We start from the raw sequence: 72089 nt of genomic DNA, 5'->3' as shown, positions 1-72089 counted from the left end.
TTTGAGGCTCGTTTTGCCCCAAATGTGCAAACTATAACCAAATGCCGCAGAGCGCGCCCTTCCCGCAGGTGCTCACTTCGGCCCTGGGGCTCCTTCACGCTTCATGGCGGAGCAGCTCTGCAGCCGCGAGCGCGGATTTAAAGTAGCCGCCCGCCAACGGCTCGCGGGCCGGAAGCGTCGGGAAGTCCCGCGCGCCCTCATCTCACAGCAGCGGGACGGCGGCGGGGTGCAGGGCACCGCCAGCTCCCCCCGCATCGGGGACACCCCAACCCGCCTCACTGAAAAACGGGGCGCACACGACCTCCCTCGGGGACACCCAAAACGGCCCGCGCCCCCGCCGCCCAAGGAGACGCAGTACCTCCGTGCCGCAGGGCGTCTCCTCCCAACAGTCCACCCAGTCTCCTGTCCGGTACCTGCACCTGCCTGTTTCTGAAATCCTAATCCCGAGCACACTGAGGACCCTTCCAGCTCCTCCACACCACACTGCAGCGTAAATAAAACCCCTGTCTCCCAGTCATCCCAGCTGTCTACCCAGGGTTGCCAGGTGGGAGCCCTCATTGCAAGCACCTGAGGAGCAATTTGTACAGGTGCACTCCAACCTGATTTCTTGAGCAAATCCATTGATCCTTGCATGTATATCATCCTGGAGCTGAAGTCTAAACAAAATATTTTAGATCCTTTGCATGCAAAAGTATTCTCCCTGTACCGTACATGATGAGGAAGTTACTGCTATTTTGCGGTGGTGTCCTTGGTGGCTCTATGAAGAAGTCCCTCTTCTCTACCCTTCCTGTGCAATAGTAGGAGAAAAAATCTGGAAAAAAGACGAGTTATGCTCTCTTTTTTCTGCTCTGCTTCTCACGCCAGTGCCCTTCCTCCCCCTGAAGTCAGATTTGCACCTTTCATTCCCTTGAAATTCATGAGTGGAAAGACCTGCCAGTCTGATTACCACAATATTCTCCTAGAGTGAGAAAGCTGAGCCCTCTGAAGTATACAGAGTCCTGAAATAAAGTTTTAAATCATAAAATCATAATATTTATTTTATGATAAAGTAAATTGCTATTTAAGCTCACCTACTGGCTTGAAAACCTTTTTAACAAGCATGCTTTTCAGCTTTTTGTTGCAAGGACTGTGTCAGTCAAGACAGGTTCTCTGCTATGTAAGCCACTGAGCACGTGTGATGAGCCAGTTGTAACATGACACCTGTCATTTTACTCTTTCCACAGGACAGATTTTATTCACGTTGTGAATCTTTGTCTTGAAGAAACTCGGATTTCAGCCAAAATGAGCATTGGGCAAGATACTCTGTCAGCAATGTTTAGCAGCAGGACCACCAGCTAGGCTAAGGGAAATAGCAGAGAAAACATATTCCTCAAAATACTTGTCACTGGAGTGACATGTGCCACTGTTACCCAGGGGAAACACATCTGGTTTTCTGCAAAAGCATTTGCTTTCTTGCTTAATGTCAGTATTTGCTTTCTTTTGGAAATGCCTGTTTAATGGTAAGTCTGAAGCTTAGCGGAGAGGTGAGGCCTCCAAGACCGGCTCTGTGATCTCAGGCTAAGGGAAGCTGGTTCTGGCACTAATATTTTCTCTGCTTTCACTGGGAAGAGTCTCTCTAGTAGCTGAAGCAGTGAAGGGAATGTGCCTGGACTTTGACATTCCCACACATGCTTCCAGACAGTCACCTGACTTCAGTGGGATGCCAAAGCACCCAGTTCTTAATCCTGTATGTTTTAACTTACTCTCTCATCTGTGATAAATCACTGTCTATGGAACAGGTAGCTGCAGAGGGAGATGCATTTTTTCATAACTTGACAGCCATCAGTTTCCTGAGCATTACCCATTTGTTGGCCAACATCTCCCACTTTGGGAAGAACAAGTTCCTCTCATACAGGAGAGGACAGAAATGACCACACACCAACAGTATCGATATAGTTCTTGCACTTGTCTAAATCTGATTTTTTACAAGTTACATGTTTGGTTGGGGTTTTTTTCTGCATTTTTTTCTATCTTTATATTAATTTGTGGTCACAGGCTCTCCTTTTCTGTTTTCTGCTCCCCTGTGAAACAGATTTTCTGAAGTAAACATAAGTCTTACCTTGTTTTTAAATTCACTCTTGACTCTTTTTAATCAGCTATAAAAAACCTAATTCCATTTTATTCTTAACTTTCAAGATTGTACTGGTTTGGTTTTGTTTTTTGTTTTTTGCTTTTTTTGTTTGTTTGGGGTTTTTTTGTTGCTTTTTTAATAGGAATGGGTTTAATATTGTGTATTCACAGTTTAAATTAGATTTCCCCTGCATATTGTGGTTTCATTCTCACATTTTTGCAGAATTTTCAGTGGCTATATTTGCCTGGGCACCAGTGTCCAAAATGTTTGTATATGACTTCTATCGGTCTCCAAAGAAATGGCCATTCCTTTGTTTTTGCTTTTACTAACAATCTATGGAGCATTTCTCTTGATCCTTTTTTCCCCTTCTTTTCTCTTGTAATACAACAGAATGAGTCACTTTTCCTTTTACTGCTCCAGATTAAGAGGTCTTTCAAAGGAAGTGTATTTTTTTGCAGTTGTTACAATGCTTTCCAAATGTTTGTCCTGCTTGCATTTGTACAACGTTTCAATATATCATGATTTTTTTCTTTGATTTTTTTTGCACTTTCCTTTGCAGAGTATTGTGACTTATTTGTGCCTTTTCTTCTTTTGTGGATCAATATAAACTCAGTAACACAGCATCCAAGCGTTTACTTTCTGACCTGGATGACTTCAGCAGCCTTGTGTAGTCTGGTAGCTTTTCCCAAATCTATACCTTCCAGAATTATTTGTGGATTTGGAACTTTGAGTCAGTAGTAGCATGATCCGTGATCATACATTATTGTTCTGTATTTCATATCTGACTCAATAATTTAAGATCAATCACAGTTTTTTTTCTGGAGTCTTTTCCCAGCATTTGTAGATATATATGAAATCCGCCATCCTTCAGGTGTTTTGCCTTTCTTAGGTATTCCATACTCTGCCAACTTCCTCATGGTGGTTTTGCAGCTTTCCATTTTTACCCAGTTGTAGTTACAAACCATTTAGGACATTTGTAGCTTCAAATCTCACAATACTCAAGAAAATAGTTACTTTTTACAAGTTACTTCCCACTCAGTTGAGTTCTTTCCATATAGGTGTCAAGGTTTTGCTTAGATCTTTTCCATGATCTGTAACGAATCATAGCTTTTTAGGGGCTTTCAGCTGGGTCTGTCTTCTTTATTTACTTGCTGTGGTCTTCCTTCTTGGTCTTCATTTCTTTGAACCCTTATTTTTGTCAGAACAACTCCCAGTACTCTGTAGTTACTAGTTCTTTAAAGAATGTGAACTTCAGCTGGGCTGATGGGAGAAAAGCTTGCAGTTTTGCATGACCCTCACTGTTACCGAGTCCAGTCTGACATCATGAGCAATTTATATAAATTCATCCAATAAATAGTCCACTATAAGCAAAAATATAAATTAAAAAAAGGATAAAGTACTTCTCTGTTTATAGACACATGTATTTTAAAATTAAAGATCATATTCCAAAAATATGGTCTAATCCAATGTAATCATCAAAGTATTGGAATTATGTACATTCTGCCTATATAACCTATGATACACACATGTAAGTGTACCACTTAGATTTAAAGATCCAATATTTTAAAGTAAATCCAGCTTCTTGCAATCAAACTCCAACATCATTCAGGCTACTTCAGACATTAAGAAAATGAAATTGCTAGTAAGCATGCATGTATTAAAAAGATCTACACTGTGCCGTATAAAAGAAAAAACAGAGGTTAGATGTACTTTGTATTTTTATAATGACAGGATTTCAGTTTTCTTAGGCCTTGAGGCAGTTATTACCTATTCCACTGACAAGCCAAATTCTTTTTTTCAGAAGTGTTAGATTCCCTTTTGTAGTCTAGCAAAGCCATAAGATAAATAACGTTTAACATTTGAATTTCCATTAACCCTAAACCAAAGATTTATATAGAAACAAATCAGATTTCTCTTGAACATAAGACAAATTTGTCTTTTGGAGGGAGTGAAATTCTAAACATTCACAGGAGGGATTTTCTAAAATTCATCTCAAGATGATTTTAAAAAAGGGCAGCTATTCTAGTAGCTTTAGATTAGAATGTTCAGGTGAGTCTCAGGCAAAGTGGACTGACAAGGACAAGTGACAGGCAAAACTAAAATACATACTCACTTTGATGTACTTCTTGATGTCCACACTACACAGAGTTAAGTAAGCTAGAACTGAGACATCAGACCAAAGGAAGTTGTGCGAAGGACTTAGGCTGTTCTGAGCACAAGGGAGCAGGTAGGAATAAAATGGTTGTTCTAAGGAATTTTATGATGCTGTCCTTACAGCACAGTTTTAGTAAGCTGGAGTAATAAGGCCTGCAGATATATGCGCAGCAGTGAGGGGAGAAAAAAACAAAAAAAACAAAAAAAAACCAGAAGGTATCATCAATGATACAAGCTAAATAGAGCAAAGGTAACGTGGAAGATAGCATGGGATCATACATACAATTAAATATGTGTGTTGTGGTGTAAGTTCACTTTGAACTTGCTTCATTCTGATTACTTCACTTTGAAACTTTAATTTTCTGTCAAAGAATGACACATAAGGATATGAGCATCTGTAATTAATATTTTATATATATCTGACATCAACTGCCTATGTTTTTTCCAATTGTGTATTCGAAATAGGAAATTTGTTTGGAGCCTGGGTTATATGCTATTATAATGTTCTTTTTTGTTTCTTTTGAAAATCTGGTTTATTTGAAGAATTTATATTTTAAAAAATCAAAAAGGAAAATAATATATTAATATATGTAGCCACCTAATGTTTGGAAATCACAGTCCCATTAACTTCAAGATGGTAAATTAGGCATAATAACATATATTTTTAAGCATTTTCAGGTTGGAGGCTTCTGCATAAAGTAAAGTTGCAATTAATATATAAAACAAGCAGATCAGGCTAAGCTGAAAAAGATTATTTTTTTCTGACTACCTTAAAGCAATTTTGACATTTGTTAGCTCTAAATTTATGAGAAACTCCAGCTCTAGTGAACTATTCAAAACCCTGCAACTACCTAGGCTTGGGAGGTACTTTAGTTTTGGAGGGTAAATGACGCTTTGAAACAGAGCAAAGTAAACATATGTGCTCTTTTGTAACCACTGTGTTATGGGCAGACTCATTTTCCTTTATAAATTTTTTGGCCTTATCTAGTGCAAAAAATTGTGTAGAAGGAAGGGAAGGTGAGTTGGCCAAACTAATAATGAGGTACCAAGAGACAAAAGCAGTTTTACAGTATTTTATTATTTTCAAGTGGTTGAAACATGAAGACTTGCAGGACTGACAGATCTTTATAATGAGGTTATAATCTGTAACAAAACTGGGAAAGCTTGGGAAGAACTGCCTGTAGAGCACATTCTCAATTTATGCATCTTTTTTCCAAGCTAATGGGCTCCTTTAGTGTAAACATACTTTTTCATAATAGTTATGAAACATATTTCATTCGTTAAAAATGTGAAAATGCAAACTGAAATTTGTATGCTTTCTATATTGATACTGTTATGCAATAGTGATTTTCTTACTTGCAGTATCAGTCATAAAAATGAATTCTGATTAGAAGCCTCAGGAGTTTGGGATTTATGTGCTCTTTTACACCTAGAAGGTTGTTGCATTACATAGCCCTGCTATGTACTGATTGATTTCATTGGGAGCAATGCTATTGGTTTGAATAGATTTGAAATCAGAGACTTACTGTTTTCTGTGAGTTCTAACTTTCATCACACAATGCAATTGCTTTCTCATTTGATCAACATATTCTAACATACATTTCCTTTTGCAGTTCTTAGTCTTGTTCCATGGTTTAAGGCTCATTTTGGTGTATTTTTATTTTATACAAATCTGAGAATTTAGTTATTTGTTTTTAAGATACAAAAGCTGAAGCAATTTTCTGTCTTGCTGCATTTTCATGTTATGCATAAAACAAAGCATCTAGTGATGTAAATTCCAAATGAAAATTTTTATATATTCACAGAGTCAAAGAAAAAACAATTCAGAAGAAGGTAGGATCATTATTTTTGGAGTTGCAGAACTTTTAAATTCATAACATTTGTATTAGCTCTTGCATGTATTTTTGCTGCAACCTGAAGATAAACAGTTCGAGTTACTATGTAGAAGTGCTTTACCTTTTTAATGGCTTTAGTGGCTTAGAGTTTCTAAGCTAAATCTGTCTATTTAAGGTTCTTTGTTGAGATAATTGTAATTAAGTGTATATTAACTCTTGATCACATACAGTTTTAAAGATACATCATGATAAGAAAAGCTGAATGCCCAACCTAAAATAGAATTCAAAAAATTATTGATTTTTCAGATGGATTCCTAAGCTTTGATTTACACTTCTGGTATGCCAAGATGAAAAAGTGCTTATGACATTGCAGATTCCTCAATACAGAAAATTTAAAGAATCAGGTTAGATCGTTCAGCTGTGAATTTTATTTAATCAGTTGCCTGCTCTGCTATAGAGAAGTAGAAACTTCTAGCTAGTCCTGGTGTCTGAGGTAAGGAATGTAAATGCATTTCGTAGGTATCTAGTGTTGTGTTTTTTCGGTTGTATTTCTGTGATTGATCTTGACTGTATAGTTCAGTGATGGCTGGTTAATTACATATCATTAGTAAATCAATAAACGACTTCGACTCTCATTTGGTTTAAACATGAACAGAGTAGTGTTTTCCTTGTGGCACCCCAGGATCCACAATTGTTGAATTAGGGTAGCTACCTATTCTGTTTAGTACTTTTTAATGGATTTGTTGTGCATGAATTTGTCTTATATTTTTTAAACCTGATAGTACTATCTGCTTCTACTACTTCCTGTGGCAGCCACTTGCTAATCCAAAGCAATTCACTGCTTTAAGGAAAACTTGCTGTTACCTGTTTTAAAGCAATTGCTTAGTAGTTTTATTGAGGCTTGGTAATATTTCTACACTATCTTTCCATTGCACTCATGATTTTGTCAGCCTCAATCTCCCCTCAGCCTTCTCATTCATAGATTGAAGTCTGAACCTTTTCAGTGTCTCCCCATAAGGTAACTGCTCTGTCCCTTTCATTGTTTTTATTACCCTTCTGTACCTTCTCCAGCTCCACTCACTGTGTTTCATTAAACACTTGCCAATGTACAGGTAACTATAAAATAAAAGTTTCAGTTGAAAGGTACATTTCATGCTGCAATTTATGCAGTGAATCAACAGACATGGAAAATATCTTTAATTTGTCTATGAGAGAAGCAGTCATTTTCCTCTTGCTTGAGTTAATAAATACTGAGTACAGAGGAGAGAATGAGAGGATTCGAGGGGAAGAAAAGGCTGTAACAGCTAGCTGTGAATGGAAACTGAGAGGTATGCAGAATGATAAAAGTGTCTAATTACATTTTTTGAGTTAGCGTCCATAGTTGATTGGATAACTACAGAGGGAGGAAGAAAGAGGTATACATATGTAGTCATTGTGTTAATAAATGTTCTCACCTCAGTCTCTTACAAGTTTCATATTTATTTTGTTTAAGAATATAATATTTTATATTAGAAGTCTATTTTAGAAAATTTGTTTGTATTACGATAACCTAATTTGAATTATATATAACTTAAAGAGAACTAGCTAACAACAGGTCTCTTTGGGGATTCTGATCCTTAAAAATCAGGATTGTAGCATGTGCCCTGGGATCCAACCTATTTTTCTAGCATCTTGAAGGTACAAGTCTGTGTGTCAGTGAACAATCTTATTTAAAAACTTCTATCAAAGAATAGGCATGGAATGCTGAGTAGCAACTAGGAAAGTTCTCTGGTATGAAACAAAGTAGTAAGAAAAATATTTCAGCTTCGAGAATAATCATAGGGTAAAAAAGATCTTTTAAGTAAGACTTCTGGATTGAAAGGAGCATTTTTGCTTAATGCAAAATTTATCCCATCTGAGAAAAATAATCCAAATCACTGGAAGGTGTTTCTTCTCATCGTTGTAGTTTCCTGTAGATAGGGTAGTACTGGATGAGCAACAATATAAAAATCAGTGATGAAAATGGATGCATTTCTCTTATCAGTGACAAACAGAACAAACAAGAAAAATCAGACTTACTTCCATGCTTTGGACTGGAGCCTGACTGAGAGAATTTGAGATGCTTACTGCTAGGAGTTGCTTCTGGATATTGCCTCTACAGTAGACACTGCAATTACATGATTACTGGATGGTAATTCCGAACACAGTTCTCCAGCCAGGACTTATTTTATTTGGGTAGCCTATGGCATGTAACATGAATAACAGTTTTTTTGTTGTAACATGAATAACAGGATTCCTAGGTGTTTTGTGCTCTCTTAATACACAAAGGCAATATTGAAGGTCATAGGCAGTGGCTTGCCTGTAGTTTTGAGTTCCATACTTGTTCATGGTTTGAAAAAGCTGTGTTTTTTTCTTGGCTTTTCCTTAGTTTATTTATTTATTTATTTGTGGAAATGATCAAGGTTATCTCAGCTGCTTAGGAAAACATAAAAATACTAGGGCTATTTCTGCATACTGAATTTGCCATGGCATTGAACTGAGTAGATGAAGGATAATTTCTGTAGCAATTTATTATAAGATCTTGCCATCTCCATTTTGGCAGGTTATCAGGAGTGGTTAGATGACATTACAAGCCCAAACTCAGTTACAGAAGGAAAGATGTAAAAAAGCAATCCTCTTTCCTTGGCCAATGCTGTTGACTTTCAGCCAAACATTCTTCCTTTCACCTTTACCACAGAAGCGTTACAGCCCCTCTCCTGATCATCACGGTGGTGGGCTGACCCTGGATGGATGCCAGGTGCCCACTAAAGCTGCATTATCACTCCTCCTCCTCAGCTGGACAGGGGAGAGAAAATATAATGAAAGGCTTATGGGTTGAGATAAAGACAGGGAGTGATCACTCACCCATTACCATCTTGGGCAAAACAGACTGGACTTGGAGAAATTAATTTAATTTATTACCTAGCAAATCAGAGTAGGATAACGAGAAATAAAACCATATCTTAAAAACACCTTCCCCCCACCCTTCTCTTCTTCCCAGGCTCAACTTTGCTCCAAATTTTCTCTACTTCCTCTGTCTGAACAGCACAGGGGGACAGGGAATGGGGGTTGTGGTCAGTTCATCACACATTGTTTCTGCTGCTCCTTCCTCCTCAGAGGGGAGGACTCCTCACACTCTTCTCCTATTCCAGCATGGGGTACCTCCTGTGAAGACAGTTTTCCATGAACTTCTCCAACATAAGTCCTTTCTACAGGCTGCAGCTCTTCACAAACTGCTCCAGCATGGTTCCCTCCCACAGGGTGCAGTGCTTCAGGAACTGGCTGCTGCCATGTGGGTCCCCCACAGGGTCACAAGTCCTGCCAGCAGACCTGCTCCAGTGTGGGCTCCTCTCTCTTCATGGGTCCACAGGTCCCGCCAGGAGCTGGCTCCAGCACAGGCTTCCCACAGGGTCACAGCCTCCTTTGGGCATCTAAATGCTCTGGTGTGGGCCCCTTCATGGACTGTAGGTGGATATCTGCTCCATTGTTGACTTTCATGACTGCAGGGGCACAGCCTGCCTCACCATGGTCTTCAACACAGCCTAATTAAATCCAGGCTTAATTAAATATTGGTATATATTTTTCTATTTGGGACACATTGCTGGTCTAAATTTTATAAAGAGTTTGAGCTCAATTAAGTATAGAATGCTTGACATCTGATAATGCCCTTAAAATTTCTGAGCTTATTTAGATTTTATTGTTGGCAGCCTGACTTATAATGGCTGCCAAAAGAAAATCTTAAGATCTTCTGAAATTGCGTAGCTGGTTTCAGAAAGTTCAGCCTATTTTATCCTTAGAAAAGCTAACAAGGTTAAAAAGTATTAAAAAGAATAAAATTGAATTATCTGGCCTCCTTTCATTAAACTGACTGATTTTATGCTAATGACTTAAAAGTCATCTTTCCTTACATAATTTTCTCCAATGCAGCTATAGTTTTAATGTCAGCTTTAGTTAATATGATTGCAAAGTATGTGGGTATATTAAAATGGATGTACTGAAAAATACTTCATCAATCCTGTTTCTTTTCTTCTCCCAAAAGAGAAGTGTCATTTTACTAAGGTACATATTCTATCATGTTGATTACTTGTTGATTTTAAAGTTGGCTGGGTATTCTCTGCACAGTGACAGATCGACAGCTTCAAAGATTTCTCTTTGCTAGTACATTTTTGTCACTAAATATTCATATACACTTTCTGATTTATTGAATGTCAGTGGTTAGTATTCATTTCATCAAGCTCACTTTTTATCAAAGTATGTCCTGTGAAAATGTGTGTACTTTAGCTAAAAATACTTTACACCTTTACAATGATTACAGTGATTTCTATTGAAACGACATCAAACCGCATTACAAACATGAATGAAAGTTTACAAAACTTTTGTAGAGCAGCTATGAATTGTTATACATATCTTCTGAGTGAATGCTCTGAAAGACAAAGATTGTAAATGATTTGTGTAAGTTTAAAAAGTGTATCAATACAAATGACAGTCAGATCCTCCCCCTGTCTTAATTAGTAGATCACAGTCCTTGAGTTCTCTTTAACAGTATGAAATACAATTCTGTTCTGAAAAGTGACTCCATAAAAACAAGTGCCATATTTATGAATCATTCCTGCAAAAATTTTGCTGTGTTAAGAATTCATTTGCTGTTATTGCAGATAACTTGTACAAAGCTGCCTCTAAAATGAAGGAAGCAAAATGACCCTTCTTTGAAATTAGTACCATGGTTAGGAATGCTTTCTGTAAAGACGACCATCTAAATGGGACGCCATGTAATTCAGGTCCAGGCACTTACTGCTGGGCAGGGCTTTCAAGCTATTTTGCTAGGTCAACTGAAACACACTAAATCAAATTCAATAGACAGTGCAGTATAATAACCAAAGTTTGTAAAAAAAAAAAATGCATGTCCTTAAAGCCAAAGATTAACTGTATCTGTTATTAAAGCAAATAGCCAATGTGCCCTTCACAGAATCTCATCTGTCAAACTCCTTAAAATCTAATCGTTCCTCTAGTCCTTACAAATTCAATCCATTAGCCAGAGGAAATGTATCTGTGCTCACTGCTGGATCTTTCTGAAGAGATGGGATAGTTTGATCCCTGTGAGGCTTTCAAGGAGGAGACTTCAGAAAGGAAGTTTACCAGCTGCTAACTTTTTATTGCTACAAGAAAGATGGGCATTTTACTGGTAGCCCACCTATTTATTCATACTGTGTTATGTAGATATGCTATGAATAGGACTTGGTTTATGATGTCAGTCTGTCTTCCTTTGCAGCAATACAGAATGCAAGGCCTAAACCTACCCTCTCTTAGGGTAGAGGGATTTACCAAAAGAACATTCTTCCATGAACCTGGAGTCTGGCTAAGTTGTAGGGGAATCTTTGAAATCTTATTTTTTGAAAAATCCTTTTCATTATGAAAAATACATGCACAAAATTACATCTCTCTGAACCCATTAGCACTTACAAATCTTTTTTTTTTTTAATCTCTATTCCAGACAGAATTTTTATCACAAAAGATAATAGTGCTAGAGACCCAATGAAGTGGAGTGCAGTTCCTCTGAATCATTATCAATATTATGTCAGTATGTGAAGCTGTAAGCTCAAATCTGGAAAGGCGTAATTAGTTACTTATTATTATTATATAATTTCTTATCAGTGATTATCCATGCTTCCATTTAACATTTTTTCTTGTTTTGATTGGCAATGGAAATCTGATAGCAGATGAATATTACTTTATTTACATAAATACACTGAATTAATACAGTGCTTGAGTATATTTAGTCATGCTAGGAAATCTCTCAATTTTTCTTACAAAGAATAATGGCTTTTGCTTGTTATTCATATTTTGCATTATTTCCTGGATCACATCTGCCTATGATTAAGCATTGCAAATACAGCAGCATCTCCTGTACTTGGTAAAAGATCAATTAAATCTTTTTTTTACATACTTGTAAGCAGTTTAAAATCAATGTAAATATTGTTCTGAATATATGTGAAAAAACTCTGCAGTAGTGTGGACCAACTCTCAAGAAATTAGAAGACAAACCAAAGTGTAATCCCTCTTCCTTCAAAAAAAAAAAAAAAAAGCAAAAAGCTCTCCTTCCAACCATGTATACCTCTGCAGAGTAATATGCTACCATTGCCCTATGTATGGACACTTCATAGATAAGCTTTTAACAGACGTGGTTAAACAATGCAGTTGAAGGAAGAACATGAGTTGCAACATAGGAAATTCCAGTTAGATATAATGAAAAACTTTTCCACCCTGAAGGTGGTCAAACACTGGAACAGGGACCCAGAGAGTTTGTGGGGTCTCCGTGCTTGAAGTTATTGAGATCTGATTGGACACAGCCCTGAGCAACCTGCTGTAGTTGGCCCAGCTTTGAGTAAGGGCTTGGGCTACAGGATCTCCAGAGGTCCCTTCCAACCTCATAGTCCTGTGATTGTGTGATTCTATTTATGTATATGGGCATACATATTGTTCTGTGTTTAAAGTACCTGTGTCCTTAGGTCACTTTTTATTCTCTGAAAAAAAATGATCAGCCACCTAGGCTGGACAATTCTTATGCTTAATTCTGTGGGACTCTGATCTGAAGATGAAGAAAGCTAATGTTATGGAAAATGTCCAGCTCCTTTTACTGAAAGCCAAAGAAACCTACCCATGACCACTGTCTTGAAAGACACATTGTAATAAAGATGTAGTCATCCACATGCCTTGAATTGTGTGTGTTTTAATAATATAAAAGGAACAGGGAGGGAATTAGAATAAAACATGATAATGAAGTTTTCCTTGTGTTAGCAATAATTAATGTATTTGTTCTTGTTATCAGTATGTACTTGGAAGAAGAGTCTACCCGATAAATAAAACACTGTGGTATGTTTTCAAAAGCTAATTTTCCTGCTGATGAAAATGTAATGTCATCACTAATGGAGGTCTTAACAAAATCCAGATTTTCATATTTAAACTGAAAATATGGGCCCTATATACTGTACATTAGTTGGCTACCTAGAATCTTACAAAATGGGCAAATACAAAATGAAAATAGAGAGAGACAAGAGGGCTGCTTTAGAACTTACTGAGGAGAAGAATTGGAAGAGGAGTAGGTTGGTATTGATCACACCTGAAACATGATTTTCTGAAGTTTAATTAGACTTCTGAGTAATTATATAAAACTTTGGGTCTAGCCTAGTAAACTGTTCTCAGATTATAAACTACTATCATCTTCTGATTTCAATTTGGCATTTTGCTAGGTTATTTGAGCAGACACGAGCTAGAATTCTCTCTGAGAAACATCGTACTGATCTGTTGATAGCTGGAAGGAACAGCTGAGTTCAATAAGGAAAAGTAACTCGAGTAATTTCTAATGATCTTGAGAGGTAAGAAAAGTGATATTACAAATGTCTTCCTTTTGCCTCAGGATAAGAAAATGACAAAGCAACAGTTTGTTCTTCTGGATTTGCAGATGAGATACATGAAATGTTGACAGCAAGATGTACCAACTGTCAAACATCCTCTGTTGTGTTTTTATTTGTTTGTTTTTGCAAGGGGTCCCATACTGATGATACCTAAACAGTATTTCAAAATTTCTGTGCATTTAAAAAGATAATTAGGGGCAGCTGTATATGTATTTGTGTCTTCTTTCCATACCAAGGGTCTTAATTACCTTTTTTGGTCTTATTGTGAGGCTTCTCAGTGACTAGGTTTTAAACCTATATGAAATAGATATGAACAGTAAAAAAACAACTGTATATACAACAAGGACACCACAGAGAACTTCAGCATTAGTTATATGCAAATACTGTAAGCTTAAAATTCCTCTGAGCTTGATTCCCAATAAACACAACATTTTGAAGTGTCATTTTTTGTTAGATTATTAATCATATTTCTTATTATTTTACAGGCAACTCTACATAACTAATTATCTCCCTTCCCTATTGCATTTGCCTACTATCCTTGCATGGCAGAAGAGTCAGAGGATGACAGCCATGTTTCAGAATGCCAATTCCATTTAAGTTCACACTTAAAAAAATGGAAAAAGCTGACTAAATTCAGGCTTGCACTGGGGCATAATTCTTTTGTGAACAGAGCACTTTGCTTTGTAGAAATAACAGTAAAAAATAATTGGATGTTGTACAGCTTAGGGATGTTCATATAAATATATTAAAAGAAATATTTGTCACTTGTGAACTTTTACATCTTCTAAGATAGAAGAGCATGGTATAAGTCATGTTCAATGCATTCAGAAGTATGTCTTTATTCTTTGTCAGAGTGCCATCTCTTGCATTCAACTCATCCTTTTCTCAAAGTCCCAGTACAAAATAGCATGTATCAGATGGCCCTCAGATAAAGATAAGAAACCATCTCACACTGCAGGATACAAAAGAGAATTTTAACTGTTTAATGTGTTACATCTTTTTATTCTTGAACAGAACAAGTCTTTCCATTTTTTACACATTGATTTTATAGACTGTGTATGAATAGCTTCTTTTAATGACATTTCCCACGAGTTGCAGCCTACATTTTCAAAAATGAGAAGTGGTTTGGAGTTGTTCTGTTTCTGGAAGCCTAATTTTGAGGTATCTCTGAAATAACATGATTTTCAAAAAAGAATTTAGCATTTTCCTACTAAAAATCAGAATGTTTTAAAGAGTCTCGAGAAGGATGGAATAGTTCCAGGTCAGTTTTTAAAACTGTGAAGATGAGGCGGTTAGGAACAATCAGCCCTCACTCATGCAGTCAAAGACAAGACAGTTATCTGCCACTATAAACATAAAAATGAGAAAACCTTGCTACACTATAAATAATGCAAAGACCAGTAGGGGAATTGACTGCAGGACAAGAGGGAAAATCCATCTATTAAAACTATCAATTAGTTATTTCTTATTAATTATTATATATTCTATTGTTTTTAACAAGCATGTAAATTAATTCTGCAATGACTTATTTTAGTTCGTCTCGTCAATGGAAAATATTATATATTCATTGGAAAATGTAAAATTTGCATCACACTTATCTTGCCTTTTCCTATTGCTGCCCACCAGAATGATATTTGGATACCTTCATCAAAATAAATACATTTAAAGTCCATTTCTAGATTCCTCTACTCTGGAAACACACTGGGTGCAAATTGTGTAATTTTCTGCCACCTGTTTTGATCATGAGGAAGGGCCATCATAAGAAGCATCATCCTGGTAATGAAGAGTTCAAAGGCAAAGGTCTTGCACGACTTAACTTAGGTTTTTACTTTGCTTAAATGCACAAAGAAATATATATAATTCTGAGTATTTTAATGCAATGCATTTTTTAAAAGCATAAGCAGCACAAGAAAATCCCAAAGAATTGCTTAGCTACATTGTAGTACTCTATGTACAAAAGCGCTTCCACAAAAATGTGGAAAATTTTTTCTTAAAATCATAGAATCATAGAACAGTTTGGATTGGAAGAGACCTTTAAAGGTCACCTAGTCCAATCCCCCCTGCAATGATCAGGGACATGTTTAACTAGATCAGTTTGTTCAGAGCCCTGTCCAACCTGGCCTTGAAAACTTCCAGAGTTGTGGCATCTACCACATCTCTGGGCAAAATGTTTCAGTGTTTCACCACTCTCATCATAAAAAATTTATTCCTTACATCTAGTCTGAATCTCCCCTCTTTTACTTTAAAGCCATTAACCCTTGTCCTATCACTACAGGCCCTACTAAAACATCTGTCTCCATCTTTCTCATAAGCCCCCTTTCAGTACTGGAAGGCCACTATAAGGTCTTCCCAGAGCCTTCTCTTCTCCAGGATGAACAACCCCAACTCTCTCAGCCTGTCCTCATAAGGGAGGTGCTCCATCCCTCTGATTATCTTTGTGGCCTCCTCTGGACCTGCTCAAGCAGGCCCATGTCCTTCTTATGCTTCGAGTCCCAGAGCTGTACGCAGCACTCCAGGTGGGATTCTCACAAGAGTGGAATAGAGAGGGAGAGTCGCCTCCCTCGAACTGCTGGTCACACTTGTCTTGACACAGCCTTTCTGGTTGGCTTTCTGGGCTGAGAGTGCACATTGCTGGCTCATGTCCAGATTTTCATCCACCAGTAACCCCAGGTGCTTCTCTGCAGGTATATTTTAGAAGTGGAGTTTAAAGCAACATTATTTGTCTGGAACACTTGCATCATTAGTGTGAGCAGAACCTGGCCCAAGAAAGGAACTAAGGAAGATATAGGTTTAGCTTCTCAATACTATCTGAACAGGCATGTCAGAATATGACAGTGTCTGCTAGGGATTAATAAGTATAAGTTGCTTATCCAAACAGGGGAAAATATAAGAAAACTTTTAAAGTTTACTATAAATTTTTTTACATTTCAGAGGAAATCAGCTGATGCTGTAACAGTAGAGTATATTAAGGGACCTGAGAAGTAAAATGACAGAAAAAACAAATAATTCGGAACAGTGATAGATATTTGGTCATTCTAATAGTGTTTAATTTCACATTAAATCACCATTAATGTTTGATGAATGCTATATGCCAAGCTGATATGAAATTCAGGAGAGGTGGTGTGGTGGGAAAAACTCAGATGAACTGAAAAATGAGAGAGACTATGTCCTTCTTTGGAACTAGACATATTTAGAGTCAATCATGCTACCAAGATTTACGTCACATGAACATCTGGCCCATCAAGTAAGGTTATTAATTTTCTTCCCTAAAAAGTGAGAAAATATGCACAATGATTCTTCAGGAAAATTCTTTCTTTAATTATAAATGAGCATGCTAAAAGAAAAAAAAATGTTTCCTTTACTCCTGACACAGGATCATCATGACCTTATTTTGATCAAGAGTTGAGTAAATTAACATAATAATATGTGAATGACAGGATAATGAAAACAAAAACTGAGTGCGATGAGCTTTGATACAGATCAAGCAGTGATAGAACAATACCTGAAACTGCTGGAAAGGTATACTGTGATAGTGATTTGATTGTATGTGATCTGGCTATTTAACCCCACTAGTAACAAAGATCAAGGAAAATGCTGTTACGTGGACATCCAATGCCTTCAGGAATTAGAGGGACCAAGATAGAAAAGTTGCATGTTGGTGCTGAGCTGATGCCCTGAACTAGACATTGAGACCACCCTGAGTGAAAGTTGTGCCGCCATGGCTGAACTATGCTGGTCACTGCAATGATAACTGGGGCAGGCTTCAGTCATCTGTGTGTGTCTGCATGAGGGTAAGGGTTTCCTGACACTGCCTCTGTCTTATTTGGTCTGTTCAGTAAGTTGAACTTAGCAGTATCATGGTTTTGGTGTTCCTTTTTCTCCCATGACATCTTATAATAATGGGCACTTAATAGGTGTTGAATAACAGCAGAGAAGAGCTCAGGCTGTGGGGATGGATACTTCCAATATACTTTTTCTTTCTCTTCTTTAATTTCTTATTCCTTGCTGCTGGTCTGCTAGACTATTTGACCCTGATGTTTTTTTTGGCTTTATACAAAGTCAAGCCTTGAAAGTACTATTGTATGGAGTATGGACATAGCACCATATAACCAGTCAGAAAACTGTGTTTGTCATGTTTTCACTCCTGCTGAGTGCTAAGAACATCATAAAAAGTGATAAGCATCCTCAATTTCCAGTGAATTTAGCAAAATCAAGAGCATTCAGTACCTCTGAGGAGGAGCTCCAAGTCTTTAAACAACAGACCTCTCAATAAAATTTTCTGCTTATAAAATCATTGTCTTAGTTTGGGCTGAAATAGAGTTAATATTCCTTTTCAGGGACTAGATGAGTGCTGTGTTTTGGATTTAGCTTTGGGTTTGGTATGGGAAAAATGCTGATAGCACACTGATGTTTTCAGCTGCTACCAAGACTTCAAGGACTCTCCAACTCCCCATGTCCTGCCCGTGTGCAAGGGCACAGGGAGCAGGGAGGGAGCACGGCCACAGCACCTGACCCTAACTGGCCAGTGAAATATTCCATATCATGGAACGCCATGCTCACTATATAGAGGAGGGGTGGTTGGGAAGGGGCTCTCTCGCTTCCGGGATTGCTATTGTGGGATCTTGGTATCTTGGGGTCGCTGGCCAGGAACGGGCTGGGTATTGGTTAGCGGGTAGTGAGCAATTACGCTGTACACTGCCTGTTTATATATTTCTTTTTGTTTTCCCCCCATCATCGTTATTGTTCTCGTTTTATTGCCATTATTAAACTGTTCTTATCTCAGCCTGCAAGTCTCCCTTCACCCCCCTCTAATCCCCTCCCCCATTCCCAGGTGGGGAGGGGGAAGGGAGGGTGATTAGCTGTGGTGGTTGGTTGCCGATCAGGCCCAAACCACAACAGTCATGATTTGTTACTTATTATTTTCATAATGCATCTTTGGCATAACCATATGCATAAATATATGTTAAAAAACAAGTTCAGAATATATTATTATGGTACCAGATATAATGAGTGCAATGGATGCTAAAAGCTGTTTGCAGAAATGTAGAATCTCTGCTTGGGAGATAGTGACATTTAGATTTATTATTGACTTTAATATTATCTACTAAAATTTAGAGAGTAATAAAGGCACACAAGGCACACATCAGTAGCTATGTTTGGTGCAGTAAAGATAGGTTGTCCTTCTGGAGCTGCATATTCCCAAACAGATTCTGGGTTGTCTCATGGATATATCATATGTGGAAGAAGCATATCCATTATGTTGATTCCATCCTGGCTGGTTTTCCCTCTCTTCTTTTAGGACTTTTTTCAGTACCTGAAAACCAAAAACATCTAAAGATTTTATAGCCATTAAACATTACACTACTTAAAAAGGAAAAAGAAAAGGGATTTGGGGATTTGTATTTGTATTTCCCTTAGCTTTCTTGTCCTTTAGGGTATATTTTCAGTGAAATTTTGAAGCTTTTTTCTATGACTGGAAGAATTACAAGCATAATTTTAAATATGCAGGCTGAGATTTTCATGTGGGCTTTGAATTTTTGCCTCAGGATCTTCCAGAAAAATGTCAACTATCATAAGACTTATGTTTAAAATCTTATCAACTGACATACCTAGACTTCTAAGGACATGACCATAGCATACAGTAGAGTAGACAGGATAACTCTGAAGCTGGCAGGAACCATGCTAGTTCTGGAACCACAGATAATATAACTGATGATGTTTTTGTATTTGTCTGACTTCCTGTCAGCACACCTACTGATTCTGATCTGAGGCTAGAAATGGTACTGCACCAAACTGCACCTGCTCAAATCTCTCTGTGTACAGTGACATATGGGTAAACTTAGCCACAAATAAATTATGTACTAAACTATATTACCATAGAATAGATAACTGAGGAAGAAAGTTACTTTCCTCCTAGCTTGAAGGGAGCTATTATTTAAGCTTACATTTCCTAGTTCTGAAAGTATTTTCATCTTGAAGACCTAGAAGATCTTCAAAATAGATTTTTGCCTCTTCTGACAGTTAGGTTTGTTTTGTTTTGTTTTGTTTTGTTTTTTAAAGAAGCCAGATAATTGTCCTTGTGTTGTAGTTAAAATCCTCTCACTTGTTTGTTCCACCAGCTTAATATAATTTATCACAAAATATAAAAAGAATAAAAGTCATAGAAAGGCCTGAGAAGAACAGACTAAAAAGGAGAGGCTTATGGGAAATGAAGCCTGAGGAGGTTTTTATCTCCTTTTGATAGCAGCAATATTATAGAAGAATTTAAGGACCTTACCTAGTGCAAATTTACATGGGAACTTTCCCTTTTGGTCATGAATATTAACTCGTTGTTACTTTCTTCCTGAAGAGTTTAGGTGAGGTGGTTCATTCATGTTTGAAAAACTGTTCATGATGGAGAATTTAGCAAAAGTAAGAATTTCTATAGAGTTTTCAAGTTCCTCTTAAAGGTTAGTTTTTTGTTTTGTTATGTGATAAACAATGACAATAAAAAGGCTGTTTAATTTAGATCTATCTTTGAAATTATGAATTTTATTTTATCCTCGAGTTAACTGTTCTGTACTTTGAGGTGTTTCTTACACAAATGACCCAGACAGTGATATGCTTCCCTGTGCCTTTTAGACATCTGATAAAAACATGCATTAAATTGAATTACCTCATGAATATAAAGTTACAAGAAATGATTCTTCATAAAGGCAGCCAAACGGAACATAGTCATTTTGCCTCATCCAGATCTGATATGGAATACAAGAAAACAAAACTGTCTTGTTTCTGCTTAGCCTTTAAAATGCTGAAACAGAGAAAATGTATTCTCTGCTTCTTGGTTGCACTGTCCTAGTTCTCATAGTGGAGAGATGATACACAGTCTTCTCACATTTCAGATTAAAACAAACACCAAAGGTGTAGGTTTAGAATGTCCATTGTGGATTTACCTAACATACCACAAAAAAAATGTTGGACTTTGCCTGTACCTGAGAAAAATTTAGTTCAAAGATTAAAATCTAGAAGATTTAAGTGACAAAAGAGGACTTACTTCCACTGAATTTGTTTATATTTTCTTATATGTATAAATGGTATCCTTCCAGAATATTAAAATAGGTTTTATGCTTTAGTTTATAGTTATGTTAATTTGGCACCAATACTAATTTAATTGATTTGTTTATGTATTTGAATTTGTTATATTCACTTTTCTCATTTACTTCTTGTTTTCTTACAAGATGGAAATATAGATTCCTGGCCTATAAGAAAAACTGCATAGCTATCTTCAGTGGCCTCTACTAAATATGCATATCATCTTCTAAGTTTTCCCTATGAGTGAAAATACAGGGTTTTTTTCACATTTTATAATCCTTAATTTAGGAAATACATAGGCACACGGTATATTGATACTGACCTGAAGTTAGCTTCATTAACAACACTTTTCAACCTTCCAGTGAGTTGTAAGAGGAAGAAACGTGTATATGTGTAAAACCTTCCTACATTTCACAACCTAGTTCTAATATTTCTGATCCTAGTGTTCACAGTCCAGGAGTATTACAAATGTCTGTGTTCCTTAATGTGTAGTGTTCAAGCTGATCTTGATTTGTATCTATCTTACTTTATTTATTTACCCTATTTTATATGATACAGTATTTTCTTTATCAACATGTAGGCTCTGCAGAGAGAATATTTAAACTCAATAAATTAATAATGGGACAAGGTTTTTTATTTCTTTTTCTCTTGGACTTACATTTAAACAGTTCTGTGAGAAGTGTTGTAGTTAAAATCCTCTCACTGAAGGACTCTGAATAGCCTATGTATTTACCCATTCTTCTGAAGAGGCAAGAGAAGTAGTGAGTCATAATAATGCATGTTACTTGTCTCGGCCAGAGCATACATTTTTGTCTGCTATTGAAATATGTGTTCTATCCATGTTTACTTTGATATTTATTAGTGTGAAAGAACACCTCCTTTGGAACTACATTAAATGATCAGAGAAGTACATCTTTGTTATATTTTTATGTCCCTGATTCCAAGCCAGCATGCCTTCTTTTCTCCCAGGGGGGTAGGACCAACCTAGCCCATGAAGAGACAAGTTCTTACCAATAAATCTTCTGAGGATTAATGAAAAAGGGATAGAGATTGTATTGATTTTTGGGAAGCAAAACTCTGAATCTGGAAAACCAAAATGTGTGACAAAATGTGTCACAAAGACTGAGAATGAGAAACATGGCAGAAGTAGTAGTGATATCTAAGGGCTTTGAGGTGACTGTTGCTTTTAGCGTAGTAGATTCAAAGTTAGAATTAAAGATGAAGGATAGCTACCTTCAATAGAACTGCCATGTGTTGACTTTCATCTCCTTTAAAAATTATCTTTCAGTGATACTATGCATTTTAAATGTATTTTCAGACTTACAGATGAGTGAATTTATTCTCATGGGACTTTTTCAACAGCTATAACTGAATTTTTCATTACAAATTTTCTTCTGATCATAGAATCATAGGATATTTTGGATTGAAAGAGACCATAAAGATCATCTAGTACCAAACTCCATGCCGTGGGCAAGGACACCTTCCACTAGACCAGACTGATCAAAGCCTCATCCAACCTGGCCTTGAACACTTCCAGGGAGAGGGCAGCCACAAATTCTCTGGGCAACCTGCACCAGTGCCTCACCACCTGCACAGTAAATAATTTCTTCCTTATACCTGATCTAAATCTACCCTCTTTCATATTAAAATTGTTACACCTCATTCTATCACTATACTCCCTAAAAAAAGAGTCCCTCCCCATCTTTCTTGTAGGCCCCCTTTAAGTACTGGAAGGCAACTATAAAGGCTGAACAACCCAACTATGTCAGCCTGTCCTCATAAGGAAAGTGCTCCAACTCCCAGTCATCTTTGTGGCCTCCTCTGGACCCACCAGAGTAGGTTCATATCCTTCTTATGTTGGGGGCCCCAGATCTGGACTCAGTACTGCAGGTGGGGTCTCATGAAAGCAGACAGGGAGAATCAGCTCCCTCAACCTGCTGGCCACACTTCTCTTGATGCAGCGAAGGACATGATTGGCTTTCTTGGCTGTGAGCACACATTGCTGGCTCATAGTCAGTTTTCCACCGACTAATACTCCAAAATCCTTCTCCAGAGGGCTGCTCTCAATCCACTCATCGCCCAGCCTGTATCTGTGCATGGGATTGCCTCGATCCATGTGCAGGACCTTGCACTTGGCCTTGTTGAATTTCATGAGGCTTGCACAGGCCCACCTCTCAAGCCTGTCCAGGTCCTTCTGGATGGCATCCCTTCCCTCCAGCGTGTTGGCCGCACCACACGGCTTGGTGTCATTGGCAGACTTGCTGGGGGTGCACTCCATCCCACTGCCTATGTTTCCAACAAAGATGTTAAACAGCACTGGCCCCAACACTGACCCCTGATGTATGCCACCCATCACCACTCTCCACTTGGACATCAAGCCATTGACTGCAACACTTTGAGTATGACCATTCAACCAATTCCTTATCCACTGAGCGGTCCATCCATCAAATCCATGTCTCTCCAACCTAGAGACAAGAATGTTGTGCAGGACAGCGTCAAAAGCTTTGCACGGCTCCGGGTAGATGACATCGGTTGCTCTTCCTTTATCCACCAGCACTGTAATCCCATTGTAGAAGGCCACCAAATTTGTCAGGCATGATTTATTCTTGGTGAATCCACGTTGGCTGTCACCAGTCACCTCCTTATTTTCCACATGCCTTAGCATACTTTCCAGGAGGATCCGCTCCATGATCTTGATGGGCACCGAGGTGAGACTGACTGGCCTGTCGTTCCCTGGTCCTCTTTATTTCCCTTTTTAAAAATGGGGGTTCTGTTTCCCCTTTTTCAGTCAGTGGGAACTTTGCCAGACTGCCACAACTTCTCAAATATGATGGAGAATGGCTTAGCCATTTCATCTGCCAGTTTCCTCAGGATCCACGGATGCATGTCATCAGGTCCCATGGACTTGTGTACCTTCAGGTTCCTTAGATGGTCCTGAATCTGATCTTCTCCTACAGTGGGTGGTTCTTCATTCTCCCAGTCCCCACCTTTGCTTTCTGTGTCTTGGGCAGTGTGGATGGAGCACTTGTCAGTGAAGACTGAGGCAAAAAAGTCGTTGAGTACTTCAGCCTTCTTTGTATCCCAGGTGACCAAGTCTCCCTTTTCCGTCTGGAGAGGACCCACGTTTTCCCTAGTCTTCCTTCCATCACCAATGTGTCTTTAAAAGCTTTTACCGTTGCCCTTGATATCCCTGGTCAGATTTAATTCTATCAGGGCTTTGGCCTCCCTAACCTAATCCCTGGGCACCCAGACAATTTATCTGTATTTCTCCCAGGCTACCTGTCCTTGCTTCCACCCTTGTTATTCTTTGGTATTATTTGACAAATAGTTTATTTACACATTCCACACATTTTTTTTTTTTTGCTAATTGAGTTAGGTTGCATTTTATTTTGATTTAATATGTGCTTTTATATTCTTACTGTCTTATTTTTCCACACCTCAAACCAATTATCACCAAAAGACTTTCCATAGATCTCTTGTTTTTACAGCATTTTCTTTACTACAAAAATTCCTATTAAGTAAAGATCATCTATCTGCTGCTTTCTGCTTCTCCTTTTGCCTCTTGCTCATTATATTTCCCAGTCATGCATTGTTTCTCAAGCAGTAGGATTTCAGCAGGGACAGTGGTGGACTATGTAAACCTGAAATCTGAGTATACCCATCACTGATTGTGCATCCTAATCTCATACTGAAATAAATTGCATTTTGACATATCTTTCCATGCACTTTTCTATGTTTAGGCTTATTTTTTCCTGATGTTGTTCTGTTGGTAACTAGTTAATCAGTTTCCAGAAGATTATTCAATCTCAGTAACAAAGAAAACTAAAATAAAATCTGTTATCCTCCAAGATGAGTTGTGTCTCAGACTGAATGTGGGTGCTAATATCCCTCTCTTGACTCTGAAACTATTGTGACCTTGACCCTTATTTTTCTCACCTGCTGTCAGCTGACTGAGGTCACTTCAGAAATAGTTCTTAGTATTTCTTTTAGAAAGAAGTCAGTGCTGCAATCGTATAGTCTTTCTCCAAGAAGTTGTCAGTGTACTTTTCAATTTGAGCCAAATTTACAGAGTATTAAAGGTCATGAAGATAATTAAAATCCAGCAAGTTTCATGAGATCAGCAATTACCAGTTTTGTGTGGCCAGCTGTTAAGTCTATCAGCACGCGTGCCCTTGCTGGCTTGCAGGAGCACACAGCCTGCACACAGCCACAGCATATGCTGTCATTTGTCCGTCTGGGGCAGCTGTGGAGAAAGCTACTGGAGATGAATGGAAAGATTTACTAGGGTATGAGAGGTAAAGACATAGAAACGTGATTGTAAGGCAGCTAAAAACATGAAGGACATACATTATTACAGAACTACTGCACTGCAGTTCATTGTGCTATGATGTCATTCTATACAAGCATCCTTTATTTGGCAAATACAGATTTTGCTTATGTAAAATTAATATCCTGAGACAGAAAAGTAACTGATTTATTAGGTTAATTATGGCTGTTTTTTTTTTTTTATTATTATTTTATTTTAATTTTATTATTACTTTCTAAGAGTACTAGTAGTCTTAAAGGAAATAGCTGCAGTAGTCTTACGTTACCAGACACCCTCAAAAAATCTCTGAACTATTCACTGACTGTGTCAGTGAAATCTTTACCATGAAAAGACTAGCTTTTTGTCCATCAGATCTTTCTTCATAGCTGAAGTTGGCAAACTGTTTAGCCTTTTTATTCTTGCAAATTATACGTAAGCAGCTTCAGATTGTTATTATTTTGCATTTTTAACTAAAGACTAGATACAAACATATCGTAGGCTAGAGGTCATTTGATGTTTTCACTTTAAAGATGTCTTCAACTATCTGAAGTTCATTATTCACAGGCTGTGACAGACCCCCACAATGTCACATGGTCTCAACTGCTCTCTGATTGAACGACTGCAGCTTTACTAGGAAAGAACATTTGAGGCTTAGATATCATATTGATATTCATATGCAAACTCAGGTATTTCCCTAGGGAGGTGACACATAACAACTCTTGATCTGAAAAAAAAAATCTGTTTTCATTAATGTTCATGGAAAAAACACTTAAGAATTCTGCAGAGAACTTGTACTATTATAGCTGTAATAATAAGTCTAAAGATGTAGTAGTAAAAAAAAATAGTAAAAATATACAATGTCTTTTATTATTAATAAATCACAGTTAATAAAATAAAGGGGAAAAATGACACGGAAGACTCGGACACAACATACACGATAAATGTGATCAAGTTAATGCCACTTTATTATTAAAGGATACACAGCAATATATACACTAGCACAAAGTCCATGCGTTACGTTTTGGTTGCTAATAGGTTAAAGCTGCTTGTTCAGGCACCTTCTGTCTTCTTATGATTGGTCTCAGTGTGGTGTCCACGCGCCTTGCTCTGCTGTACCTACATTCTGTTTCTACATCTTGTTATCTTGTTTTTTACATTCCAGACTCTTTACCTGTTTGCAACATAGGCAGTTTCTCAAAACCCCAACTTCCTTATCTCTTTCGACTTTGCATATGTCCTTCACAACAGCTGCAGTTGTGAGGCCCCTCAGTCTGGATCGCTCATAATATGCCCATTTTCTTCCAGCCACTCCACAGAAAAAGACTAAAGGCCTTAGGTATGATATAATTTTCTGTGTTTTCTCCAATTATATGGGCTGACCTAAAACAGATTATTACCACTCACATCCATATTGTCTTTCAATAATGTTTTATTTTTCCTTACTCTTGGTTTTGCTCCTGCTCTATTTGTTTTGAAGTTCAATCTCTCAAAAAGAAACTGCAAAATTAGACATATAGTTGCTTACAATTTAGTTCTAATTTAGTCTGTTACTGCATCCATGTTATGAGGTTTAATCTCTGTTAAAATTTTTATTATGGATCTCAGTTACATATGTCAGCCTGAAATTTGCATCCCTCCTCCTGTCATCAAACTTAGTTCTTTAACTTAAAAATAAATTTGCTTTCTATAACTTTTTCCTCAAGGATTCTCCCTAGTTCTTGGGGGTTTTTTACTGAAATTTGTAATACCTTCCCAGCTTTACCTTCCCAAAGCATGCCAACCTGTTTTAAACTCGGAGGGTGAGCAGTGTGTAAATCTATGTAAATCACAGCTAAACAAGCAGACCTCAGCCTGGCTCAGTATCATCCCAAACAGAATGAAATCAAAACAGAGGCTGTTTCTCAGCCTTGTTTAAATTACAATTATTTAAACTTTTTGAAAAATTTCATTGACCATTTAATGTTCTTGAAAGCAAGTCAGCTGTGATCAAGGTGGTTTTCATTTATAAGAAGAGAAATATGAGTTTAACCTTTCAAAATACATTTCCTATTACTACTGCTGACAACTGACTTATTGTCATGCATCAAAGTGGATATATGGGGATCTGATTTTGACTTTTCAGCCAATGTGAGCCATATTCTGTTGTCTATAATCTAGGCCACCACAGAGCATGGGCTGAGAACTCCTGGTTTAAACCATATTCAGAAAAACATTTTTTGTGGTGTGATTCTGCTATGTAAATTTGCTCAGTATGACAGATTCTATGTAGCCATCACATTTGTGCTTCAAGGGGCATCAGACAGATTAGGAAACTTCCTAGAAGAGTGTCATGGTTTAAGCCTGGTTGGCAACCTAACAGCACACAGCCGCTCTCTCCCCCTTCTCTTCCAGCAATAAGAAGGGACAGAGAGAGAGGATTGGGGTTTGAGATAGGACTGGGATGGGGAAAAATCACCCTTTACAGTCACAGGCAAAAAGCAGACTTATTGGGGAAGAAAAAAAAGAACATACATTTACTACAGACATTAACAACACTTAACAGAGTAGGACAGTGAGAAACATTGACACATCTGGAGAACACCTTCCTCCCACCCCTCCCTTCTTCCCAGGCTCAGCTCTGCTCCCAATATCTCTGCCTCCTTCCCTCAGCGGTGCAGGGGCAGGGAATGGGGGGTACAGCCAGTGCTGCCACTTTCTCCATCTTCAGTGGGGAGAGCTTCTGGAACTTTTCCTCCTGCTCCATTGTGGTCGCCCTCTCACAGGAGACAGTCCTCCACAAACTTTCTCTAATATGAGTTCCTCCCACGGGCCACAGTGTTCCCCACACTGCTCCATCATGAGTCACCAACTTCCTCTGACTGGATTCTCTCCCACGGCTGCAGCCCTTCCCGATCTGCTCCGGCGTGGGACACCCCCACATGCTGCAGTCCTCTCAGCGCTGAATTACAACAGTGGGGCTACCTTTTCCCACAAGACCCTGGTCTTCTTTGGGCACAGTACCTTGATCATCCAGGTGAAAAACACAGGCCATAAATTAGTGTCTGCTCCACTGTAGATCTTCATGGGTAGCGGGGGGGGGGGGGGTGGGGGGTGGGGGGGTGGGGCACCCTGCCATCTCACCACAAAACACAGAGGGATCTCTGCTCCAACACACCTCCCTCCTTTTTTCCTCCGTTCCTCCACTGACCTTGGTGTTCATGCAGCTGCAGCAACTCCTCCTCTCAAGTCCAACTGCTTGTCACCACATCCCTTCTTAAATACATTATTGCAGATGTGCAGATGATTGTCTCAGTTTTGGTGCAGAGGTGGAGCTGCCTTGTAGCTGGGGGAGCTTCAAGAAGCTTCTCACAGGGGGCCACCCCTGTAGCCCCCTCTGCTGCTACCAAAAACCCCCACCACTCACTCAAACACAGGAAGAGCCATGATATTGTCTGTGTAAAAGGATAGTTTATATTGGTAGCCTTGTTGAATGCAAGTCAAAATGATGCCATCCCTTACAGGAATGTCTGAGACAGGGCGTTTATGGAAGGTTGTGTTTGAGGTCACACGTTGGACTTGGCCAGCTTAGTTCAGTGCAGATACAGATCTTAAGTATCATCTGGCTTTATCCTTTATCCTGACTGTTGAAATGAACTTGTTTCCCCTTTAATCCCATGCATCATTTTAAGCAGTGCAATAGAGACTATGTCACTCACGGTTTAAAATAAGCTTATTTAAAGAAGACAGAAGACAGGCGGCTAAACTGTAATCAGTCTGAAAAGATCTGAGTACAGCTCCTGTGGTCTTATGAGGAAGAATTTAGTTGCATGGAGTTTATGATTTGCAACAAGTTGAAGTGACTAGTTTTCATTCTGTTTCTTTATTTTACAAATGGCTACTAGGTTGGCCAAAAAGCTGTTTTGGCAGCTGAAAGATAGGAAACAAACATATATTTAAAATTTTTGGAAATTCCTTCAATTATTTATCCAGACCAAACATTTTGGTAGCTGACCATTTCTGAAGAAAAGACACGGCATAACAGTGTTCAGTATGCTTGTTTGCAAAGTACACCATTGTAATGGATTGAGAATTTGTGTGCATATACTGAGAAAAAGAATGCTGAACTCTATTTGCTGTAGTAAATATGTTCTATTGGTCTCACACCTAGGGCTGAGGACTTCTAATTTAGAGAAAGAGCAGAAATTTTTGCTTTACGTTGCATCGATTTTTGGACTAAGCCCATTCTCAGTATTCTGTAAAATGCCTATCCTACAAGTAAATAAGGTTTATACAGAATGTCTGTAGATATGAATGCATGCATACTAATGTAATGTGTAAAGAACCTACAGTAGAGTCTGAGTGCAAATGTAAACATTCAATTTGGTTGAAAAAATAAAGCAAGAAAAGTGGATCTTTTATATGAGACAATAATTTCGAGGTACACCCAAAACAAAGACCTGAGTGCAGTTTGTAACGGCCATAATCTTCCTGATATATAATTATGCTAACAGTAACTCTTTTGTTTTGTCATTGCTAATGATCTTTAACTTTGCCTTGGGATATCCAACTCACTTGTTGGTCTTTAATTTCATGCAAAGGTATCAGTGTCTTTGTGAGGCATTGCTTTTGCATTAAAGAAAATATTGTTTTGGTCATATAGGCATATTTTTATAGATTTATGAAGTGTATGGCAAAGGGATGGTGTTTATTATGATCATAGGAAAATACACGAATACCTCAAGTTCAGAGGGTAAAAGGCTTTGTGAGTCTTCCTTAACTATTTCCTACAAAAGTTATGTCTTCAGTGTTTGAGAAGTTTAATACCCTCAATGTTCATGGCTTTTTGTTGTGAAAACAGAAAAGTATTATTAGTGTGCAATGTTCCCTTCTGAAAATTTTTGGTTTACCAAAAAGGCAAATAAATAAAAAATAATAACTGATTGAAATGCATTCAATAAACATACTATGAGTCGATAGTTAGACTGCTTGTTTTTGCTTTAGTTTTGGACTTGACTTTTCAAAGTTTAGCTACATGTAGCAGAATCAACTGAAAAAAAAAAAAAAAAAAAAAAGATTGACTAGAGACTACCAGTTTGCAGAGGTGCAAATGAGTTTCATTATATGTTAATTTATTAAGAGCCAAGGGCACAACTCCAAACTACAAAAACAGATGCTTGACTCTTTTCTCTATATGAGAGAGAAGGAAAGAGAAAGCTAGAAAAGCCATGAACCATGGGAGGATTCTGTGTTTTTATGATATGGAGTTAAAAGCAAACATAAAATATAAGGAACTAGAGTTGGTTACAAATTTATGGAGGCCAGTGTACCTTTTTTTTTTTTTTTTTTAAAAATAAATCCCTGGTTTATCTATACAGTTTATCTACAACAGAGTCTTCTGAACCTTTTCTTATTATTATTTTTGTTTTTCTCCCTATGTGTTACAATTCAGCAAGTGAGATTCCCTCCAGCAAAATTCCTCTCCATTCTCATACCTCCCTTTTTCTTGATCTCTGGTGGCTCTTGAATCTATTATGGCACTCTGTATGAAACAATCTTATGTCAATTCACACTCTTTCATCTTTTTTTAATTAAATTCACTTGTTTTGTTAGTGGCAGCATAAAAATGACTGTCTCAGTTTATTAAAATCTTGCATTATGAATATTTATTTTAGATATAAACTTTCAACATAATTCAACAGATAAACTGCCTCCCACTAAAGTGTGGAAGTGGGAGGGAGAAGGAGAAAAAAAAATAAAAAGGAGAAATACTTCTTTTACAGAAGACATGCAGGCCTTTTGGACCTATAATCTTCTATAAATTTAAAGCATAATACTAAATGTATTGCAGGCTATAACTGGATGTTTTGGAGTGTGGGGGGAAGTTAATTAGTGAACCACTTAAATATAATTCAAACTAGGTTTAAATAAGTGTCCCAGAAGTTATATACTTGCCTTTACTGATATCATTGACTTCTTTTTTTTAACCACACCTTGAATATTTTTTTTTTTTTTTTTTTTTTATGGTGTTCATGACCTCTTCTTTGTTGTTTTGACCTCCACACTATAGCAAAAGTTCAGTTCACCAGTTTTCAAGTATGGCTTTCAAACAATATCAGAAAGATATTTAAATTACTTGAAAATATGTTTTTCTGTTGAAGATCTATCTCCTTTCATCTAGTCAAAGATCTTGGTCTGCTTTTCACAAATAGCTGTGTCCAGTTGTTATTTGAAATTCATTACAGCCAAAATTAATCTTTTGATCTTCTCTTTCAAAACATTTCACTAATTCATTTTCCATCTTAGGCAGCAACATCACTCTTCTCCAAATTACTCCACTGATGTCAAGCTTAAACTCATGCTGTCTCTAGGGGGACACTTTCACTGGGTTTCTCTCAAACCTTGTCAGTCCAGCTGTGCACACAGTTAAAACATTTGTGCAAGCTGTTATTATTCCCTACATTAACTATGACAACATTTGTTCTCTAGCCTTGCTTACAGCAGCCTTGCTCCTCTTGAAGTCATTGCAGGATATTGCTGCTAGGGGCATCCTGAACTCATTTACTGGGCATCTTACTGACCCTACTTATGTTCCTTCAGCATTTTAAATCTTTACTTCTTTCCTGGTTTTCTCCTGTATCTTTCCAATAATTCAGTCCAACAATCATTGTAATATCTAATCAGACATAAATGTGACTTTCTTAATTTCTCCCTTCAAGTCACTTTTGCTAAGGTTATGATTAAATCAAGAAACCATTCAAGTACCCTTTCTGCTGCAGTGAATAGGTATTAACTTATAACTAATTTTTTTCCAACTTTCTTTTTCCTGTTCCCAAAATGACAATGAAAAAATCAAAGTCAATAAAATAGTGCCCCTGGACTACATTGCATTTTTTTTTGTTGTTGTTCTCATTCATGAAAACTTTAGGACTTCTGATAGAGGATCATAAGTGTAGACAGAGATTTAGTTCTTGAGGGAAATGTGGTAAAATTATTGTATGGAGGTATGTTGTGATGGGATCCCAATTCAGTCAAAACTTCGGGTTTACCCAGACCTTTTCTGTGTAGACAGCTCTCCAAAAGCAAGTTTAAAAATATGTAAGTGAAAAACTTTTAAACAAAGCAAGCTGCAAGTGATTGGTCAGATAGAACAGAAATTATAGGAATTAATAAAATATTCTCCCACTGTGGCCTTCCTAATTCCAGGTTTGTTTTTTTATCAGGTCAATGGCTTTGAGTTGGAGCAAACTCTACCAGGTCCCCTTTGGTCTCTGCAGAGTTTCTCTTTCTGTCATCTCTGTGGCCTGTCTCAGAGATTGGAGTCAGTAGAACCACTGATTTACAAGATATGAAGTGACAGGTGCCTTGAGACTGTTTGTTCCATGATGCCTTTCCCAGAGCTACTGATGTGGATGTCTTTGCTGTGACTCATTCTTGGCTGCTCCCAAAGAAGGGACAGTCGCTCCCTTATGCAGGACTGCTCCATCCAGCACAGACATCTCTTCAAAGGAATATGGAGATAATGTACACAAACATCATAATGTACAAACTGAAATTGAGATACCATCCATTGCATATTCAATTAACTGTCTTGGACTCTTTGAAGAAATAAGATTAATTTGGGGACATAAATTAAATCAGTTTACCGATAGCTAGAGTGAGGTTGTATCAAACCCATATTTGGCAGAAAAAGGCAGGTTTGAGACCTTCATTTTTAATTGTCTACAAGATCAGAAACTATCCAGGCAAGTATTATGGCTCTGTCTATAATCAATGAAGCCCAATTCAACCCATCCTGAGGTAGGTAATTCACCACTCTTATTTTAGGCAACATTGTCTTCAGGTGCCTCACTTCCCTGATTACAGAAAGAAGACAGTTTACGCACCTAACTTTTAGAACACAATCCTCATGGCTTAGGGTTGATCATTTTGTTCAGTTTAAACTTCTTCAGAAGATTCTGAGTGTTTTGACCTGGAGTTTTAAAACTGGGGAATTTCAAGACTTCATCTCAAAATCAGTTTAGTTTTATTTTTAAATGATAAAATATGACAAAATAAGGAGACAAACCAGCATGACCTGCCACATTTTAAGATGAAAAAAATATTTCAACTAAAAGAAATGTCTGGTTAAATATGGAAATGTTTTCCATCAGTGGAATTTCCTAGAACACAGAAATCCCTTATTTGCCAAACTTCAATGGCAAAAAATAAATGTTAAGAATTCCCAAAAGCACAGCATCTTCCACCCAGTACCTGCATTCAGCAACAACAGAAAATGGCTTAGCAGAAGAATTCTAATCATGACTGAGAATATCTAGTGTGTTGAAGGGCGACACATCTAGAACTGCATTTGGAATACATATATGGATAGTTATATAGTACAGCGGGAGTGTCTTTTGTATAACATATACAGTGCAATGGGAATGGCTCTTATGTTTTATGTATTTATTCATAAAGTCTTTACATATTGTATCTATTTTATCTGGTCATAATCAGAAAAAGGATGGTTTTAGTACAGGAACTTCCTAGATGAAAGTTCCTTAACAAGGTGATTTGTAGCACCTTTGAACTAGAAAAACTATTCTAATTAGAAGATTGGCCATATAATTGCAATATTACTAAACCAAGTTTTTTTCTTATTTTTTAACCTACTCAAGTTTTAATTTCAAGAAAAATATGATAATTTATTTAGTTCTCATTAATTAATATGGTTGTACATTATCCAAGACCACTGCTATTTTTTTTTTCTAAATAATACTATTCTGTTATCCATTGTCCTCACCTCCTGATGATACATTTTTGAGACACTTTACCATTTTAGAACCCATTCATCAAGAACTTGCCCAGTTTAATCATTCTCCACTATACTTTTTTAAAAAAACCTTGCTTTGATATTTACTTTAAAATATTAAAATATAAACTGTAAAAAATTTCCAAGGATGGATCTTTGCCAAAATTATACCCATTTTCCAAAAGCTTAGCTGCTTTTTTAGTAGAGTGCAGAAATGAGAAGAGAGCAAGACATTTAATGTTACAAAGTTAAGTAAAATTATGAAGAATTAATTAGCTTCACAGGTGATTAGAAAACTGGTCTAGATGGATGTGAGGAACTTAATAAGAAAAAGTAGGCATCATTTGACTTCTGTAGGCTTTACCTTTGGAGGTTCAGATTATACTTACATTCTAAATTTTCTGGACTGACAGACAAATTTTGCTACATCATAAGTCTAAAAAGAGGCATGTTTCAGTAGGCAAAATTGTACGTGATGGAGTGCTGTCAACCAAATCTTGAAATTCTTTTCCCATCACATTTAATTAAAATCATAATAAAAAAAAAGAAAAAAAAATATATGGCTTTGAGAATCAGTAAAGGAATATGAATGTTCAACTTTCTAGGTCAGTAATTCAAATCTGTCAAACTTGATGGAGTTCTATAATTCCATCAAGCTCTTTGCTGTAAGCAAAAATTTGTTTTGGTGACAGTCTGATCCAAGTTAATAGTAAGCAAGAGTCCACATGGCAAGCTTGTTACAGAGCGTTTAAACTACTCAGCACTCATACTGGCAAAGCCTTTATCAGAGTAGACCTAAAGAACGGGTGCAAATGTAAATGTACCACATTTCCTTCTTTTGTTTAGCCTGTCTAGCCTAATACCTAATTCAGTTCAGTGCCCATTTAATAGCATTCTGTATCTTAGTGGGAGACTTCAGTCTCCAGTTCTGTCAAGGGACATATGCAAGCAGTAAATTAACAGATATATTCAGCAAAATTAAGATTTTTTTATGCCTTCAGTCAATTAGTAATCATACACTCCTAGGTAATCCAATGGATTTTAAAGTTACAATAAAGTGGTGTTGCTTCAGTCAACTCAGTGAACTGTCCTTGTCTGTGCTTTCCAGTCAGGCCTGAATTTTTGTCAAAGGTAACAACTGTGTGCACAGTATTACTGGGAGGATCTGTGGAGCTGGTCAGACAGAATATTTTAACAATGTTTTTTTTTCTCTCGGATGATGTCAATTTGCTACAATAAAAATTATTTGCAGGCACGTCACTGTCATTGACCTCATATTTTTGAATTTCTGGTAAAAAAAGTGCGCCATCAGTTGGATAAGCAGGATACTCAGCTGTACTGGTTATCAGGTTAGTCAGAGTAAGAAACTGGCAGGTCTTACTGTGAGAGACTGAACTATGAACTGTTTGTCTCAAAGATTGTGAGAATTTGAACTATGGACTGTTTGCCTTGAGTTGCCTACCTCAAGGACTGCCGGTTTACAAGGATGACTGCAAGGTCACAGAGAAGCCCGCCAAAATGTAACTCTGCAACATCGCATAAAGACCGGGACAAGTCCAGAGTGTGTGCACATGTCTAGGAGTGTGGGGGGTTGCAGGTAAATGCTGTTGTCAAGGAAACCACAGACTTGAACAAGTATGAAAAGGGCCGTCCAGAGAAGCCCGGTTCATGCAGGACCCCGACCGCGACTGCCCACAGCTGAAACCCCAAGAGATTTAGACACACCCTCCGGGATGCTCTGGATCCATGGCAGTGACTATTCTTTCAATTCTATCCTGCTTGCTTCATTGATTTCTGTCTTTCTTCTTCCTCCCTGTCCTATCACTACTAATTTTCACTTTTTGCTAATAAAAAAACATTTTAGGCATACAGTATTTGAACTCATTTGTGTCTTAATATCGTTCTTGGGATCTTATAAAAGCCTCCCCTGACATTGGATCAGGACACTTACCTTACAAGTATGTCCCTTAAGACAGAGCTGGAAAGGCAGTCTCTTTTGAACATTATTCTTCTCCACAACCAGTATGATGGCTAAAACCTTAGTGTTTTTCAATGAGGAACTAATGGTATTCCCTAGGTATGAGGAAATTTAGGTTCATTTTTCTACTTTAGTATAATTCAGAGGCCTGGAAAATACTTTTTCTGACCATGCTTTGATTGTTTTGAGGTAAGACATTACATGCCTATATGTTCCATGTCTTTTTGTTATGATTGAATTTGACTGTTGAGAAACAAAGCTATATGTCAAAACTTTGCAATGCTTTTCAAACTGCATTCCTGGTTCTGGCAAACTTAAATTATTTCTATATTAAATATAAGCAACAGTCTTCTTGCCACAGTGCTAAACTTATCCAAATCTTATTTGCTCCTGCATGTGCAGATGATTAAGCAGGTTATTGAGTTGAAGTGTTGGGAGTGATAATACAAGACAGACTTATTCTAATTTCCATACAGGAGGAAAAACAAGGATACACTTATATGCTCTTTTAATCAGTAGGAAAAGGCCTTTCTTCAGCTCACTGAAATAATGTAGCACAATATTCCAGCTCAGGAATGTAGAAAGAACTCAGCTTCCCATAGATGTGCTGCAGTTAACAGTATGTACTGAAATAGCATCACTTATAAATTTATCATGGGGCAGTGGTGTAATATACTACTGATTATTTCCCCCTCCTGCCTTATTTTGTCACTAATTATAGGATTTCCTATTACAACTCATATCTTCATCCAGTCTGTAGGAAGAGGAAGAAGAAAAAGGGGCATCAGAGAACCTTTTAACATATTTGTTTTATTCATGTAGCCATGGCCACAGCTTTTAGTCATGATTAATGCATGCCACTGATGCATCACTTCTAACATTAGTTTTTATTTAAAGAAACTAAGTTTGAAGTATTAAAAGCCTCTCAATTCAGGTTTTCAGTTAAAGAAAAGAAAGTGAAAGTTAAAAGCAAAATGGTCACTGACGGCATAAAAATTAGGTCAATGTTCTGAAGAATTACAGAAGGGAGATTACAGGCAAGAGATCCAGAGCACAAAGAAAAATACTGCTAAAGTACCTGCATTGTGATTTCTTTGTAAATATTGTTGATTAGATAGAGACAATATTTGTGTTAGTGTTTTCTTCCAGTTTAAAGGAAATTGAGGAAAGCAGTCTTGAATTATCTTAGAGGTGTGTTGTATGAAGGACAGCGTTGGGTTGTTTTTTGTTTTTTGGTTTTTTTTTTTTTTTCAGGGAGGAAATGATGGAAAGAATCAAAATACCACCCACTGAAAAAAGTGACATAGTGATATTCTCTCCTCAGAGGGTAGAAGTGTTAAAATCAAAGCCATAACACTATAGAAAGAAAAACACAATAAACAACTATGAAACTGTGGTCAAAGGAATCAAATGAAAGTGTATGAAAGATACCATTAGATGAGTTTTTGTGCCCCTACCTCTTCCCCCCTGCCAAGTAATGATGTATGATATTTCAAAAGCGTTAAATAGCTAAACTCTTGAAGAAGGCAATGAGATTTTTTTTTTTTTTTTCATAAGTACATGAAGTGCAGAGTTAGGTGCAAGTATACTGATACTTGCAGCACTTAGGAATTTTAAAGTGCTCGCAGAGGCAAAGCAGCAAGAAGGCAGGCTTGCAGATCTTTGTTTATCTGTTGCCTCATGCATGTGGCAGCTGAGTGCAAAATCTTGATTTGGTTGTATTTCACATCCTCTTTGGTATGATATAGTATTTTAAAATGCTGACTGAGAAGAGAGGAGAAAGGATTCTTAGCTATTTTTAGACATTATAGTAACAAAAATCCTAAAGGGAAGAGTTTGTGAGATAAGGTAGAAAAGTATTTCTGCCTGTCTTTCAGAGTCCTGTTGCTGGTCATCACTGAATGTTACTGGGACCCTTGTATTTTCATGTGAGCCTCTTGAAGTGGAGGAGAAGGGTACTTCTGAAAGGAGATGAGAGAACAAAATTGGCTAAAGTAAAGTATTTACCCCATCATCAGTAGTTTCATTTCTAGAGAGGTATATTTTGTAAAGCTAGTTTAATTCATGTGGTGTGAGTCACTTTAGGGAAGTAATGTTTCCTTAAGCAGGGGTAAATGTATACCATTAGAGCATAAATTGATAGAGGCTTCTAAATAGCTCACTGTTTAAAGGTAAAATTACTAGCCTATGATAATTTTAAACCAAAGAATTCCTGATTTTTCTTGCAAAATTAATGTCAAAAAGCTATTAAATATTTTCTGAATATTGCATATGATCTTAAACATTTTGAGATGCTGACATGCAAATTTTAAATGTTGTGTTTCAGCAACTTTTTAGGAAGTCATACAGGACTGGTTAACAGCTAGGCTATTGATAGTCTCCTCCATTATTAGTAAGTTTATTCTGAAATTACAAAAAACACATTTGTGTCCTCTGCCCTAATTGAAATGACTGTCACTTTAAAGACACTGCAAAGAACATGACCAGAAGGGGTTAATAAAAATGAGGAAATATTTTGAAACTCAGTTGGTTATAGTGAAAGCTGCTAAGGATATTTCTGTGAGACCTTCAAGGAATATTTGAAGTGAAAAGTAATGTTTTATGCTTGTGTTAAGACACATATAAACCCACCTGATGGTATGAAAACGAGTAAAAAAAAAATCAAAGCTTCAAGAAAAAAAAACCCAAACATTTGATGTAAAATAAGCCAAAGCCAAAAAAAAGGTGGGGGAAAAAATACAGAGAAAACTAGAAAAGTAGGAGAATTAAATTGCTGGAGAACCCAAGAGGCTACTTAAAATACCAATCAAATTAGCACAAGTGGGGTTCAAGTCAGAGAAGCAAATTAACCGGAATGAGATTCAAAACCTGAAGATCATTCCTGTCACATAAATTCAACATGAAGACGATAGCTTCATGCTGAAAATTAGGGGTACACAATGGTGCTTAAAATAACAACAACATAAAGGATTCAAAGGAAAATTTGTTGCCTTATGAAAAATATATATTCTACAGAGCTATGTGTAAAACTAAGCTCCAGGAACAGCTGTGGGAGAAAGATGATATTTTGCACAGCTTTTCTTTGTGCAGATCTGATGTCATATGAAGATACTGTTTGAGTGGAACATCACAAAGAAAGGAGATCATCAGGTTAATTTCCGATTTTGGAAGTTACAAACCCCTGTATAAAATAACAGATGATTCAGTTCTTTAATATACAAACAACTCCTAGTGATGGAGATTTGATGGGACGGGGAGGAGACTTCTCCTCTTTTGCCTAGCAAAATAATTCTTTCATCAATTAAAAAGAAAGGGGGTTGCATGTTGGCTAACATCATAGGCAAATAGTGATGGCTAAGTCATCCTAACTCCAAATCTAATTCTCAAACAGGGTTTCTATTGTGATATGACTAAATATAGCCCTTTGCTGATGGTGGTGTTTGCTTTTTTCATAAATAAATAAAAGAAAGTTGGAAAACTACTAAATTGGGAAACTGGATGCTTTATTAAGACAGCAGATTGAGGATTTCTGCTAAGAGATCAAACAGAATACCATATCTGAAAGAGGGACAGTAAAGCATTCAGTAATTGTTTCTCTATTACTTTATCCTAGATGGTTTGCCTTTTACTTCCTAAGTGAACAAGTTATTTTCTCTGCTCTTTCTTTCATTTGTTCTTCCCCTACTCCTTGTTTCCCTTCTGCTTTATTTTTATCCCATGTTTTTTTCTTTTTCTGTTTTCCCCTATATTTTTTACAGAAGAATCCATCTCCCTGCATATTGTGCTCCTTTGTGCAATCTCTTCAGCTGTGTCCTCCTTCACTTTCTCCTTCCATGACCTATCTAGCTGCAGGCAACCTGAACTCACAGGATGTAGTACTTTATTATTTAGTTATTTATTTATTACTATGCTCACAAATGGAAGACTGACATATTAATATGGTCCACTGTGCAGAAAGAAAATGTTAATCTTTGTTATACCTCAAATGAAAAGCCTGTACTAAAGCCAAACCATTTCCCCTTGAAGCAGTTATAGAGCGGGATAGCACTGGCTATTCCTAAATCAGTACTAGATCTGAGCCTTTCTTGAGAAAAAATACTTTGATTCTGGGTAACAGTTTTTAAGTCTGAAATCGGTGCAAACCTTCTCTGTAGCAAGAGATAAGGCTGTCTCTACTTTGGTCCATACTATCTCGTGCTGTGAAAACACCTGGATTTTCTGAAGCTGAATGTGAGATAGCCCCTCCTGTAAATTACTCTTTTGGCACAAAGCAGGAGAAACAGAAAATAACATATTCTCTGTGTTAGGTGGTAGAGCTACTTTTGCTACTGATGCTCCATGATTGAAGTAGTATTCCAAATACCTGTAGGGGGGAGAGGGATTTGCAGATTCATGGAGCACTCTCCTTGGCTTTGCCTTAGCCACTGCCATGAACTTCTTGCTCTTTGCAAGCAGATAATCCTTGAAGAGTGAATCTCACCACACTAGAGAATTCATGTCCTTACTGTGTACCCAATAGCTTACCTGCATGCGGACTCTGCTGCCAATGAACTTTATCCTATCACAGAAGTGAGATTTGCCTGTAGCTGTTTCCTACTCCTTTGAGGACAGAAAATGCAGGAGCCTGTGTCCCTGAGCAATGATGATTTTCAAATACTTCTCTTCAGCCCATATACATGAAGTTGAAAATCCTATATAACTACTTGTAAGTACCTGGAGACTTATGGATCTATACCAGTTATTAAAATCAAATGCATAATTGCTATTCTTGTGGGAGAAGATTCACAGAGTAGGAGTCATTTAAAATGGGCACAGAAACCAATTATATATGTTGAGGGGATAAGATCCAGACAAAATTTAACAGGATACAGGCACTCAATGGTGGCCTTTTGATACATAGAATAATTGAGGGTTAAGATAAAAGTTATGGTCTCCCATTATCTATAATTGGTCATTTACAGTTTTTCAAAAAACGAAGGCACTTCTTCAACTGCCACAATGGTGACAAGCATAAAATAACATGTCAATGTCACTTCAATGTCCCTGAAATTAACTCTTCCTTTCACTCTGAATTCCTGCTATTCTGAGTTGTGTGTAAACAGCTCCCTCCGTCATTCCAGTAAGTTTCTCTAAGAATTTGTCATATTGTTTAACCTGTGTGGAGAGAGAACATTAAATATTCACAGTCATATTTCTAACTTAAAAAACCCCATAACCTGGTTACCTTGTACTTTAACTACAACGGACTGTTTGTCTTAGTTCCTGGCTCTGAAAACCCTTGATTTTAAGGTTTGGATAAAGAACATTGAAGATGTCAGAAACATCTTCAACTTGAACTCCTCTCATTTTGGCTGTTGGAAGTGGGATTTCCAAAGTGAAGTTTCAAGGGAAGGTGTTCAGAAAAGGCTTCTCACACATACATTAGAGACAAAGTCTACTGGACCATTCCTTCCTTCCATCTTCCTTACTCCACCAACTCTTTTCCTTAGTTTATTCATTCCTTTCTTTAATAATCTAAAAAAATAAAATACACTACTGAGTAAAATTAGAGCTTGGATGAATGTAGTATATTTGAAGTTTCATTTTGCTTAACTTTATTTGTACACGTGTCCTCATCTGCTTATGGGAGGGACAGGACTTAAACTGTCTTATTTTCTAGTCCAGAGGGGAATTCTTTTTTTTTTTTTTTTTACGACTGGCCTTTAGATTGTTTAAAATTATAGGCTGGAATCAAGACAGAGAAACATTTGTCATGTCTTCCAAAGAACAGGAAAGTAGAAATCTGTTGTCCATGTATGACTTAGATAGAATCATAGAATCATTTAGGTTGGAAAGGACTTTTAAGATCAAGTCCAACTGTAAAACTAATGCTGCCAAGTCCACCACTAAATCATGTCCCTAGGAGCCACATCAACATGTCTTTTAAATAACTCCAGGTATGGTGACTGAATCACTTCCCTGGACAGCCTGTTCCAGTGTTTGACAACCCTTTCAGTGAAGAATTTTTTCCTAATATCCAATCTAAACCTACCTTGGTGCAACTTGAGGCCATTTTCTATTGTCCCACCACTTGTTAGTTGGGAGAAGAAACTGACACCCATGTCTCTACAACCTCTTTTAAGGTAGTTGTAGAGAGCAGTAAGGTCTCCCGTCAGCCTCCTTTTCTCCAGGATAAACAACCCCAATTCCCTCAGCTGCTCCTGATAAGACTTGTGCTCTAGACCCTTCACCAGCTTCATTGCTCTTTGAATATACTTCAGTACCTCAATGTCTTTCTCATAGTGGGGGCCCCAAACTGAACACAGTATTCAAGATGTGGCCTCACCAGTGCTGAGTACAGGGGGATGATCCCTTTCCCAAGTCCTTCTGGCCACACTCTTTTTGATACGAGCCAGCATGCCATTGGCCTTCTTGGCCACCTGGGCACACTGCTGTCTCCCATTCAGCCAGCTGTTGACAAACACCCCCAAGTCATTTTCTACCAGGCAGCTTTCCAGCCACTCTTTCCCAAGCCTGTAGTGTTGCATGGGAATAATACCAGAGATAATATCAGAAGGTTGTCAGTAGGGTACATGTTCACACAGTTAATAGACAGTTCCTTCTCTCTTGAAGCATTTATTAACTGTTACAATTGACTTTACCAGTAAGTATCATAGAAGAAATTATGGCTGTGAAATATTGCAGGACACATATTTTTGTTGAGTCCGCCCAGGTTATATTATTAAAAGTAAGTATGCAAACCAAGGATAGATCTGTCATCTACTGTGGGGAAAATGAGAGAAGGGAAAAAAAGTTCTATACAGAGTTCAGGGGAAGGAATGTTAATAAGGTATTTTGATGTTTTGGAACTACAGACTTTCAACTATAGTCATTCAGTTTCCCTTTCTTCCTTTTCCTGGTGGCTTTCGGCATTGCTCAACATAGGGATACCCATCTGGCTCTGTACTCTTCTCTGTAGTACAATTAATGTTATTTTTGCATGTACACCTTATTTGTCTCAAAATCACTATGGAGAAAGAATTCTAGAGCAATACTTTCTATGTCATTTAATATAATAGTCTTCTTCACGGAATTTATTTGCCAAGCTTCAATGCCCACTTTGCAAAATGTTATGTTGTCTTTAGTTGTAGCAGGCCTGGATTAATGCCAAGAAATATGCTGTTGGAATAGACCCTGATGCAGTGTGAAATAAACAGCAAGATTCACAGACCTCATTTTATATTCCTTTTCTTCTTCTCTGTGTATTTGTGTAAGTGATGTAACAGTTCATCAGGTAGTTGTAGATTTGAACATAGGAGCAGCAAAACAGGCCTCTGAGAACCATGAGCAGAAGCAGTACTGCGATGTAATATTGGGCAGTGGGATGTTTTTGTTCAACCTGCTGCTGGAACACATACATTAAGAATCTGGTTATACATGAAATAGCTGTGATACATAGTCTTTGGGGAGCAGGAGAAATAGTAAACCCCTCCCCTCTCCCTTTTTGATTTCCTTGTTCTATCCCAGTTATGATAAGACCAAGGCTAAGAATCTGAAGTAGAGGGAGTTGCATGGTTTTGTGCTCAGAGGTGCTCTCAGGGGACCTTTCTCCTTTACAAATCTGAGCAGGAAATGGCACTGTGTCCTGGTTCAGTCTGGACTCGAGCTCCTGTTGGTTTGGTATCTGGAGGAGTGCTACAGCACACTGAGACCCCAGGGACTCTTCAGGCCCCAGAGCCCTTACCTGGGGGCGGGGGTGGGGGGAGCATAGCTGGAGTGCTGGGCCTGGATTGGCCGATAGTCCAGGTCATGTGACACTGTGCTTACTATATAAAAGCAGGAGTGAGCCAGGAGGGGCTCTCACTTCTGGGAGTATGGCTATGGTGCCTTTGTGTTTGGGATTGCTAGCTGGGAGCAGGTGGGTGTCGGTTGGTGTGAGGTGAGCAGCTGTGTTGTTCGTTACCCATTGATACTGCTGTCAGTGTGTTATTCTGTTACTGTTCTTAAACTGTTTTTATCTCAACCTGTGAGTGTCCCTTTGCCCCTCCGATTCCCTCCCCATTCCTAATTGGGGGGAGGGTGGGTGAGCGACTGTGGGATGTTTAGCTGCTGAGTAGGCTCAAATGATGACACACTGGCACAGCAGGGCATCATCTGCTAATCCAGTGCACTAGGTGATGCAGATTACCCACTTCTCCAACATAAACTGAAATTCCTGCAGTTCCCTTGTGAGTTTTTGTCCTGGTTTGGGCTGAAATAGAGTTAATATTCCTTTACAAGGACTAGATGAATGCTGTGTTTTGGATTTAGCTTTGGGTTTGGTATGAGAAGAATGCTGATAGCACACTGATGTTTTCAGCTGCTACTGAGACTTCAAGGACTCTCTGACTCCTCATGTTCTGCCTGTGCACAAGGGCACAGGAAGCAGGGAGGGAGCATGGCCAGAGCACCTGACCCTAATTGGCCAATGAAATATTCCATATCATGGAACGTCGTGCTCACTATATAGAGGAGGGGTGGTTGGGAAGGAGCTCTCTCTTGCTTCTGGGATTGCGATTGTGGGATCTTGGTATCTCGGGGTCACTGGCCGGGAATGGGCTGGGTATTGGTTAGGGGGTGGTGAGCAATTACGTTGTGCATTGTCTGTTTATATATTTCTTTTTTTTTTTTTCCCCCCATCATCGTTATTGTTATCGTTTTATTGCCATTATTAAACTGTTCTTATCTCAGCCTGTGAGTGTCCCTTCACCCCTCTAATTCCCTCCCCCATTCCCAGGTGGGGAGGGGGAAGGGAGGGTGACCAGCTGTGGTGGTTGGTTGCTGACCAAGCTCAAACCATGACAGTTTTATGTAGGGTGATGTTACATTTTTCCTTGTGATTTCAAAATCCAGACTCTGCTTCCTATTACCTTGCTGTTTATCAATTAGAAATTTTGTTTTTTTTTTTTTTTTTTTTTTTTACTGTGGGAATATTGAATTGTTATTTTTTTCCTCTACTTGTTTGCACACCTGGTTAATCACCATGGCAACTGATGTATGCCAGGTGTCTGCTCAGAAAGAACTCTATCCTCCCAGTCTCTCCCACTAAATTCATTACATTAATTGCCAAGCAAATATTAAATCAAACCTGGGACTGAATAAAAGATTAAAAAGGTGTACACTTTATTACAAACATTTCAAGTGATTTCTAAATAATATAAAGTAGATATCAAATATATAAATCACTTAAGTGCCTGAGTTGTAAATTACTATGCAAAATAATAAAAGTGCAAAACTTTAGCAGAGAAGACAGACTTGCACTTTGGAAAAAGTCCTTCTAGTCTTATGTGCCTAAGATCTCTTTCTCGCTGCAGAGAAACAACTCTGAACATTTTTATTTTCTTTTTAAGTCTTCTAAAGTAACATTAAGGTTGCACAGTTAAGAATTCAGATATCAGGCAAACAAAGTAACAAGTTTTTAAAACCTAGTTAACTCTGTTTTTTACATGTAAATTACATAATTGTATACGTACTGAACTTTAACCATATAATCATACATTTTTATAATTTTCAGTCCAAACCTACGATATGCACAGCATGAAGTTTTATTTTATATTTTTATGTGCAAAAGAAATCTATGTATTTTATTAAAATTCTGATGAATTTTAATCATACTAGATTTTAGCCAGCACTTTTCATACTTTTATTAAATCTTTGTTTTTCTTGTATTCTTTATCTGTTCTCTATTAGTGTACTAATCATTTTCTTTTCAGCTAACATCAGTTTCCTATAAATCTAATTCAAAGAGTTCAACAATAGCTCATGGTATTTATTTTTTCTTTCTTGCATTTACTGGCCAATATTAAGCCCTTGAGAAAGTTCCTCATGCTAACATGCCATTTTTTTCCCCCTCAAACATGTTATTATGTTTTGGGGGCATTAATCACAATACTTTTATGAAAAGACTAGATTGTGTGATGCAGGTAATATTCCACATAGCAAACTAACATCAGTTGTTTCTGCTTGTCAGTGTATAGTTTTGCATCATTAGCATTGTTTTTTTGTAGCTGTTATTTTTAATAATTTCCTATCATAAATTACAGAAATACTAATTTATAACAAGCTTATGCATTCTGATACTTTAAGATTGCATCTAAATCATGGGACAGGTACATGACAGTGCACTCTGGTCACTGTGGATATGCAGTCATTCAGATCAGGTAGCTGACTGGAACAGGATGTATGCTCACTGACACTCATGCCTGGATGTAATTTCTGAGGTTATAGGAGGATGATATAAAACCGGATGTTTTCTCTGTAGTAACAGGACACAATTTGAGAGTCTCATGAATTTGGGAACTAGGATGCTTTGAAATGATGCATAAGACCATTTGATAAAAAATATTGGCATTGCTAAATAATGAGTAATTAATGAGATGAACAAAAAATGACTCTTCTGCAGGACCCTTGCCTCAGTGAGACTTTTTTTTTTTCAGCAAATGAGTTGATACATACAGTGGATATTGTAGTACCTTTAAAAACTCCAAATTTGGAACATTTAATGTCATGGTTCCAAATGTTAAAAGTGTTCCACTGTGGACCTGAACTTCCTGAATGTATATTCTTGATACCTAAAGAAAAGACATTTATTGTGTAAAATATTTTTTCATTGAAAATTTCAACAAATGAGCATGCTAGGTTCAATATTAAATTTACACTCTTATATCCATAATAAAAAGCTCTGAAAAAGTATTTTATAAAGGAGTGAAATTTTGGTGTGTTTTCTGGAAGCCTTCACCATCAAAAAATTGTCAAGTCATAGATATTTCAATTCAGGTGGACATTGTAGAAGATCTTAAATGTTATAAATTCAGGCTAATAAAGAAAAGCATCATGGTGTGTTAACTACAGCAGATCTCATACAAGATACTATATATAAACAAAGTGTATGTCTAATTCAGGTTCAAGATACAGGAAAATACAAAGACAACAGCAGTGATTACACTGGAAAATGATGCTGATTGATAGTGATTCAGCATTTTCAGTTTAACATAAAAATCACATCTTTGTCCCTTTGTGACAGAGAATATACCTTTTTTTCTTACAATCCAGTATTCAAGAATGTCTCACCTACCATTATTAAAATATTTACTTAACATTTGAAATTATTTCTATGAGAATATACTGCATAAATGTCAAGCATTTTTAGTTTTTTTTTTAAAAGCCATTTTTAAGACGGGTATAATACACTCCCTTAAACATATATGAAGATAATAATAAAGATAATAAGAACTATTAAGCTGTGTGCATCTTTTTAAGTAGATGTTGGTTCGTCTACAAGAGTTTACTCTATACTGATAAAGAAATTCTAGTAATATCTCCTGTGCAATATGATATGAGATTTTGTAGGAAAAAGTAATCATACTTGAGGTCTGAAACTATTAATTATATTTGCTTTTATTAATTTGTTGCTAAGTACTTTTTAATCTGTTTAGTAAATGAAATTCATTCTCTCTTTATCTCTCTTCCCACTTTATGCTTCTATATTTCTTCTTCCTTCTTTCTCTTCCTCTCTTTTTTTTTTTCTCTGTCATATCCCACCAGTGAACTAACTTGCACAATTATACTTTAAGTTCACATATAGAAAGGTGACTTTGCAAAAGAGTAATGCAATTTGATGGAGGATCATAAATGAAATTGAAATGCTTTTTCTGATGATCCCCCACTCCTTAAATAAAAATTAATGTAACATGTTACTGTAGATTTATAAAACTGCAGACAGCAGCATCAAGCTGCTATTACTCTCAGTACATATTCTAGAAAATTAAAATTTTATTTTGAAAGCTATACAATATGCTTCTCATTAGTTTATTTAAAGGTGTTTAGGTTTTTCTTTGCTTTCTAAAAAAGGAATTTCCTTTTTCAAGGGGTCATTTAATTCTGTCATCTGCATCACATAACTTATCCTCTCCTAGCTTCAAAATACTTTGTAGGGACTGAATATTCTCTCTGATCATTTCAACATCTTCATTTGAGATACATTTTTTTCCTAAATACAGCTTTCACAATCTATGAAACTTTCTTGCATATCTTATCTTTGTATAACTAAGAGATTTGTATTACATCAAGAGCACTGATGATGTTTCTCCTACTAAAGTAATCATAGGCCAGGTTTTTTTCAAGACACAGTCAGCAAATTACCTATCATGACATAGATAAACAAAGTTATTTCACAGTAAAATAATTGATCTTAAATTCTTATTTTTTTTTTTACATAATTTACTCATATTTATAGAGGGGAAAAAGGCTACTCTGTATTTCCTGTAACATAAGTGTCCATATGGGTAGATATCACACAGTAGCTGTATTATTCCATCCTAATTTCCATCCTTATTTTCATTTCCATACAGACGTATCTTTAGAAACTCTGATATTATAATTATTAATGTATTTTCCCATAATACTTCTATGGGTTAAGGATACTCTTACAAGAGTGCCATGGTTTGAACCCAGAGGGCAACTGAGCACCACACAGCTGCTCACTCCTTCCTTCCCCCCAAAGCTGAGAAGGAGACAATGAAGCAAACGGCTCAGGGATCGAGATAAGGACAGGGAGGGGTGACTCACTCATTGCAGTCATGGCCAAAAGACAGACTCATTAGAGGAAGAAAAAAACCCACAAATTTAATACCAACACTTTGCTCCCAATATATCTACCTCCTCCCTGCCAGTGGCGCGGGGGTACAGTCAGTGCTGACACTTCTTTCCCCTTGGGGAATGTGTATGGGAATTCTGGCATTTTCCCCCTGCTCCAACATGGTCCCCCTCTCACAGGAGATAGTCTTCCCCAAATCTTCAAAATGACTTCCTTCCATGGGTTGCAGTATTCCTCTAGCTGCTCCATCATGGGTCACCCCTGCATGTTGCAATCCTCCCAGCATCAACTAAAACAGTGGGGGCTGCTTCTTCCTTTAGAGTCCTGGACTCCTGCAGGTGGAGTCTCCTGCTCTTGCATGGGGTCCTCCACAAACTTCAGGTTTGCATCTGCTCTACCATGGACCTCCATGGGTGGCAAGGGGGCTGGCCCTGCCATCTCACCAAAGGCTGTGTGTGGATTCTGCACTGGTGCACCTACCCCCCCTCTTCTCATTTCTTCCACTGACTTTGGTATTCACACAGATGTTCTCCTTGCTACTCCACCTCACAAGTCCTCCTCCCAGGTTCCCCTTCTTAAATACATTATCACAGAAGCACACCTGATTGTCTCAACCTAGGTGCAGAGGTGGGTCTGACTTGGACCCTGGGGATCTTTGAGAAGTTCTCCCAGGGTGCCAACTGATGTAGCTTCCTCCCCTGCTACCGAAACCCCTACCACTCACACAAATCTGCCACAAAGAGAAAACATAAAGCACACAGGACTGTGATCTAAGATCAACCACGTAATTCTTGATGTTGCAAACTGAAAACAAGCAAATTTTTTGTACTGTTATTTCTCTTTCACTTGATTTCTGAGAGTACTTCAGGATCTTTGAAGTCAACAAATCATCTGTCTTTAAAAACTGGAGTCTTGTACCTGCCTGTATTTTTAACCTTTTTAAAATTAGCATATCAAAATTTGCTTTAATTTAGTCTAATGGTACAACGGCAGGCTTTGGAAAATTATTTTTAGTACTCAAAAGGCTTAAGATTTGTTGCACTCCATTGCCTCCTACCAACACCAGGGAATGTGTTTTATCTCTTTGCACTTCAGTGCAGTAAGGACTTGGTCCAACATTAGTTTAAATTAAGGGTCATGCCTGATCATAGTCCTTGGTTTGGGCAGGATTACTTAGGACAGGGAAGTAACCAGTCTGAGTTTGAAGATCCATTGTCCATGACCACTGAGTAGCCACAAGTTCCATTTTAAAATAAAATTTGTAATTGATTTAATCATCTGAAAGAGAATGATGGAAGGAAGATAGGTTGGGAATGGGTACAGATATTACTATCCATAAGTTCATTGACAAACTAACTGCTAAGGGTGAAAACATGCTGTATTTAGCACAAACATTTTGTCAGATATGGTTCCAAAAAACAGCAATTTCATGAATTTGTGGGTTTGGTCCAGAAATTCAAGAACTCCCATAATAATCAAAGCCCTAAATCCATGTCATCACCACACAGTGGAAGCTAGAAAGCAAATAATGACACACAGGTGCCCCTATTTGTATGTACATTGCTGTTCAAGGTTAGCTCTCTGCCTAGGGAGGAAAGGGATTTGGTGAAAGGGGATGAATTAATCATTAGACTGTGAATTTGGGTTCCTTGCAGAGAGACAATCTGCTGATCTAAAGCATTCTCTACAATTCAGCTTTGGCAAGTCCCATTTGTTCTTCTTTTGTTGCCCTTACTGGTGTTTGCCATACAGCTTCAAAATAGTTAACATAAAACAGAGCGAAAGAATTAAAATTTTAATAATAGAACTTTCCCAGAATGCAGATTCTCAAGCATAGAGGTAGCTCAGATGTGCCTACATTTGTAATGTTGCCACTTTTGACTGCAGTGTCAACAGAGCTTTCACTTGGCCTTTGCTCAGGATGTGTAATGAAGAAAGACCGTTTCCCTTCTATATTAACACTAAAAATGGACAGTATTGCCCCTTATGCACAATGTAGGCCATGCATAAAATAACCTAATGCACTATAAATTTCTCAGATGTAATTTAAAGTGTAAGGAAGTGTTCAATAAAATTTTAATGAAATTCTGAACATTAAGCAGGCTCAGAATAGACCTCATCATTCAAACTAGCTGTTTTCTTCTAGTGCAGCAGTGGGAAGAAATTCTTTACTTTTTAGATTTCATTCTTTATCTCCTTGCATAAATGAGTGACTCCTGTACAGGACCTGTTATGAGACTGCAAAACTAATTATTACCTTTCTGAAGCAAAATATGAATATCCCCAGAAGCTGCTATTGTGTAAAACGTATCATGTAGAGTCTAACAAATAGCCTTGAGGGCCTTCATAATTACTGACAGAGATATTAGAACTGACAGTTTCAGGTGTATGCTACAGAATAAAAAGGAAATATTGTAGACTTGGTTAACAATTTCTCATTTATATTTACACATTTGACAAATCCGACAACTATTATGTTACAAGAAAGATCTGTTTTTGTTACCTTTCAAATGAAGATGGATGGTTCAAACTAGTCTATTTTCTTTACTAACACAAGAGTACCTGACATCCTGCAGAGAGAGAATTGTAAGTCTTTAAGCAGCATAAAGCTATTCCTTAATAGACTTCCAATGCATTTATTGAGATAGATTTCTAACTAATAGTTGCAATAATGTTAAGGTGAAATGACCTAGCATTCTAGGAATTATTTTTACGGCACTGAGTGTAAACCAGTTATTCTATCCCACATAATTTTCTGGGATTTTACTGGAAGAAAATAACTATAAATACAAAACACACCAGGTAGAGTTATTTAATTTCTTATGCAGCTGTTACAGTATCTACTGCTTATTTTAAAAAATATATATACTGTATTTTATCTTCAGTATTTCTTTTTTCATTGTTGCCAGATTAGTTTGCTAGATAATCCTTAAGTCAATCAGGTCTGGTGCAGGTATGTCCCACGGCAGAGAGGAGGGGTCATGGAGAGCAAGAGGAGGTTTCCTGAGCCTGGGGAACCCCCAGGGAAGCATGGAGACCTGCCAGGAGCCAGCAGCTCTCACAAGAACGAATGGCTGATGAGGCACGGGTGGGGCCAGGAGTAATGGCAGGACTCCCCACACCCAAAATAGGTAGCTCAGGGGAGCCCTGGGCACAAGGAACACTGTGAAGAGGGTGGGAAAACAGGCCATGGCGCCTGAGCCAGGGCATGGCATGGCAGTCTGTGCCTCAGGTGGCATAGGAGGACCCACAGGCAGGGCACCTCTTCAAAGGAGGGACATTCCACTGACTGACACTTGAATTTTGCATAACTCAGCAATGGGGCACCATTCTGTGACCACCTGCACAGGCCAAGGGCACCCATCTTACCTGACCCTCAGGGCAGGATGGCAGGAACTCCTCTGAGAGCAAAGGCTGCAGCTCTGGATGGGAGGTTTGCACCATCTACCCCAGTGGTGGCTGATGCTTCCACCCAGACGGAGCTGCTGAAGGCAGAGACTGCAGTGCAGGGCTCAGGCTGCAGGGAGTGCCCAGACCTTTCTCCTGGGGCAGGGATGGGTAGCAGAGCTGCCTGAAAAGGTGTGCACAGGGGGAGGCCTTCCTGCAGCAGTGCTGGGCTGTGGGAGGTTGTGGGAAGGCTGAGTAGCATCAGGGAGGCTGAGGAGGAGTTACAGAGCTGGTTCCAAGCACATTCTTCAGTGGAACCACAGCTCATGGCCAAACAGCCAAAACTTCCCCCAGTGGCACACATGGAAGAGAGCGGGGGCAATAATGCAGAAGAATGGAAGCTGGCAATGGCAAGGACCTGCAGGAGGAAGAGACTTCCCCTGAAGTCTGAAGTGCCCTTGCAGAACAGCTTCACCGCTCTGCAGACTGAAGAGGAACGACCTGTCACATCAGGAGAGATGCTGGAGCTGAGTAAGGCAGCCCAGTCTGCTCCCCATGTAACAACCAGAGCAACTAAGAAATTACGATGGGTGACAGTGGTAGGTGACTCTCTTCTACAAGGTGAAAAGGCACTATCTGCCAACCTGAGGCACTCTCTGGAGAGCTGTGCTGCTTACCGGGGGCTCGAATCAGGAATGTCACTGAGAGACTTCTGAGCCTCATACAGTCCACTAACGGTTATCTGCTGCTGTTTTTTCACATGGGCAGCAGTGATACAGCCAGTCTGAGGAGTACCAAGAAGGACTACAGAGCCCTGGGAATGGAGGTAAAGGACTCAAAAGCACAGGTAGTTTTTTCATCAATCCTTCTGGTCAAAGGGAAGGGGTTTGAAAGGGCTAGTCAAATCTGGTAAATCAACAATATGTTATGGGACTGGTACCACAGCCAGGGGTTTGGCCACTTAGACCATGGGACTCATCTTGAGGAACCTGGTCTACTGGGGAATTATGAGGTCCATCTGTCAGAGAAGGGGAAGAGCATCTTTGGTCATAGGCTTGCCAAACTCTTCAAGAGAACTTTAAACTAAAGTTGCCAGGGGAGTGGAACCTCAAACCATCCCACTCTTACCAGCTAGATGCCAATGTCATCAATAGATGACCAGATCCTGGAGAGGGGTCACACATCAGCAGGAGAGCAGCTGAACAGCAGCACAGAGGAATTCCAGCCAGAGAGTCAGCTTCACTGGGGGCCCATCTTAAATGCCTCTAGGCAAATACATGTAACGGGGAATAAACAAGAGGAGCTAGAGATGTGTGCACGGTTGCAGGCATCACAGAGACATGGTGGGATGGCTCCTATGACTGGAATGTTGGAATGGAAGGATACAGGCTCTTTAGGAAGAACAGACAGGGGAGAAGAGTAGTGGGAGTCGCCCTCTATGTCAATGACCAGCTGGAGTGCATGGACCTCTGCCTGGGGATAGATGAGGAGTTGACCAAGAGTTTATGGGTCAGGATTAAAGGGAAGGTAGGTAGAGGAGACATTATAGTGGGGGTCTGCTACAGGTCACCCAACCAGGAAGCCCAAATAGAGAAGGCCCTCTGTAGACAGATAGGAACAGCCTTACATTCATAAGCCCTGGCCCTCATATGGGACTTCAACCACACTGATATCTGTTGGAGGAACAACACTGCAGCACATAAACAGTCCAGGAGGTTCCTAGAATGCATTGATGATAACTTCCTTCTACAGGTGATAGAGGAGCCAACAAGAAGAGATGCTGTGCTGGACCTTGTTCTCACCATCAAGGAGGAGCTGGTGGGGAGTGTGAAGCTCAAGGGCAGCCTTGGATGAAGTAACCATGAAATGGTGGAGTTCAGGATGCTTAGGACAGTGAGGAGAGCACACAACAAACATGCTATCCGAAACTTCAGGAGAGCAGACTTTGGCCTCCTCAGGGATTTGCTTGGCAGGTAACATGGCATAAAACCCTAGAGGGAAGAGGGGTCCAAGAAAACTGGGTCAAGGATCGCGTCCTCCAAGCTCAGGAGCAACACATCCCAACAAAGGAAGTCAGGTAAGAACACCAGGAGGCCTGCATGTATGAACAAGGAGCTCCTGAACAACCTCAGTCATAAAAAGGAAGCCTACAGAGGGTGGAAGCAAGGACAGGTAGCCTGGGAGAAATACAGATAAATTGTCTGGGTGCCCAGGGATTAGGTTAGGGAGGCCAAAGCCCTGATAGAATTAAATCTGACCAGGGATATCAAGGGCAACGGTAAAAGCTTTTAAAGACACATTGGTGATGGAAGGAAGACTAGGGAAAACGTGGGTCCTCTCCAGACGGAAAAGGGAGACTTGGTCACCTGGGATACAAAGAAGGCTGAAGTACTCAACGACTTTTTTGCCTCAGTCTTCACTGACAAGTGCTCCATCCACACTGCCCAAGACACAGAAAGCAAAGGTGGGGACTGGGAGAATGAAGAACCACCCACTGTAGGAGAAGATCAGATTCAGGACCATCTAAGGAACCTGAAGGTACACAAGTCCATGGGACCTGATGACATGCATCCGTGGATCCTGAGGAAACTGGCAGATGAAATGGCTAAGCCATTCTCCGTCATATTTGAGAAGTTGTGGCAGTCTGGCAAAGTTCCCACTGACTGAAAAAGGGGAAACAGAACCCCCATTTTTAAAAAGGGAAATAAAGAGGACCAGGGAACGACAGGCCAGTCGGTCTCACCTCGGTGCCCATCAAGATCATGGAGCGGATCCTCCTGGAAAGTATGCTAAGGCATGTGGAAAATAAGGAGGTGACTGGTGACAGCCAACGTGGATTCACCAAGAATAAATCATGCCTGACAAATTTGGTGGCCTTCTACAATGGGATTACAGTGCTGGTGGATAAAGGAAGAGCAACCGATGTCATCTACCCGGAGCCGTGCAAAGCTTTTGACGCTGTCCTGCACAACATTCTTGTCTCTAGGTTGGAGAGACATGGATTTGATGGATGGACCGCTCAGTGGATAAGGAATTGGTTGAATGGTCATACTCAAAGTGTTGCAGTCAATGGCTTGATGTCCAAGTGGAGAGTGGTGATGGGTGGCATACATCAGGGGTCAGTGTTGGGGCCAGTGCTGTTTAACATCTTTGTTGGAAACATAGGCAGTGGGATGGAGTGCACCCCCAGCAAGTCTGCCAATGACACCAAGCCGTGTGGTGCGGCCAACACGCTGGAGGGAAGGGATGCCATCCAGAAGGACCTGGACAGGCTTGAGAGGTGGGCCTGTGCAAGCCTCATGAAATTCAACAAGGCCAAGTGCAAGGTCCTGCACATGGATCGAGGCAATCCCATGCACAGATACAGGCTGGGCGATGAGTGGATTGAGAGCAGCCCTCTGGAGAAGGATTTTGGAGTATTAGTCGGTGGAAAACTGACTATGAGCCAGCAATGTGTGCTCACAGCCAAGAAAGCCAATCATGTCCTTCGCTGCATCAAGAGAAGTGTGGCCAGCAGGTTGAGGGAGCTGATTCTCCCTGTCTGCTTTCATGAGACCCCACCTGCAGTACTGAGTCCAGATCTGGGGCCCCCAACATAAGAAGGATATGAACCTACTCTGGTGGGTCCAGAGGAGGCCACAAAGATGACTGGGAGTTGGAGCACTTTCCTTATGAGGACAGGCTGACATAGTTGGGTTGTTCAGCCTTTATAGTTGCCTTCCAGTACTTAAAGGGGGCCTACAAGAAAGATGGGGAGGGACTCTTTTTTTAGGGAGTATAGTGATAGAATGAGGTGTAACAATTTTAATATGAAAGAGGGTAGATTTAGATCAGGTATAAGGAAGAAATTATTTACTGTGCAGGTGGTGAGGCACTGGTGCAGGTTGCCCAGAGAATTTGTGGCTGCCCTCTCCCTGGAAGTGTTCAAGGCCAGGTTGGATGAGGCTTTGATCAGTCTGGTCTAGTGGAAGGTGTACATGCCCATGGCAGTGGGGTTTGAACTAGATGATCTTTAATATCCTACGAGTCCTAACCATTCTATTATGATTCTGTGATTCTATGAACTCTAGCTTTTCTGCACTGAATATTACAGTGACCACTGGACTAGTGCTTATTTCAGCCAGTTTTCAAAATATTTTGTTTCATGATTTTATTATTTCAGCAACAATCAGATGTTCCCTCTCTCTCCTGTTAAGGAGATGTCCCAGGGACTGAGAGTCTATTTTTCTAAACTAGTTATTTCCTTAGTATTTCTTACACTCCTAAAATTATATCTAACACATTTTTAAATGTAGCAGAAGTCAAAACATGTAAAGGGAAAGCCGCAGCTTAATGTCAGTTGAGCTATGACTATTTATAACCACTGAGGATGTATATCTGTCATGCACTTACCCCTGGTCCAGGTGGCCTGCATTCAGCTCTCTCTGGAAGGTTGCAGGTCTGACCTCAGGGAGTCACTCAGCTTCTGAGGTTCACACCTGTGAAGTGGAGACTACATAACATGAAGATGTATAGAGATGGCAAAATAATGACCATATCAATTTATAATTTATTCCCTATTCCACAGGTGCTGGTCAAACATGCATTCTGTGATTCCTGCATGTCTGCTTTCTTCATCCTTTATCAACATTCAATATCTCAGTCAAAAGCAACAAAATTTAACTGGCAATAGTAGCTGTATGACCAGTTGGCTCTATGTTTCTATAGCATGTTTCTGTGGGGCATTTACCTGTTTTTGTTCAGTTTTCTATTCTTTATTCTCTGACTCACTACACTCCACTATTTTTCCTTTTTAATACATTTTTATTTTTTCCTTTCTTTTATATACTTTGCTCTTTCTTATTATGTGTACAAAAGTACCAACGTGTCACTTGCATGCATAATAAAATTTGTCAGGGCAAAGCAAATTTTGAAGGTAAATTTTTGAGTGTAAAGAAAATTTTAACTGATGTCTTGGCTTCATGGTCATCAGATGAATCAAAGGAAATGTCAGATCAAAGACATTGATGAGTTAAAGTTTCCCATGGATCAGAAACCCCAGCTCCTGATCACTTGAAATCATTAATCTTTGAATTGTTTGTACAGACTATGTTAACCAGTCCTTCCACCATGAAGAAATCAAACATGAGACTCAAGAGCATGAAATGGATCTAAGCAAGCAGACAACTAATATTCTTCCATGACTAGATCCTGGAATTTGCAAGTACTTTTAAAGGATACTGTGACCAGTTAAATACAATATGAATGATTGTTTCATTTAGTACAGTAACATTAACTGAGTGTCCTGAAAATTATTTTTATTTTGTAGCAGAATAATATTTTGTGGCACGAGTGTTCTTGCCTATAATTATAAATGCACCTATGCTGTATGGAGAGACATCTTATTAATTATATTTATATTAATAGAAGAATAGACTAATAAATAAAGGTGTCACAGTACTGTGAAGCAATTTGACACATTACTGTGGTCTTTTCTCACTACATTATTTATATTACTATATATTGGAAGCATATTTCAGACCCTAAATTAGAGCAGTTAAACTATAACAGTGATTTATAGAAAGCAAAAAAAACCCTAAAACATGAATAATTGCTAATTCAGCTATACACAGGCCTGGAATAGCCTCATCTAGATAACTTTTGGGACCTGGATAATCAAGGAAATCGAGGCACACAGAAATAATTCTGTTACAGTACTGCTAAACGTATACAGAAACATTGGCAGTAGATGTCAGTAATGGAAACTGTGGCAAAGGCAATTTCAAAATGAAAGCATAATTTTCCTTTTCAAAATGTGAAGAAATGAGCTAAACAAGTCCTGTCAAAATGTTGAGTATCATGCTATTTTCCACCTTCTCCTAAATTGCTGTGAGCTCAGATTGTACATTAATAAAACACAGAATCACATTTTCCAGGCATTTCCTTATTTTTTGAGCAAAATAGAAACTTCACAGCATGTCACAGGAGTAAGCAGAAATCCTTAATATTGTACTATCTCATCATTCTCTCATAATGTTAGGTCCAAATCCTACAGGGACATGCATAGGTTTAGCTTTATGCACTGTGAGTTATTTCTCTTACTTGACAGGAAACTGAATTTCCATCACATTAAAAAAAGCCTTCTATTTTTGAGATTTGGTTTAGCAATCTGTCAGCTAGCCTTAGTTTTCTGATCAAGAATTCCTGTGTGAAAATAAGTTTTCTTCATAGTGGCCAGTAATGCTTTGGTGTAGGGTTTAAAACTTCCAGATGCCCAAAGCAGTCTTATTCAGTCATTTTTACCATTGTTGACCTTACATGTTGTCCAAACATCATCTCTTAAAAAACTGAAAAAAAAATCAGACTCATCATTTCCTTAAAGCAGCACAATGACATTTACTTCTATGTTCAATTAAGCAATTTTTTTGATGATCAGCTTCAGGTAAACCAACATTCCTGAGACTCAGAGCTAGCATTACCCTATTGCAAAACCCATTCCAAAACCAAGATGTATACTGATCAGCTTTAAGTACAGGCCTACGATAAAGTTGGTGACTCATGGTAACCTCACACAGACCTTTTGAATAAAAATTAGGGACAAATATATCTGGCATATTAGACAGTGGACTTTACAACACAATGGTTCTTAACTTAAACTCATCATGATATTTATCCAAGGTAAAAGCACTGGCGATTTTATTTATTTATTTATTTTTAGAAGTAGATGCTGTAGCTGAAACCAGCTTAAAATTCAGTAGTCACCTTCTCTGCCTTCCTTTCTTTGTTTTGCATTACAGTGTAAACTGATGCTCCCTGTTAACTTCTTAGCAGTCCAAGGAAACAAATTATGTTCCAACTGAAAAATATTTTAATCAGTATTGATGTGGTAGTGACACAGAAGCTTTTCCCAAACCTTTTACAAACCTGAGCTACATACGCTCCCTTACCTTCTACTTTTAATTTACAAAAGGTTGGTTTTCTGTCTTAGTCTACCATATCTTGACATTGAATGATGACTCCCAAGCTGGAAAATTAGCATTAGTACAAAACAATAACTGAAAAAAGTCAGCATTATATTGCTTTGGGGAATCAGAAGGAATATCTGCAAAAACTGTATCAGTGGAGCAGGAATCTATACTTCTCATAATACTGCAAAAAAGAATGGGGAAATATCCAAATGGAAGCCAGTAAAATTGGTGTCCCTCAAGGATCCGTACTGGGACCACTACTATTTAATATCTTTATTAATCACATAGACAGTGGGATGAGTGCATCCTCAGTGAGTCTGTGGATGACACCAAGATGAGTGGTGCAGTTGATATACTAATGAGAGGGCATGCTATCCAGGAGGACCCTGAGAGGCTTGAACAGTAGGCCTGTGCAAACCTCATGAAGTTCAACAAGGCCAAGTACAATGTCCTGCACCTGAGTTGAGGCAATCCTCAGTATCAATACTGACTGAAGGGTGAATGGATTGAGAGCAACTCTGCATAAAAGGACTTGAGGATACTGCTGGACAAAAAAAAAAAAATATTGGATATGAGCTGGCAATGTGCACTTGCAACCCAGAGTGCATAAAAAGAAGCATGGCCAGCAGGTGATTCTTCCCCTATACTCTGCTTTTGTGAGAACCCTACCCGGAGTTCTGTGTTCAGCTCTGGGGCCCTCAACATAAGAAAGACATGGACCTGTTTGGGTGGGTCAAGTGGAGGTCATAAAAAATGATCAGAGGGCTGGAGCACCAGAAAGGGTTAGAGAGCTGGTGTTGTTCAACTTGGGGAAGAGAAGGCTTTGGGAACACATTGTTGTGGCCTTTCAGTATACAAAGGGAGTTTATCAGAAAGACAGAGAAAGACTTTTTACCAAAGCCTGTAGTGACAAGACAAGGGGCAACAGTTTAATCTAAAAGAAGATGGATTTAGACTGGACGGAAGGAAGAAATGTTTTACAATGAGAGTAGTGAGACACTGGAACAGGTTGCCCAGAGAATTTGGGAATCATGGGAAGTGTTCAAGGCCAGGGTGGACAGTGCTTTGAGAAACTTGATCTAGTGAAAGATGTCCCTGCCCATGGCGGGGTATTTGAACTAGATGATCTTTAAAGGGCCCTTCCAATTGAAACCTTTCTATGATTCTGTGATACTATGATTCTATGACTATTAAATAAAATAAAATGAATGAAAGGGAAGTATTTTTTTATATTACAACAAATTAATTTAAGAAATAAAATGATTTAAAAAGTACTCCCAAAACTAAAACTTAAGTATGTCTGCTGTGAAACAAGCTTATTTATACCTATTTCACAAAACCAATTGCATGCAATTCTTCTATGTTTGAAAAATGTCCTGGTTCTGTCAACAGTAGTTCTTTGCACAAGATGCACACAACAATGAGCTTGAATATCCCCTTGGTCAGTTTGGGACAGCTGTCCTGGCTGTGTCCCCTCCCAACTTCTTATGCACCCCAGCCTCCTTGCTGGCAGGGCAGTATGAGTAGCAGAAAAGTCCTTGACTTAGTGCAAGCACTGATCCGCACAACTAGAACATCAGGGTGTTATCAACATTATTTTCATCTAAATCCAAACCACAACACTATACCAGCTACTAGGAAGAAAATTAACTCTATCCCAGCTGAAACCAGGGCAACTGCAAAGAAAACAGCTCATTCTTGTGTGCATCCTGTGCAAAGAACTGCCATTGACAGAATAGTGTTGTGGTTTGGATATGCTATACCATAGGAAGTTGTGCTGAACAATAAAACTGCAGGGAGTTGACCAGTGGGTGGTGGCCCCCTGCTTGGGGTCTGACTGGACATTGGTCAGAAGGTGGTGAGCAACTGCATTTTGCATCACCTGGTTTGTATATTCTCTTATCATTATTATTATTGTCCCTTCCTTCTCTGTCCTATTAAACTGCCTTTGTCTCAACCCATGAGTTCTACCTTTATTCTCAGTCTCTCCCCTATCCCACTGCGGGACAAGTGAGTAAATGGCTGTGTTGCGTTTAGCTGCCTGTGGGGTTAAATCACGGCAGCAGTAAATTTTATCTTAAAGCAAAGTCCACAGAAAAAAGACATAGTTTTTTAAGACTCTTCCAAAAACTTTCACCCACACTGAGGGGGGCCTCAGAAAGAAACACTGGTGAGCATCTCTGTGGGTCAGGACAGCATGGATAATGTCTGAACAAGTGAGCGAAGAGTAGAGGAGAGTTTAGACTTAAGATATGGCATTTGGAGGAAAGATATATCAAAAAAATCAATCCAGGCCCAAAGAAAACCCTACACACCGTTGATAGCAGTTAGGATTTTTTTATTTGACTTTTCTGTTTAAGCTCATGGGTTTTTTTTCAGTGCGAAGTACCATTCTCAGTTCCAGAGCTGCACAAAATGTGACCAGTAATATGTTCTGCAGTGATTACATTCACTTTGTAATTTAAATGGTTGATCAGCACAATTTATTGTTGCTGATAATTCAAACAACAATCTATTCCCATTCCTGTTACTGATCTAGCTACAACAGTACTGTTATGGTGGTTCTCTCATTTAAGGATTAAATACTCAGATATTAAGCACCTCCATCCTTCAGACCATTCATGACCTGTTCTATTTCCTTTTTATTTAGTGACTCAACCTCTTTTTATTTAGTTTTCCTGGTTTCACTTTTTCATTTTTTTTTCTCCCCCAAGAAAACTGTTGTTTTTCTGTCTTATACCTACACATCGTGATAAGTGAAATACACCTTACTTTTTGCATAGGGTTTTGCTGTCACAGTTCATGGGTAAGGAAAGAGCCGTGCTTCTCATACTACTTCTTCCTCATCCACTCAAGTTGGAGAACAAATCAGCAAGAAGAAGAGAAGCTGCACAGTCATACTTACTCTCTCTCCCACCATATGCTAGTTGTTGCATCTGAACTGGAATTGGAGGGGGAGTTGTCTGTATGGCTGGTTCAAGTCACTTAGATTTGTTCATACCACCAAAATAGGAGAAGAAAAATGTTCTGGGTCAGAACAGAATCTCAGTGAAGGTTTGATGCAGTGGCACCATGTGGGCCTGTCCCTGGATTATTTCTTGTGTCTCTCAGTATCTCATTCTTTTGGCTCATGGGTGCACAGTACTTCACACGTCACTGCAGGTTTCCACCACATGGCAGCTGCCTCATTCTTCCCCCTAGCCCTGGTGGACTACTGGGCCCAATACAAAAAGACACAGCTGAGACCCAGTGCCAGGGGACATCTGTGAAGATCTGCTCTTCTTGGGTCTGTAAGTAGGGATCACTACTTGATGGTGTGTGGCAGCACCAGCTGTCTCCTAATTTGAGAATTCTTTTTTATTTTTTATAATGCTACCTGCTTTGTTTGTCCAGCTCACTTAAGTACTTATTTATTCATATTTTTAAATCAATTTTATGTTCTTGTTTGTTTTTCTCCTCTGAGAGGGGAGACTGTTTAAACTGAAACTTTCACAGTTTGCATTTCTAATAGAAATATTTTCACTTTTTCTCTATCCCTCAGAATAAATTGTCGTTTCATCTCATGTTTACATGCATCTTTTTAAAAGCGCTCTCATTATTATGTTAAATAATTCCCCTTGGTTATTCTTATTTTATGTTTGAGACACTTTCACATACTTATGATAAAATATTACTTTTTCAACATCTTTTTCTTTGTTTTTTGAAGAATTACCTGGCTAGATAAACATTTCAAAGCCCAGTCCTGTCTTGGTTAACACCTCTGGAATAGCACTGAGTGCTGGGACCACATTCCTAGAGCAGTCTGGCTACCACGTTGATTTAATTGCCTCAGAAAACAACATCATGAAGAAAAGGTGCTTTCCTCAAAATAAAATTGATGTTGAGAATTTAACCCCTCTAAATTTCCCGATCCTAGTTCAGCAGATGTAAAGAGAGTTGACTAAATAAAAATATATAATCACAATGTTTGCTTTGTAGGCTGAGTCACAGCTGCATTTTGCTGCAGGTGGTCATGGATACCAATGTTCACTGGAATAATCCTTAAACTATTGCATGGATAATAATGAATGGCCATGTACAGAGCGTTACTGGGATTAAGACAGTGCTATGGTAAAATTTTAACCACAGCTGCAGGACAAACTTGACTTGTATACTGGAGAGTTCAGTTATCATTAAGTAGGGGTGGGGAAGAATTTTCAAATATTAATACAATGATGTGATGACCTGATGAACTGTATAGTTAATTTGTTTAGTCACAGTTTCTTTATATTTGTCTAAAAATAAGGAGTTGTTTGAGTATAATCAATTCTGTGGCACACTGATGTTTTCCTTTGCATCCAGTTGATCAGGCTGGGAAGGAATAGCATGTCTTCTGGAGAGTGTGAAATAAAGAGCTGAAAGGTACAGTTGGAAGTTGTTTGAAATGAGGCTGAGATCATCAACTTACAGAGATAGTAGAAAGTAAAACATCATAAGTAAGAATAAGAGTTTGCAAGAGATTTTCTGTAATTTAGATAAACTGAGTTAACTAAGCCAAATAGCAAGAACCTGCTTTGCATGGTTGCAATAGAAAAAATATGTACAAAATCTTCTTATTTCTGTTCTGACCTAGCTACTTTGAAGTTTCTTAAAAAGCTAACTGGTCTTTAATGAAAGCAAAAACTTTTCCTTTTCAATCAATGATCTGGTGAGTAAGGGCCTGTTACAAATTGCAAAACTGTAATTAAAAATACTAAAATGTAGCAAACACTCTCCAGAAAGAAAACAAGCCTTTTAAATATTTTGCAATTTTCTTTCTCCTAGCTATTCCCTGCACAGTTGGTTCATGTGAGGCTCTATTTCCCTAGATAATTCCTTAGGACACTGAGGAATTTATAGGAAATACATTTATCTGAACAGACTCCACAGTCATTAAGTAATCATACTGCTGCGGTGTTGTAATCCAGGAGCAACAAAAGCAGAAGAGTAAAACCAACTAAATTCAAGTTATAGCATCAAGTGAGCTTATGCAGAGTCACATATTTGCTTGAAATTCCATCTAACGTTCTATGTGCCATTTCAGCCATGATTTTGGTAATCTATCATGACCCTGAGGAAGCATTTTTCAGTGGAATAGTAAATATGTACATTGAGCCTTTAATCTTCATGAACAAGCAACATGTGGATGAGAAAATATAGGAGTTACATAGAAAATAGGTGAAAATATGCCTTCTACAGTTTTACTTCCCTTTCTTATCCTCAGCATCAGATCTGGAAGACAGTCAAATCTGACAGTGCTTGTGTGCATAGTGTTTGTGTTAATAAACATGCTAAAAGTGACTAAGCATATGCTTTTATTTTTTGTTTATTGCCTTCAAAGAACTTTGTCCACATTGTAATCGCAGTCAAATGTAAACAAAAAGGTAGATTAACAAATAGTTATTTAGCAGTACATATTATGACTGATCCCATGCAATACTTTATCTATAGTTCAGATCAAAGGCATGCATTAAGAATGGTATTTTAAACAGTATTCTTCTTAGAAGTCTGTGAAACTTAAGACAAAGTGAAATGCACATCTGATTCTTCATTTCCCTTGTTGTGTCTAGACATCAGGTTGCTCATGATTTTAGCAGATGTTTCTGCTTTTGGTTGCAAGACAACTTAATGAACCAGATTTTTTTCTCCTTCCTTTTCATTCTCAGAGGAGAAAATGCATTCATGAGCAAAATCTTTGCTATACTTTGGAAATCAATTTTGCATGTTTCACCCAATGTTTCCAGCACAGATATACAGAAGAGTTTTTAGTCTTACTATATTATTTATGCAAATATTTAAATAATTTAAAAAATATAAGGTTTGGAATGGTATGACCAGTAAGAGGACCCACTTTCTGTGATGTTAATTGAAAGATAAGTCTTTGTTGAAGATGTTATATGTTGTATCCTATTCTTTGCTATCCAGAGCAGAATAAAGCTGGGTCCTGGAACTATAACAGGAATTTTTAAGCAGTTTTGGAAGTAGCTCACATCAGTAAGACAAAGACTGGAATGAAGAATAAAGAACCTATCATTTGTGACCTGAAACTCCTCAGATGATATAAGAATACCCGTACCTGTTTTGACTTCTGTGGAGGTTCACCTACTTACATAGGAGCAAACCTTTACTATGACTGGAGGCAGCAGAAATGCAATCAGTACCAAATACTGAGGTAACAACCAAAAAAGATTCTCTGAGTTGTCATTGTTCATTTATAAAGGTGATGAGGAAAAAAGTCCTTTATATCTTTTGGATACCATGTATAGACATTCAGACAAAATATTTCCAAAAATCATTTGCAGGGAAATTTCTAGATGGTAATGGCCACAATATTTTCATTACAAGATAGTTATTTGCTCAATAGGTTTTCCAGAAGATTATGAAACTTAGTTGTCAATGAAATTAATGAGATATATATACTTTTTTTTTTTTTTGGTACTTTCTGGTGATGCAAGTACTTACCTTTCTCAACTTTTACATGCTTAAATCCATTTAAAATTTGCTTCAAGATGTTATCCAACAAAGCACCATTGTTTCACAGATACTGAAATGTAAAACACATGAATTTGGACATAATTCTAGTTTAGGTAAACAAGTTTGTTTACATAAACTGGCCAGAATAGGTACTAAAAATTTATTGCTTTTGATCTGCCATAAATACCAGCAGTGCTGATAACTCAAAGGCAAAACTACCTGGCTGAAAGAGAAGGAAGTGTCTGTAACAGTTTAAAAACTAGTTAAATGAAGTAAATCCAATGCACAATTGAATTTAATTCTTGGCAGACTAAACTAATTCTGAATCTTACATAATTTGCAAAGTGCACAAGCCAGATGCAGTTGTGAGGAGCCTGTGTGATCACTGCAGAATCCCATGTGGGCACACACCATGCTTGTTGTGTCCTGTTGGGGAAGAAAGGTGGTGAGAAAACCCAGTGATCTCTGCCTAGAAAGTCTGTGTCTGTCAGTGACCAAGACTGGGATGAGGGCCTTCTACTGCCCTGTTTGGTCTTATTGAAAAGAGTGAAACATGCTCCTTTGTTTTTTTTTCTAGACTTGCTGAATGGGTAAGATTTTTCATTCTGGTGAGGAATTCTGAATTTGTTAGTAAATTTGCCCATCTGACAGATAGTCTCATAATTTAAAGGAAGGATTCTTTTTAACTTTATTCAGGAGTCAATCAAAGTTTATGAGAAGTCTAAAGTACTGCTTCTGTTGCTACCAGTAACACCACCATTAGAATAATTCACTATAATTATTAGAATATCCATGTGTGCAACCACTGTAAGTACTGTCTTTTTTTTTCATCAATAACAATATCCACAGTGTAATTCAAAATCATTGTATATTATGATAATTTGATATTCAAGCTAAGGGATTCTTCTGACAGTATATTAATCATATAGGCTTTGTACCTAGAATTTTATACATGTTCCAGGAAAAAATAGCTAATCTACAAACAATTTTGAATCTGTGCCAAATCAGAATAGGCCCAGCATGTACTCTTATTAGTACTCAGTGTTTAGTTTCCAAATTTTAAATTAGTCAGTATTCTTGCTCCACTTGTTTGGTCAAATCCTTTTTGCTTTCTTCATGTCTTTCTGTAGGTTTTGTAAAATATTTCATTTTCCCTTTTAAAATCCCAATGATATTGTTGAAAAGTCACAATTTTAATAATTTTTTCTACTGTAAGCCCTGCCAGATCTTACAATGTGTTTGAGATTCTGACATGTGTTGAGACTGTGATTAAAAAATATTCTTTATTTAATTTACATTAGATATGGATAATGTCCAATTTTTAATCCAGAAATTACTCTTAACCTATATCTCTTTTCAGAGTGCATGATGAGGATTAAAGGTGTAGATAATAATCTAATAAAATAATCTAGTGTCTAACTGCTTAGTAAGAGATCGATCAACACAATGGAAAAGTAACATTTTAAACTTTGTTGTTGGTTCTTTTTTTTATATACTCAAATAGCCATTGGTCATGTTGAGTACAATAGGATATTTCTAATGGCAGAGGCAGAGTTATACTACAGCAGACACTGCACAACTCAGATTAAAAGACAGTTCTTGCTCCAAAAACTTCCATTCCAGATCTGGTTTTGTTGAATGTTTTTCACGACCAACTGTAAATACAGAAGTAAGAACATAAACACATTGTCGCATGCTACCATGAATGATTTTATGACACTCATAAGGGTACCGGACATTGCTTCACTCCATAGAAAGCACACAGAATACTACCCAGAAGCTGTGTAGTCTTAGTGAGTGATAAGACAAATCATGCTGCATCAGAGGTGGCGACAATGAAGAAGCAAGACCTTTGATACATGCAAGCACTTCCATTAAGGAAAACTAAAAACTTAATGTGATTATGAAGAACAGTGTAGGTGATTTTTTTTAAAAAGGATATTCTAGGACTAGTAATATTCTACAATGCAGCAGAGAGTTGATGCTTAGAGTATGAAACTTGTAAGCAAATGAATCCATAAGTAGAAAAAAAAAAAAAAAAAGACTTCTGAGAGAAAGGCGTGAAAAGCAGAGTTTTAAAGGAATATCTAAACATTATTGGCAGACATCCAAAAGGATGTGTTTGTGGATGAATACATATAAATCTGGCATGGATGCAGCATTAAATATGCTCACCTCTTATGTTTTGTTCTCAAAGAAAGAGAAGGAACAAAGCCTGAAGAAAAGGACAAGATTTTGGTAATGATTTGCAGGCAAGTGGAATAAACTGAGATCAGCATAAAACAGACCCAGGAGGCAGACGTAGTTTATGAAGTAAGAAGAAAAATGATTCAGATAATTAGGAGAATTATATTTGTTCCTCTTTCTCTAAAGCAGCAGATGCCAGCTGCTGGAAGTTGAATATTAAATCTGGTATCCCTGTGGTATGATCCAGTACAAAGGAATCTCAGTTGTAATATCATGGAACAATGTTCTTAATAATATAAACATTCTTATGTTTCTTCTTCAATACTTTTATAGGCTTTTACCACAGCTAGGGGCAGACTACTGAGAGTCTCAGCTAGGCCGGGCTTTGTTTAATATTAAGAAAAGTTAAACCAGAATGCATATGGCTTTTTTTTCCCCTGAAATAAATTTTCCTTCCACAAAGAATTCTGACATTTACATTTTTTTCTTGTAAACTAAAATGTTTTCAAAATTCTACACTTTCCTCCAGAATGGAAATTAATTGTTTTACTGCTCATTCACTTCATAATATACATAGTTTATGGCTATATGAAGACATTTTTAAAATCCAGCCAGTAATAAATGCCTGCTATTTTCACTTCCTCCTTGATAAGACCAGTTGTCTTAGAGATAGAATACCTCTTCACTTCTAGAAGAAGCATTACCATGATGAGCAAAAATGAAATATTAAGTTAATTAGGTGTCCAGGGATATACGAGACACAAGCAAATATTGTATGTTCTGACAACAGAAGTTGAAGTATTGTCATGAGTCTTTCATAAGTAGCTGTCTTCTTGAATTAATATATTAGTTTAAAGCTGAGAACTTAATCAAACAGAAGCCGTTTATTTTATATATATTTATATATGTGTATATACACAGAGTGTGTGTGTAATGTGTCTTTCTTCCTAAAGGTAGCTATCTTTCCTGAATTAGATATGTTTGTGCATATATGCAGATGTTATTCATGTATATGCATAGTCCATTTACCATGCTCTGATTAGCAGTGGGAGCCAGATTCAATTTTGAAGTGCCATAATTAAGCACTGGCCTGAGTTCTATCCTAAAATCTGGGAAAACTAGACCAAAGAGATTGCTCAACGATCGCTGCTGTCTCCTCAGTGAATCAAGAAACAAAGACTCTGTTGTTGAGAGACAAATGAAAAGAAGAGAGGGAAGGAGAGATGTAGTATGTAGTAGTATTTGTTTTCCAAATAACATGAATTTAATGTTTTTTTTTTTTTTCTTATTTTATTGTGAGAAAACTGTTGAGTAGCTGGAATGTGTCTTCCTCTTGCAGCATTGTGCGACTCCCTGCCTGCCAGTGGCAATCCCGGGCACTTCCTGCTCCCATGGTCCTCTGTGCAGTAGCCAGGAGTCCTCCACTGTCCTCCCCATTCCTTCCTCCTGGTTGGAAGCAGGGCACTTTTCAGTGACTTTTTTGCTTCTTAAAGAAAATCACAGAATACTTGACCCCACAGAGTCTGCTACTTACAGATTTCACAAGTAGAATTTTTTTACCTAGGGCTTCAGTGTCCTAAGTCTGCAGGATGACCCATTTGATTAGGATGAAAGCTTGCCCCAAAGTCTCTTTCAGTCAAATCCCTTTATTTGGACCAAATGCGAACAGAGTTTTGGGTTTCCTTCTACAGTGTTTCAGGATGACCTACTGCTGTCTCTTAGGTCATAGGCCACCTGGCTTACATACACTCATCTTTGCATTGTTGGTATGAGGAAATAAAACATTTGGAAGAGTAAGACCTAAAAGTCTGGCATACTGTGATAGAAAGTGATTGGGTATTCAGTTTTAGAAATGTTTCTTTTCTCAGTTGGCCTCTGTGGACATCTGTCTATATTCATATCTGCACCTCTCCTAATGACTTTAGTGTGCTTTTCACATCTGCTAGCATATACTATGATCCCCATTGTTAGGGAGTTACTGAATCTCATAACCTGATAGAGGTGAGGCTGCTGCAACTCCCTGCCCTGGATCCAAGCAGTAGCAAAGCCAAGCAAGGATTCACAATAGGCACGTAGCATAGACCACATATACACATATATACACATTGGAAGGCAGAGATCAGACATATGTGTATGTGTCACACATACACTCAGCATTCACACTAGCTCAAATGGCAGCAATGACCTCACCCTACTCCTCTCAATGACTGAGTATGAGGAAGGTCCAGTAGTGGGAAAGACACATACAGAAGTGTGCACACATATACATGGACTCACATAATGTGGATCCCTCCTGCCGCTGGGCTTAGACACTCAGTGTGCCCATTGGCTGCTTCTGGATACGAGTCTTCCCAATTGCTGGTACATGGAAAAATGAGCCCATGAGGCCACAGCCCCCCTTCAGCTTCTGGTACAGACCTCTCACACTCACTTGCACACCCATGCTCATGCCAGTCGCTGGCACTCAGACCCCCATAAGCATACATGTGTTAGAAATGGCATTTAATAAGAGGGTAAGGTAGACTGCATTGACTGCATGGTATGGCCAGATTTGTACTGACCAGCCACCTCTTTGTAAAAGGAGCAGCTCCTTTTATCCCTTATTCCACTATTTTTCCATGTTTTTTCCTCCCTAAACTGCCTTGATCGATCTTTTTTTCCACCTTTGGTTCCTCCTTTAAAAATCCTATGCAATCCCAAAAGCTCTTCCCCTTCATCTCATGATGTGCCCCATACTCCTGGGCAGTGATACCCCTCTGTTGGAAAGGTGATCTTCAGAGCTGCTGCACTGGCTCATTGTGGTAGGTGTCCCATCTTGACATGGGAGCTGATACTCTCCTGGGACAGCTGTGGGAAAACCCAAAATTCATTTCTCAGAGGGGTTACTGGGGTTCCCCTGCCTGGCATTGTATTTCTGCTCTCTTGTGTGTGTGCGTGTGCATTAGGTTTTGGTCATATAACTTAACACCCACATCTCCTTTTCTGCTGCTACATTAAATCTTCTGTTTGGAAACAATTCAGACAGCCAAAATAGAGGGAGACATTCTAAGTGGTCTTATTTCTGGCTGTTAGCCTTGCATTAGTAAGGCAGGTGAAGGGGTCTAACAAGGAGACTATAAACAAATATCAAAAGAAAAATATAGTATGTCAAAAGAAAAAAAAAGAAAAATTAATCATTATTTTTGGATATGTAAGCACTATCTTTTATGGAATATTTTGGCAGTGTTCATTATAAAGCAAAAAGTTCCAGGAGCAACATTTGAAGATATACCAAGGTTGAGTTTGATGTGTTTAGAAAGTGTTAGTGATTTAGTGGAATTCACCAGACAATGTAATATTCACCACTGGGCTTAGGAATGTCACTCTGCTGGTTAAAGGTCAGTTCTGAATAAGTAGTTAAGGAAGGTTAATTTGCAGTGATATGATTAACCCTCCAAGACTATTATACAATCCACTGCTGTCATTCTATGTTATCTCTTAGAGAACAATTTAGCAAATCTCTGATGAAAATGTTACACAAAATTTATGGCTTTCAGACTTTGAAAAGATTTCTAAGACTGCATTGGAGAAATTATGTGGCAACTTGATCCACTTGTTTGTTGCTTGCTTTATTGTTCTCTTCTGCTTCTGCGAGATTTATTCTTCCATAATGTTAACTATTATAATGGAGGTTTCAGGGTACACTCATGGCAGGGCTTCTTGACTTAGCATTGTATTGTTACCCTATAACATGCTAGTGAGCTAGCTCCTCTCAGCTAACCCTAAAAGGTGTTCAGATGCAGATTCAGCTGTCCTGCTTAAAATCAAGGTCTTTTTTTAACTTGTTATCATTCTATATCCCCTCAAATATTGTTTTAATTAAATTCTTATGTGATTTCCATGCAGTTTACAATCCACTGATATTTGGAAATGTAGAATGGATCCAGAGGTTAGAAGAAAAGTTTATAACCAGACTGTTTTGTTGTCAAAGATGGCAAAAAAATTATGTTATAGCTACAGTGAACTGACTGCATTCAAATGCACAAATATTTCATAAGTGACTTTTACTTTTCAATAGGGAAGTAGAAGTAAGCTAGGGGATTTGCCCATGACTCCAGCCTTCCAAGTAATGGCACTGTCTTTAAGCATTACTAACTATGCCAGCTCTCTTCAACCCCCTGTCCCCAGGGGACAATGACAACCCCATTTTGTCTGTTCTTTGCTGCAGTCTTCCAGAAGAAGTCAGCCTTTGCAATTTTTTTCATCTGCTGTGAAGCAAAGGGTGTAAAGAGCTGGAAAGCATGGGATATCACTTCTCTTAGAACATTCTTATCTTCAATGGCAATCTGAATTTCTGCTTCCCATTTGTTTTTTAATCTGCAGGGACTTCTTAATTTCACACTACTTAGAATTTCAGAGAGAATGGATATTTGCCATTTAAGTACATCTGTTTTTTCCTCTTATATTTTGATAATTGATTTTCACTGTCAGAGTAGGTCATGGACTGCTGCATATGTCTGTATTTTTTTTTTTTTTTCAGATGTAAAAGTAATGAAATAGTTGTACTGTGTGTCTAAGGCATTCTGGGCATTTGTTTCTGTTGGTGAATTGTTTAGATGGGTTCTGACCTGATTCAGATATGGTATGTAATCTTTTGTTCCATCTAAAGAAATACATATATGCATGAAATTATATATATGTATACATATCCATTTAACTCAGAAGACATTAAAATCCTTTTAGAATGAAAGCTGAAAAAAATTTTGAAGCAAATTTGGTTATGCATTTCACATCAGTATCTGATAGAAGCAAATACGGAGTTTGGTTCTGTTG

General features: G+C 38.1%; 2 pseudogenes; one reads left to right on the top strand and one right to left on the bottom strand.

Moving 5' to 3' along the window:
* Positions 1–16007: 16007 nt before the first annotated feature.
* LOC122154800 lies at positions 16008–51708 on the bottom strand (annotated as a pseudogene).
* Positions 51709–52411: 703 nt separating this feature from the next.
* On the top strand, positions 52412–63517 carry LOC122154799 (annotated as a pseudogene).
* The last annotated feature ends 8572 nt before the right edge of the window (positions 63518–72089 follow it).

This window comes from Tyto alba, unplaced genomic scaffold (genome assembly GCF_018691265.1).
Source record: "Tyto alba isolate M040663 unplaced genomic scaffold, T.alba_DEE_v4.0 Super-Scaffold_48, whole genome shotgun sequence".
NCBI classification, from domain to species: Eukaryota; Metazoa; Chordata; class Aves; order Strigiformes; family Tytonidae; genus Tyto; species Tyto alba.
The sequence above is the reverse complement of the archived record's forward strand: the minus strand, read 5'-3'. Positions and strand labels throughout refer to the sequence as shown.